Source organism: Dromiciops gliroides, chromosome 6, assembly GCF_019393635.1.
Source record: "Dromiciops gliroides isolate mDroGli1 chromosome 6, mDroGli1.pri, whole genome shotgun sequence".
NCBI classification, from domain to species: Eukaryota; Metazoa; Chordata; class Mammalia; order Microbiotheria; family Microbiotheriidae; genus Dromiciops; species Dromiciops gliroides.
Genome location: NC_057866.1, coordinates 262,256,464 through 262,328,552, shown reverse-complemented (window position 1 = coordinate 262,328,552; position 72,089 = coordinate 262,256,464). Strand labels below are relative to the sequence as shown.

Below are 72,089 nucleotides of genomic sequence, written 5' to 3'. Positions count from 1 at the left end.
CCTCTTCCTATGGATGCTCTACTTGTAGGAGAATGTATCAGTGTGGGGCTTGTTATGAACACAGTCCCACATGGTAACAAGGAAGTAACAGCCACACTTTGGAGACCCAACCCACCAGGGAAAGTGTGGGTTGAGGATATATCCCAGAGGAAATACTACAGAGCTTATCTAGTCAAACCCCCTCATGTTATAGTTAAAGAAACAGATTCAAAATAGATAAGTGAATTATCCTAGATTACAAATAAGTATCAAAGTCAAGATTTGAACCCATGCTTTCTGATTTCAAATCCAGCATTCTTTCTACTAAACCATAGCTTTAAGATCCTATTGAAAGAGTTAAATGGGGGCAGCACAGTGGATAAAGCACCAGTCCTGGATTCAGGAGAACCTGAGTTCAAATCCGGTCTCAGACACTTGACTCTTATTAGCTGTGTCACCCTGGGCAAGTCACTTAACCCTTGTACCAGCAGACCCATCTCCATGGGAGAAAACCTGATTTCAAGGTTCATTAGAAGGATAAAGTGACAGATGAAACCTCCCTTTGATGAGATAAGCATTAAAAGGCAAGTCTTCTGGGAAGCATTTTTAAAAATATATATATATACAGAAGCTGTTTAAACTGAGATCCAGGTAAGTGGGTGGGAAAGAATAGATAGAAGGAGCAAACAGAGGCAGGAGAGTAGAAAGATAACTGCATTTTCAATACAATACAAGACTCCTTCAATCATCTTGTTTTTCTAACACCAAGTTCTAAAAAAGAAGGTGAGTTTTGAAAGGTGATGAGGTGGGGTATAGGGGCTGTTCTGGTATGTAACCTTTCACGAGAGTGGTGAGAGATTGAAGTGTGGGTTCTTAGACACCAAGCAATTGGAAGTGAGGGTGTTCAGAGAAATAAGATCACCAGTATATAGGTGCTAATAATGGAAGAGTATCAAAGACAAATATAATCTACTCAGGAGGTCAATGGAAAGGTTGTTTTTTTTTGTTTGTTTTATAGCTAGATGGATGGTTGGCTGGCTGGCTGGCTGGCTGAATAGATGGATTTATGAGTAGATGAGTGGATAGATAGATAGATAAATAGATAGATAGAACTGAAGCAGAGTGAAATGTACTGTATACAAAATAACAGCAATAGTGTAAGATGATCTGCTGGGAAGCATGTGGTTATTTTCAGCAAGGTAATGATCCAATATAACCCTGAAGGACTTATGAAAATGGCAACCCATCTACAGAGAGAGAACTGATAGTATCTTAAAACAGATGGAAACACATTTAAAAATTTTTTTTTCCTCTTTGACAATTCCTCAATCTGAAGTTTGGTGGTGGTGGGAGGGGTTTGGACTATTTTCTCTTATAACCTAGCTAATGTGGGAATGTTTTCCATGACTACTCATGTATAACTTATTTTGAAATGCTTGAGTTCTAGTGGGTGGGTGGTGGAAATGGAGGAGGAAGAGAAGTTGGAACACAAATTTTTAAAAAATTGATGTTAAAATTTGTTTTTACATATATTTTGGAAAATAAAATTCTATTCAATAAAAAAATAAAAAAATAAAAAAAATATGGCACCTACAGATGTGTTCAATGTAACATGGGTTCCTTTCTGCCCCAACCATACCAATTGAGTGTGATGGTAACACATTGGGGAAAACAGTTGGAACAAACCTTGAATTCCTGACAGACTAGTCCAATCCAGGATTTGAGGGGCAGAAGAGCAAAGACTTTGGATGCATTCCAATTTGGGAGCAGAGGAAGAACTCAGTCTAGAATATACTTGGGAGCAAGGGCATGTTAAGGGTTAAAATTCTAGCTAGTCTGTCTAAAATATCTAATGAGTGGTTGCCAATAAATTATAAGCTTTAGCAAGAGTTAGACTTTTAAGCATTTATTAAGGAGAATAAGAATTTGGTAAAGAGAGAGAAAGGCCTAGATTCCTATCTATTAAAGGGAGAGCACATTTCTAGCTCCACTCTCCACCAGAGTCCAAAGGAAAGAGAGTGAGACTGAGCACCAGGCTCCCCCCTTCTTCCTCCCACTAGCCTGCATCACTTCCTGACGCCAAAGAAAAGACTCCTGGTCTTGCCCTCAAAGACCTTCACTTCATGGGCGGAACTCTTCTATAGTAAGTCTCCAGCAGGTGGCGTTATTCCAATCATTACAGTTCCCCGCTTTGTTTCCTCAAGAAACAGTACGTTTCCTTGATGAAACAGTCAAAAATAACAGAATATAATAACCTATGCTAACAATATTTTAATAACATTATAGAAAAGGAAGAGAGGAAAGGTTTTGTCCAGAGGGGCGATTTTTTTTTTGTCCTCATGAACCGATGCTTTGACATTAGTCTTGCAAAGGGAGGGCCTCTGCAGAGAATACATGTTACAGATGGTGTATATTATAACAGAAAGAGAAAAGAGAAAAAAAACAACAAAAACAAAACAAAACTGTTCATTTAAAGTCTCTGAAAGTCTTTTCTCAGATGTCCTCTAGGTGTAGTCGTGGAATGGAAGTCTTTTCAGGGGTTGATGTGTGGATGCTGGTAATCAGCCAGGAAAATTTCCTACAAAATTGAGCTTAATAAAACTTTAAAATAGCTTTGTCAATAATCAAATCAAACAATGAAAGTTCTCAAAAACATGTCTAAGGGAATCCAGAATCTTGGTTGTTACACATGAAACATAATAAAACAAAAATTGAAACATTCTTTAAAATTATAATATTATTATAGTTCCCCCTTATGGAGGGTAATTGAGAAGACAACTGCTGCAATATTAATTTTTTAAAAATAATTTTTATCTTTGTTTCATCACTTTTTGCATCATCTGCCTAATTATCCTCATGCCATTATGAGAAATTAAAAATCTAATATAATTGGTAATAGATGTCAAGTCCAAATTCAACACTGTATTTATCATGACACCTGAGATAATTATGGGGGTTACCATAAAAGAACAGAGAAATGATGGGATATGAGCATTCCCACACTTGAGCAATATGTACTGCCCATGCAGTATGCCAGGCTTAAAATAGGTGGATGGAATATATGTCCATGCCACCGAACATATTGGAGGAAACTGAGTCAGACTTAATCAGATGCATGGGATTGAGATGGTCCATGGCATCAGACATATAGGAGGGAGCATAGAAGCCAGGTGTAGAAATGAGATGGGTGGGATGAATACTTCCAGCCATCTGTACAATATTGTGGGGAAAAAGAGAATAAAATATTAAACCAAGAGAATCCAACCTCAACATTTGTCAAAAGCCGTTCCCTCGGCCATACCTTGACTTCATGCATGTCTCCCCTCATGTGACAGTTCAGTGTCTGCTTTTGCATGTATTCCTCTTGTGATTGGATGGCATCTTGGCCAACTGGCATCTGGTAACTCAGAATAAAGGCAATTAATGTCTTAAATGATAAGTTCCCATAATCCAAGTCTCATATGGATTTAAAAATTGAGGATAATAAATGATTGCAAAAAATGTGAATACATCTTGACTCAGAACACAATATATAATTATGCAACAATTTCAAATAATACCCCTAATACATGTTACAGATGGTTCACATATTATTAGTTAGCAATAGTTATTATATTTTTACTGTTCCGTCAAGGAAACATTTTGTTTCTTGAGGAACAAAAGGGGGGACTGTAATGATTGGAATGATGCCACCTACTGGAGACTTGCTGTGGGAAAGCTCCACCATGAGGAAAATGCCTCAGAGGCATTGTGGCTTTTCCTTGGCGTCAGGAAATGACGTTTGCTCATGGGTGCTGTCTATCAAGGCTACCAGCCAATCAACTTGAGGAGCCTCCTATGGTCTGGGAGGAGACAGGAAGGAGGAAAGAGAGCCTGCGCAGAGAGCACTGGGCTTTTTGGCTTCCTGACTTGATGGTGGTGGTGGCAGAGGACTTCACAGGAAATTTGAGGAAAGATGCCAGGCTGTTAGAATTCTGTTCTCAATCTTTTTCTTTCTATTTTCCAATAAACCCTTAAAAACCTAAACTCGTTTTATCAGTGATTTTTAGTCAGTTTCCCCAAACTGGGGGAACAAATTAGAATCCACATTTAGAATCTTAAATTACACAGTTAGCATGGAAAGGTCTTTGTTATTTCTCCCTTGCTTTCTTCTTTTTTTCTCTAAATAGTATTTTTTCCCAATTATATGTAAATGAAATTTCCAACATTCATTTTTGTAATATTTTGAGTTCAAAATTTTTCTCCTTCCCTCCCTTCCTCCTCTTAAAGCCTGGCAAGCAATCTGATATAGGTTATACATTACAATCATGTTGAACATTTCCACATTAGTCATGTTTTGAGAGAAGAATCAGAACAATAGGGAAAAACCACAAGAAAGAAGCAAAAATAATAATAATAACCCAAGAGAGAAAATAGTCTGCTTTTATCTACAGACTCTATAGATCTTTTTCTAGATGTGGAGAGCATTTTCCATCATGAATCCTGTGGAATTGTCTTGGATCATTGTATTGCTGAGAAGAGCTCAGTCTGTCAGTTGATCATCACACAATGTTGATGTTACTGTTTATAATATTCTCTTGGTTCTATTCACTTCACTCAGCATGAGTCCACTAAACTCTTTCCAGGTTTTTCTGAAATCTACCTTCTCATCATTTCTTACAGCAAAATAATATTCTATTATATTCAATATAGTACAATTTGTTCAGCCATTGTCCAATTGATGGGTATCCCTTCAATTTCCAATTCTTTGCTGCCATGAAAAGAGCAGCTACAAATATTTTTGTACATGTGGGTCCTTTTCCTTTTTTATGATCTCTTTGGGATGTAGACCAAATAGTGGTATTGCTGGGTCAAAAGGTATGCATTATTTTATAAACTTTTGGACATAGTTCCAAATTGCTCTACAGAATGCTTGTATCAGTTCACAACTCCACCAACAATGCTTTAGTGTTCCAATTTTCTTACATCTTGTCCAACATTTGTCATTTTCCCCTTTGGCATATATAATAGGTGTGAAATTCCTCTTGCTTTCTGAAACCCTTCAGCTTTGCCATTCTTTGAGATCCCTTTATTCTAATGTCTTCATGATGTGTGCCCAGTATGTTACTGTCATTAAAAAAAAAGAAAATCCCTATCAAACCTCTTAACTCTAGGACAAATTTCTCCTTCCATAGTTTCTGAAATTCCAAAGGCTGTTCCTTAAGGACTCATTTAGAAGCCTTCAATTTTAAAGACACCAGGCATTTTCAGGAAGGGTAACATATTAATCCCTAACTAACCTTGCCATAGAACCAGGAGAACCTTGAAAGAATAAACAGAAGACACTAAGTTACTAAAGGGAAAGTTTCTGGGGAAGAAAGAGAGGGCATCTTGGGCATTGAGGAACATTATGGCAGGGACCCAGAAATTATATTTAAGGCTTTCAAAGAGGTAGAAGAATGACTAAGAACTTATTTCTAGTCTGTTTTTCCTCTCAAGTACATACCAGAAAGATCACTTTCTTTCCCCCAATCTGAAATACTTCTAAACCTTTTGTCCCCTGTCCCTAGAGTCCTAGACCAGTCTCTCAGGACTGAGGCTTATAACAACTAGTGTCTTTAGTATCAAAAGTTCATCCAGGGGGCAGCTAGGTGACTCAGTGTATAGAGCACCGGCCCTGGAGTTAGGAGTACCTGAGTTCAAATCCAGCCTCAGACACTTAACACACACTAACTAGCTGTGTGACCCTGGGCAAGTCACTTAACCCCAATTGCCACACTAAACAAACAAACAAAAAAAGTTCATCCATTTCACAGGACCCCCTTTCCAGCCATGTCTACTCTAACTCCCCCTTCCCTCCAAAAAAAGAGTTTCATCTCAATGCTTTAGATAATATAATTTTTTTTGAGAGGCAATTAGGGGTTAAGTGACTTGCCCAGGGTCACCCAGCCAGCAAATGTTAAGTGTCCAAGACCGGCTTTGAACTCAGGTCCTCCTGAATCCAGGGCCCGTGCTTTATCCATAGATAATATACTTTAAACCAACCTTTGCAAATCCCAGCTTCACCCAGAGAGTACTCCAGGAGTAAATGGGAAGATAATTATTGAGCAAGCTTTGGGGACAAAGCATTGCCTTGTTTTTTTGTTTGTTTGTTTGTTTTTATTTTGGTTGTAGCCATCAGCTTTAAGTACATTTTACATTTATTATTATTATTATTATTATTACCTTTTACCTTTTTATTATTTATTTATTTATTTTTTACCTTTTTCATTTAGAGGTCAGCTACCTTTTTCTCCCCCCTGGGGGTATGCTGAGAAGATGGGGCAGGTCTCTCTGCTGTTCTACCATTCACAGTAAGATGACTTCTCACAAATTCACTTGGAATCCTCTCAGTGCTTAAATCTCTAGCAAATCTCTCCTAAGCAGTTTAGTTATTCACTCACTGGAAAGTATGTGAATCAGAAGGGTGGGAAAACCATACAGAGTGTGAGCCTTGTTCTGGATGACTTTCCTTATTGGGAGTCAGCTTCGATTTTTAACATAGAATAGCATAGAATATTGGAGTTCCTCTGTTCTAAAATCCTTACTTTGTGAATAAGGAAATTGGGATTCAACAGTAGTTACATGTCTTGTTCAAAGTCTCACAGTTATTTAGCGCAGATTCTGATTGCAATCTAACTTATTGACTCCCAATCCATTACACTAGATTTACACAGATGCAAGACTACTGCCTCTCCACCCAATTATGCTTATAATGCTACTGATGGGCAATCCTAATTGACAGTAAAGATTTCTAAATGCTGCTGTAATTCATTTTCTGTTCCTATTTAATGTTTAATAAGGCTGAGTACTTGTTCACAAGTTCAATCAAATAAGACAGGAGTGAGAGATGCTGAAGAGTTAATAGTTTGAAAATAACAGATGTTGGAAGGGCTATGGAAAAACAGGTATATTAATACATTGGTGTTAGAGTTATGATGTGGTCCAGACATTCTGGAGAGCTATTTGAAACTATGCCCCCTAAGTCAGTAAACTGTGCATACCCTTTGACTCAGTAGTAACACTACCTGGTTTATACCCTGTAACGATTGGAATGACACCACCTGCTGGAGACTAGGTGAACATCTCTGAGGGCAAAACCATGCATCTTTTCTTTGGCGTCAGGAAGTGACGTTTGCTTGTGGGAGGAAGAAGGGGGAGGCTGGCGCTCTGACTCTCTCTTTCCTGTGGACTCTGGCGGAGAATGGAGCTAGAAATGACCTCTCCCTTTAATAGATAGATGAATGTAGGCCTTTCTCTCTCTCTTTACCAAATTCTTATTCTCCTTAATAAATGCTTAAAAGTCTAACTTTTGCTAAAGCTTATAATTTATTGGCGACCACTCATTAGATATTTTAGACAGACTAGCTAGAATTTTAGCGTTAACAACCCTAAAGATCCCTAAAGAGATAAAAGAAAGAAGAAAAGGATCCATCTGCACAAAAGTATTTATAGAAACACTCTTAGTTGTAGCAAAGAATTGCAAACAAAGGGCTTGCCCATTGGCTGGGGAATGGCTGAAATAAATGATGGTATATGAATATAATAGAATATTATTGGGTTATAAGAAATGACAAGAGGGACAGTTTTAGAGAAAACTGGGGAGACATATGCACTGAGGTAAAGTGAAATGACAAGAACTAGGAGAACAATTTATAAGATATCTGCAACATTATAAAGACAAACAACTTGAAAAGTCTTGAGATTTATGTTAAAAAGCAATGAACAACCATGATTTCAAGGACTGATGAAAGAGATTTTATGGACTCAACGTGTAGAATGAAGCATACATTTTGGGACATAGTTCGAGAATTTGTTTTGCCTGACTATGCATATATGACTTTTTCCCCCCTCCCAATTGAGTGTGGGGTGGGAGGGAATATTAATGCTTATTACCTGGAAAAAAACACATTGAATTTGAAAAAAGAGTTCATAGTTCCTCAAATGGAATTAAAGAAGAATGGAAACTGTCCATAAGGTTCAATATCCAACCCCTACTCATCCCTAGGCTATAAAAGAGTATCAGGCTTTTCTTCTGAACCTGTAATTTCAGTGGAAGAGAATTGGAAATTGGCCCTTGGGTGTTTAGATGGAGAAGTGGAGAATATGCAGAGAATAGATAAGAGGGTGTGGAAGAGATAAGAGAGAGATATTTGTGACACCATTGTGTATGAATGAGTATGACCAGAGGGTACTACTGTTCTAGTGTGTACCACCAGGTAATTTAAGGTTGCATTTCAGGTTTGGGGGCAGAAATTCCAGGAAAGTTGAAACTTTATTTGGGTAACATGGGACTGATTGAGAAGGCAGATACCCCCTACTGCCCACACTAATCTCCATTTAGGAACTGTGATGATAAGCTCTGGTAGATTGTTTTAGTTTTTTGTTTTGTTTTGTTTTTGTTTGTTTGTTTTTGTTTTTGGTGGGGCAATGGGGGTTAAGTGACTTGCCCAGGGTCACACAGCTAGTAAGTGTCAAGTGTCTGGGGCCGGATTTGAACCCAGGTACTCCTGAATCCAGGGCCGGTGCTTTATCCACTGCGCCACCTAGCTGCCCCAGATTGGTTTAGTTTTGAGTTCCCAGGAATATCTAGATGCAAAATAGGGGTGAAAGGGAATGAACTTGAGCTCAGTTTTGGGTGTCTGGCTCAAGAACAGTATTTGGAGTAATGGTTCTTTATGAAATTTAGTCACTAAATATTTTGACATGTTTACACACTGGCTCTTCTAGTTTCCTTATGTGTAGATCTTATCGCCCCAAATGAATTGCCTACAGCTGGAGCACAAAGATTGGGCTTTCTAATTCTTTGCATCTACCATTCTGGCTATAGACCCAGTAGGCATTTAAACTATCTGTTGATTAAACTTGCCTTGCTAATATGCCCTCCAGTCAGTAATGTCTAGATTGACTAAATGGAAAATGTTTCCTACCTTGAATACAGAATAAATTAACCAATATTGAATGAATTTTTTAGATGAATGAATAATTTATTACTCAGGAAAACCTCTAGGGGAAAGAAATGAAAGAGGATTGGGGAGGATTTCTGATACTCTGTCTAGCATTAGCTGTTTTTCACATTGTCTGGATATTTACAAAGGTAATGACAGGAATGTAGACATGAGAACAAGATGGAACCTTGGAATTTTTCCAGTTTCACCTGACTTACTGAGAACTTTGTTTTCTCTGTAACTCCAGGGCTTGAAGACTTTATCTTTAGCTTATCTTTAGGTCTGGGCTTATCTATTTCCTTCTTTCTCATTGCCAATATCAATCAATTGCCAAGGCATAGTCAAACCAATTATGAATTTATTATGTGCTGGGCACTAGGGATATAATGATAAAAATATATATATATTTTCTATCCTGAAGGTGCTTGTGGTTTATCAGAAGACACATAATGAACACATATAAGCAAATAAAAACACTTACAAATAGATTCAAGATGGTGGAGGGGGGAGAGAGAGAGACGCTAACATTTGAAGGGAGGAAAAAATAACTTTTGGGGAAGGTCGCATTTTAACTGAGTTTTGAAGGAAATCAGGAATTCCAAGAGGCAGGGATGAAGAAGGATTGCATTCTAGACATGGGATACAGTCAATGAAAAGGCATGGAAACAGGAGCTAGATTGTTGTGTGAGGTACAGCAAGAAGGCCAATTTGAGTGGACAACATAATACATTGCGGGGAGTAATGTGTAAGGAGACTAGAAACATAGGATAAGGTCAGGTTGTTAGAGCATTAAATGCTAAAAAGGGTTTCTACTTGATCCTAATAGTAGATGGGACTCATTGGACTTGATTGAGAAAGAGTGATGACATAATCAGGCTTGTGCTTTGTGGAGGACATGATTGGAGAGTAGAGAGAATTGAGACAAAGAGATCAATCACTGGGTAATTTCAATAGTCCAAACAAGAGGTGATGAAGGTGACTTGTGAATGTAGAGAAGGAGGTCAAAGTAAGAGATGTTTTGGCAGTAGAAATGAAAATGAAAAGATTTGGCAATTGTTTGTCTTTGGGAGAGAGAGGGAGAGACAGAGACAGAGAGAAAGAGAGAGACAGAGAGACAGAGACAGAGAGAGAAAGGAAGAGAGAGACAGAGAGAAAGAAAGAGAGAGAGAGAGAGAGAGAGAGAGAGAGAGAGAGAGAGAGAGAGAGAGAGAGAGAGAGAGAGGTTAACAGTGAAGTTGAGCCTTAGTGACTACAATGATGGTGGTACCCTTGATATAAACAGGGAAGTTCAGCAAGGGGTGAGTTGGGAGGAGTGGAAATAACAAGTTCAATTTTGATCATATTGAGGTATATAGAAATGCCTATAAAACATGCAATTTAAAGTGACCTCTAATTAGTGATTCAGGGCAGCAAGGTGGCACAGTGGTTAGAGTGGTGGGCCACTTGTCAGGAAGACTCCTTTTCCTGAGTTCAAATCTGATATCAGACACTTACTTGCTGTGTGATCCTGGGCAAGTCACTTAACCCTGTTTACCTACATTTTGTCATCTTTGAAATTAGCTGGAGAAGAAAATGTCAAGCCTCTCCAGTATCTTTGCCAAGAAAACCCCATATAGGGTTACAGAAAGTTGGAAATGACTGAAACGACTAAACAAAAACATGAAGTCGGTGATTCAGAACAGCAGCTTAAAGAGAGAGAAAGACTACCTCTGTAGTCACACTCTTTTCCATCCTTTTGTCTATGCCTGCTGCCACATTCTAGTACAGTTCCTACTTATGACCCACCTGGACCTCATAACAGGACTTCCTACCTCAATTCTCTTTTTTTCTTCCAGTCTTTCCCTCACATTGTTGCAAGACTTGACTGAAGGCAATTCAAGGTAGTGGGAAGATCTCTGAAAGTGAGCTTCTGGTTACCTGGTTGTGATGCATACTGTTCAACTGGGCAAATAACAGTCATTGGTTCTCAGTTTCTCAATGTCAGATTTCCCAACATTCACTTAGGACTTCAAGGGTCCATGGTTTCCTGGAGGGGAGAATTTATGTCATAGAGCTCTTTTTTTCTCTATGTGTCTGTGTGTCTGTCTGTTCCTGTCTCTGTCTCTTTCTCTCTCTCTCTGATTTAGGAGTGAATTATAGAAGCGACATGCTGCCACCTTGTGGGTAGTTTGAGTAATGTATTCTTTCAATGAAGGAAGCATCAAAATACTGTGGAAAATATAGAGTTTTAGGGTGCTTTGGGGTCTACATAATCCAGAAATCAATCAATCAACAAGCATTTATTAAACTCCTGCTGTGGTCCTACAGTGTACTTGATACTGGAGATAGAGCATACAAATAACAAAATAATCCCTACTTGGAAAGGAAAGGGTTTACATTTCAATGGAGGAGAAATCAGAGTTTAAATGGAGAATCCAAAGGCTTTGATCATGCCTTGCCAAAGTACCCCACGTGACTGCTACCAACAGCTTTATTCTTTTCTTTCCACTCTTACAGTCAATACTCGATATCATATTTCAATATATACTTTCAAAGTATATCCAATGCTTATATACCATAGGGAAATATATAATTCAAAGTAAAGGACAATATAAAAAAAATTTTTTCTGGGGGGGGGCTTTGGATTGAATTATAAATGGTCCTCCCCCGCCAGTTTTTTCTTTTTTTGCTTGAGATTAAACTTTTCCAGATTCTAAAGTATTGATCTTATTTCATTATCTATGGTACCTTTGAGTCTATGAAGTTACACTTTTTATATCTTTTAACAGGTTCTATCTTTACTGTCACTTGACTGAAATTATATGTACTATTCCTGCTTTTTTTAAAAGTCACTTAAAGTATAATATATTCTTCTTAAGATCTTCATTTTAAGTCCACATGGATCTTTAAGCTTCAGTGTTTTTCTTCTAAAAATAATATTGTTGAATTGTTTTCCAATCCATTTTTCAACCATTCTCTATTTTGATTTTTATCCCATTCCCCTCTTTTTCCCCTTTACCCAATTTATGAAAAGAAATAGGTAGAAAAGGAATCTGACCATAACAATTATTTTATAATTGAAATCATGTGTTCCTACTCCCCTGCTCCATTTCTCCTCACTGTCTAGAACCTGTTCTTTAGTTTTTATACTTTCTCTTGTTTTTACCCATCACGTATAATCTTCATGATTTGAACATGACTTCTGTTAACCTGTAAGTATTCCCTCCTTAGATTTGTCCTCCATTTTCACCCCATCTGTTCCCTTTCTTCTATTTGTTACTAAGAAAGAGGGGTGGATCAGTGGAATAGGTTAGGCACAGGAGACACAGTAGTAAATGACTATGGTGATCTACTGTTTTATAAACCCAAAGGCTCCGGCTTCTGGGTGTGATGTTTAAAATCTATATTGTGTGATCACCTTAAATTAGAAGCTTTAGCACCAGTCTTCTTTGGGCATTAAACATTTATTAAAGCATACAGGTATTCACATGGAGTTTAGAAAGTTAAGAAAAGGCCTATCTAGCCTAGAGTTCCAGCCTGGTTGGGTTCTTCCTCAAGTCCTCCACCACAAGCCTGCTTTAATCAGGAACTCTCCAGCAAGCTGATTGTGGAAGCTTTTTATAGGTTTGGAACAGAAGCAGTCCTTACACACTGCTTCAAGCTGATTGGTTGGTGTCATCCAAATCTATTGGTTTTGAAGGTGTTCTCAAGTTGAGTTCACAGTCTAGCTTCTGAGAACAATACCTTCTTAAGGGCTAGCCAGGTGTGATTACAATCCAGTTAACTTGAAGTAGGCTAATCAGCAGTCAATCACTCTCACTTGATTCAATCAGTCTCGATTAATCTCCAGGTGGGTCTTTGAGTATCTGCTAAATCCCATTATTTCATCACATGGGTTAAGACCTCACTATTTTACAAAAACTGCTGGGAAAATTGGAAGATAGTATGTCAGAAACTAGGCATATACTAACATCTTACACTGTATAGCAAAATAAAGTCAAAATGGGTACATAATTTAGACATAAAGGGTGGTACCATAGGTAAATTATGAGAAGAAGGAATAGTTTACCTCTCAGATCTATGGGGAGGAGAACAATTTATGACCAAACAAGAGGTAGAGAATATTATGAAATGCAAAATGGATGGTTCTTGTTATATTAAAAAGTTTTTGTAGAAATAGAAGCAATGCAGCTAAAATTAGAAGGGAAGCAGAAAGATGGGAAGCAATTTTTACAGCCAGTGTTTCTGATAAAGGCCTCATTTCTAAAATGTAAAAGGAACTAAATCAAATTTATAAGAATACAAGTCATTACCCAATTGAGAAATGGTCAAAGGATATGAACAGACATTTTTCAGATGAAGAAATCAATGCTATCCATTGCCATATGAAAAAATGCTCTAAATCACTATTGATCAGAGAAATACAAATTAAAACAACTCTGAGGTACCACCTCACACCTTTCAGATTGGCTAATATGACAAAAAGGAAAATAATAAATGTTGGAGAAGCTGTGGAAAAATTGGAACACTAATTCATTGTTGGTGGAGTTGTGAATTGGTCCAACCATTCTGGAGAGCAATTTGGAACTATGCCCCAAAGGGCTATGGGACTGTGTATACCCTTTGACCCAGTAATACCACAACTAGGTCTGTATCCCAAAGAGATCATAAAAAAGGGAAAAGGACCCACATTACAAATATATTTATAGCAGCTCTCTTTGTGGTGGCAAAGAATTGGAAGTCAAGGGAATGCCCATTAATTGGGGAATGGCTGAACAAGTTGTATATGAATGTAATAGAATACTATTGTGCTGTAAGAAATGATGAGTAGGCAGATTTCAGAAATACCTGGAAAGACTTAAGTGGACTGATGCTGAGTGCAGTAAGAGGAACCAGAAAAGCATTGTACACAGTAACAACACTGTGTGATGATCAACTGTGTTAGACTTGCCTCTTCTCAGAAATTCAATGATTGAAGACAATTTGAAAGGACTTATGATGGAAAATGCTCTCCACATTCAGAAAAAAGATCTGTGTAATCTATTTTTCTGAGGTTTTCCCTTTTTGTTCTGATTCATCTTTCACAACATGACTAATACAGAAATAAGTTTAATGTGATTGTACATATATAACCTATATCAGACTGCTTTCTGTCTTGGAGAGGGGGGAGGGAAGGGAGGGAGAAAAATTTGGAACTAAAAATCTTATGAAAACAAATGTTGAAAACTATCTTTATATGTAACTGGAAAATAATAAAATACTTTTATGATAAATTTAAAAATAAATTAAAATTTAGAAAAAATAATTATTTCATAAACACTACCTACAAGATACCATGCTAAGTGTTGGGAACGCAAAGGCAAGCTGAAAAATAGTTTTTACCCTCAATAAACTTATATTAGATTCATTTATTTGTATTTATATCCACAGCCTCAACTAGAGTGCCTAGAAATTATCAAAGAAATCAAAGCTATATATAGTCATATTAAAAATGCTCTAAATCCGCCTCCCCAAAATAAAATAAAAATAAAAAGAGGGGAAGCTAAGTGGCACAGTGGATAAAGCACTGGCCCTGGATTCAGGAGTACCTGAGTTCAAATCCAGCCTCAGACACTTGACACTTACTAGCTGTGTGACCTTGGGCAAGTCTCTTTACCCTCATTGCCCCACGCCCAAAAATAAATAAATAAATAAAATAAAAATTTTTAAAAATGCTCTAAATCACTATTGACCAGAGAAATGTAAATTAAAACATTTTTGAGCTACCGCCCCACACCTATTGGAATAGCCAATATGGCTAATAAAAAAGGAAAATGTTGGCGGTTGGAAGGGGTGCGGGGAAACTGGGAAACTAATCTCCTGTTTAAGTTTTGAAGTGATACAACCATTCTGGAGAACAATTTGGAACTATGTGCAAAGGGATATAAAATTGTGCATGCCCTTTGATCCAGCAATATCACTGCTAGATTTATAACCCAAATACATTTAAAAAGAGAGAGAGTGGGGTAAGGACCTATTTGTAAAAGAAATATTTAGCGGCACTTTTTTGTTGTGGCTAAGAATTGGAAATCAAAGGGTTGTCCATCAATGGCCTGGAGAAGGAAATGGCAAATCACTCTTTGCCAAGAAACCCCAAATGGCATCTTAGAGTCAGACACAACTGAAAAAATGACTGAACCACAGCAACACTATTACTATTATTAGAGGGAAGCTAGGTGGCACAGTGGGTAAAGCACTGGCCCTGGATTCAGCAGGACCTGAGTTCAAATTTGGACTCAGACACTTGACACTAACTAGCTGTGTGACCCTGGGCAAATCACTTAACCCTCATTGCCCTGCAAAACAAAAAACAAAACAAAATAAAAATAGTCTAATTACTTTTATTAACTACTGTTTTCTATATATGTGTATATATGTGTTTGTATATATATGGATCTGTATCTGTGTGTATATGTGTATATATGTATGTATACATATGTCTGTATATACAATACATATACAAACACATATAAACAGTAGCTAATAATAGTAATAGTGAGAACTATTGAGAAAACTGGGGCAGACATGGTTACTTGCTCAGGTTCACACAACTAGTAAGTATCTGAGGCCAGATTTGAACTCAGGAAAATGAGTCTTTCTGACACCACGCCCAGCCCTCTAATCATGGTACCAACTAGTTGCTGCTAGTAGTAGCTAATATTTACATAAAACTCTAAAGTCTTTAAAGCACTTTGCATATGTTATAGCATTTGATCCTTCCCACAACCCTCTGAGGTAGGTGCTATCATTATGTCATTTTATAGTTGAAGAAACTGAGGAAGACAGAGATTAAGTGACTTATCCAGCATTACACAGGTGTTAAATGTATGAAGTGTTCTTTGAACTCAGGTCTTCTTGACTCCAACAGTCTATCCACTGTGCCATCTGGATGAATATGTTGAAAGAGAAAGAGCAAGTGAAAGGAAAGAAAGCATTAACAATTAGGATAATCAGATGTGGAAACTGAATAGTGTTTGCAAGGGAGGTAAACATTCAGGAGGCAGTGGACAGGAAGGAGTGTATTGTATTACAGATAAAATCCAGAAAGCCATGGACTCAAGGGGTTGTGTAGGTAGGAGTAACATTAAGATTTACCCTAGTGCGCTTCCACAGTTAGAGCTACCAGTGGAAGGTTTGACTCTCTGACAGCCTAGTTACTTTAAATAATGCACACATCCCATTCCTAACCCCTCTAACCCTTAACCCTTCCCCCCTCCCCCGGCTCCATGATTCAAGAGCACCTGCTACCATTACCAGTACAGGAAATGAGGGAGGTTATTCTCTAATTAGAAAAGGAAGGAAATGATTTATAGCTTCACTTTTGGTCTGTTCTGACCTGGGTAGGGTGCTGCCACCACAAGCTACTTTCTCAAAGTCATGCCATTGTGGCAGGAATCTAGGTGGGTGGGCTAGACACCCATGGGAATAAAGAACTTGATTTCTTTTATAATCTCCTTCCTTAAGCTGTCACCATCTTGTATTGAAGATTGTGGCAGAATCAGTGAAAGTAAATTCAGTAAAGCACCAATTGTTTCTTCATGGAAAAGTGAGATCAAGGGACTTTGAATAATGTGGTAGTATGTTGTACTCGATTTCTACCACTAGATGTAAGTGTTTATCTGCTCTTTCAAATTAGACTTTAAAGTGTAGTGAATAATATCTAACTACCTATCCATTTATTTAATGTGGGGAAAAAATGGGAAGGTCATTGGCTTATTTTTTTTTAAACAATGCTAGAGGGTCATGAGTGTCATGGGGGGACCTTCAAATTTTACCTGTTCTCTATTTCTGCTAAAAATCTCTCTATTCATGCATAGATATCTACAATAATGTTCCTCGTGGCATTTAAGAAAGACCTTCAACAAAGAATTCTATTTCCCCCTCTTTATCTGCATTTGGATAATGCAAATTCCCATGTATCATCTGTGCAGCTAAAAGTTCTTGTTTCTCAACAGGATTGCCAAATGGAAATTGGCTGACATAACAGAAGTTCAGCATTTTGAAGGTGCTTTTGAAACTTAATGGTGCTTTTGGAAAATGATGCTACATTTTATGAAAATCTCATTAAGAGGAGGCAGTGGTAATTGTTTAGATGAGAACAATTTAGTCAGGGAATGCTTATTTCATTTTAAAGAAAACTAACTCATTCTGCCCTTACTGCTTTATGCAGGGAACCAGATATAAAGCCTTTTACAAAGGGGAAAAACAAAACAAAACAAGAGACTTAAAATATATATGACATGCAAGACTATCCTTACTCAGCAGACTAGCTACCAGTTAAATATCCCAGGTTAGAAATACTTTAAGTATCAAAATCATCTCCAAACTCATGAGCCCTCACCAATCTGTTTCTTTTTCTTATTGACCAGATGATACGGTTCACACACAAAAAAAGACATTTAAAAAAATAATCTCTTAATAAAATTATAACAAAGAAAATTCTCCATAAATCTTGAGCTCATCCTCCCACAGATAAATGCATCCTCATTGGAAAGAATGGATCAGAATAGGAATCATGAATGGGGAGTGCACTCATAGGAAATGTGCCAAGTCAGGGTAATTGTATGAAAAAGTGCACATATCAGGAACATGAAAGTCTAGGCACTCTGATGTATTGGTCAGTTCATACCTCCAATGCTACAAAGTAGCCTGTGTCTGGTAATGTCTTGTTATGCTACTCCCTACTGGGCTTCTCTCTTTGGCATTGGGGGGGGGGTACCATAGAATGATGCATGGATAGAGTGCTGGAGTTGGAATCACAAAGATCTGAATTCAAATCCTACCTCAGATATTTTCTTATTGTGTGTCCCTGGGCAAGTCTCTTAATCATCTCTCTGTCGCAATTTCCTCATCTATAAAATGGGAATAGTAATAGCATGTAGGAATGCTGTGAGAGCAAGATTAAAGATAGTATTTGTGAAGTACTTTGCAAACCTCAAAGTGTTAAAACAGATGCTAGCTGTTTCTATTACTTGCTATGTGTTACCATCCACTTGTCTTATCACTGAATTCAGGTTGCCCCTTCAGCTTCCTGTTGCTTCAGCTATAGTCATCTGCCAAGGGCTTAGCTTCAGTGCCATCTTGTACTCAATCTTCCAGATACTAGGAGTGTTATAAAATTGGTGAGCCTCTCACCTGCAAGGAAATGCTACATCTCTCCTCGGTCACTCCTCTCAGTCAATGCTTAAGAAACTCTTTTTCAGCAGGCTGAACTGAATCTTCTACTAACATTAGGCTTGTCCTTTGAAGTCTCCTTAGAACTCTTCTATTAATAGGTCTGTTCTTTATTGATTTTTTCCTGCATTTCTCAGTTCAGCTATTACCTAATGGTTCAGAAATCCATTTTGCTTCTTAGGTCGGGCCATAAGAACCCTCACTCTCTGTCCAGCAGCTAGACAGATATCCCCAGATCTCTCCTTTCTTAAACTGAAAAGTAGCTCAATGAGATCTTTATGAGGATGCTTTTTGCCACTCCTGCTCCCAATATGCATTTCTGTTCTATGCAAATTACAATGGCTGCCCAGTCATGTCATAATGACCTTTGTCACACTTCCTACTAACAACATACCACAGAATGTGCATCCCACTCTGTCCACTCTCTTCCTGTATGTGGTGCTTACTAGCATTCTCGGGGTCTTGTCTCATGCTGAGACACTAAGAGATCCATGTACTAAGAGCATCTCTCCTTGGTTGCCTTTTTTTCCAAAGTAAACATTTCTATTCAGAACTAGGAGATTCTCGTCCTGGTTTCTCAGATGACTTTGAGTATGACTCAGAGTAAGAATAATAATCCATACTTAAGTATAATTTTAATGTTTATGACATGAATTTGGATGGCTGGACAACAGAGAAAGCTCACTGGTACCCATAGATCTTGGACATACATTTTTGTTGTTGTTCAGTCATTTCAGACCCTTTGGGAGCTCATTTGAGATTATATTGGCAAGGATGCTAGATTGGTTTGCCATTTCCTTCTCCCAATCATTTTGCATATGAGGAAACTGAGGCAAACAGGGTTAAGTGACTTGGTCAGGGTCACACAGCTAGTTAAGTTCCTGAGGCCAGATTTGAAATCAGTTATTCCTCACTCTAAGCCTGGAGCTCTATCCACTACCCCACCTACCTGTCCTTACATACACTATAGCAAGATAATAACTGGGTCCAAAAGTAAGACATAATGGATGGCCATTATTATTAATGCATTCTTAATATACCCATATAATTTAGTGAAGCAACCTATATAATGAGGGGAGCACTCAGTTCACTTAGTGAACCCCTTGTGGATAATTTATCAGAGGACATGGATGAGGGTTATATAGGATAAGAAGGTGTGGATAGATTATACTCAATGTCAATGGAGGGCCTACCTACTTCAGGGAGATCCTGGATCTATTAAATATTAAAAAATCACAAGGTGCTTTCTTCATTATAGTCTTGTGAAGTAGGTGCTTTAAATCTTCCATGACTTGTGATTTCCTTATTGTGTTTCAAATAAATAATCCTTCCACTAGTATAATACATGCCTCTGAAACTCAAGAAAAAGCTTTTCGAGAGTTGCTGGTGGTGAACCTCTTTAAGCTTAGTTAGATTTGTCCTTGGACATCAGGCACCAGGAATAGAAACCATCAGCAGACTCCTATTCTTAGTCTTTGGAGGTTAGTGGGAGTTGCCTAACTTTGGGCCATTCAGGTATAGCTTTTGAATAGAATTTTATTTTCTAAAATATATGTAAAAACAAATTTTAAAATAAATTTAAAAAAATTTGTGTTCCAACTTCTCTTCCTCCTCCATTCCTACCCCCACCCACTATTTTTAAATTAGCTAGGTTGTGAGAGAAAACAGTAAAACAAACAAAAAAAAAAACAAAAAAAAACAAAAAAAAAACCAACCCAAACTTCAGATTGAGGAATTGTCAAAGAGAAGAAAAAAAGTTTTAAAATGTGTTTCCATCTGTTTTCAGATGTTTTCAGTTGTTTCTCTGTAGATTGGTTGCCAAAATAACCACATGCTTCCCAGCAGATCATCTTACACTATTGCTGTTATTTTGTATACAGTACATTTCACTCTGCTTCAGTTCATGTAGGTCTTTCCAGGACCTTAAACTTTGGGGGAAGAGGGGAAGGAGGGAAGGGCAGATGGGGGGAGGGAGAAGTAAAAAGCAAAACACTTTTGAGGAAGGTGAAGATGTTTTGCATAACTGCACAAGTATGGCATATTGAATTGCTTGATTTCATAGGGAGGGTTGAGGAGGGAGGGAGGGAGGAAGAAAATTTAGAACACGGAATTAGCTCAAAGACCTTAAACTCATCAGAATGGGCTCATGGAGGGAATAACATTCACACCCTATTTAACCCTACAGGAAAGTATGAGGGGAAGAGGATAAGGAAGGAAGGGTGAAAAAAAAGGGAGTCCAGAGTAGGGGAGGGGACAGTCATAAGCAAAACACTTTTGAGGAGGAATAGGGGAAAAGAAGATAGAAAATAGAGTAAATATCATGGGAAGGGAATAGGATGGAGGGAAATAGTTATGACGATTGATTTCAATGGCAAAACGTATGGTACCTACTTTGCTGGGCTAATATGAAGAAAATTCTTTGTCAAGTTTAAGGTACTTTATACTGGTTATGATGAACATGATACTATCAGGTATAGCTTTTGACAAATTCTCAAGCTAGAAAAAGACATTGGAGTGGAATGTCAAAGGAGCAGGTCTGGGTGTTATTTGAATGTAAATTCCTTGAGGGTAGGGACCATTTCATTTGTATTTGTATTTCAGAACCTAGCATGATGCCTGATAAATAGAACGTGTTTAATAAATGTTTGTTAACTGATTATTGTCATTAATTAATAGATGATTATGTAGCAGAAGGCATTTTAAGTGGCAGCCATCATCCTATCCTGTGGGGTGGAGAATGGCTACATCCGCAGTGGCTTTGCAGAGCCAGGCAGGGCTTAAGTTACAAAGGCTCCTTCTTTTCTTCATCAGATGCTGCTATCTTGGATGCCCAGACCATAAGCAGCAGTGGAGGAGGCGTGGTCATGGATGCAGCTGTAGTGGTGAAAGACCCTTCTCTGTCCCCAGCTAGGGCTATTGGAGCAGGCAGTAATGGCAGGTATAGTGCTGCAGACCTACCTATGTTAGGCAAGCATGGAAGCCCACATTGAAGGAACACTTCCATTTCTTCAGCAAAGAGACATACACTTCCCCACAGGTAAAACCTTGACACCCATCTTGCTCATACACTCATCCATCCCTGCTGCCATACCCTAGGATCACTGGGACTTGCCATCCCTATGGCAGCCAAACCCTATGTCTCCCTCAATAGAACGTGAGCTCCTTGAGAGCATGGAATGTCTTACTCTCCCATTGGTATCCTCAGGACTAAGCACAGTGCTTGGCACATAAGTGCTAAATAAATTATTTTTCTTCATTTTTAAGAAAAACTAGAGGTTCTGAAAGGGACAGGAGCTTTTTGTCAACTAATCAATAAAGCTTTATTTAGCACCCATACGTGCCAGATCCTCCTAGGTTTGGGGAATGCAAGGGCAAAAATGAAAATGCCCTGCCCTTAAGGAACCCATATCCTTAGGACAGGACCCTTTGCATCAGTGTTTCTATGTAGCAAAAGAATAAACAGTATCCCAGATCATTGGTATGACAGCACTTTTTATAGCATTTCTTTGATATACATTCCATATCAGTTGTTTTTATTTGCGTCAGCCCCGTATTTCTGTGGTTCTGGGGAAAATGCTTTGTAGGGTAGAGAAGAGTTGATTCTATGTTTCTTCCAAAGGCTTAGTAATTCCCTTTCAGTTCAGGCCTCTATTATGTTGGTCTCTAATGGAATGAAAGAAAGAAATGTCATCAGGAAAGTTTTACAAATGGGTGCATATACCAATAGTTCTGCTCAGGAAATTTTCATGAGGTTCAGTACTCTAAGGGTCAGCACATAAATATCTTCATGGCAGACTTACAGAAATCCAATAGCCACTTACCAAGGCTGACTCTAGCTAGGGTCAGAAATGACCCCATGAGTAACCTAATTGTTACATGCTAAAATAAGATGTCACTCATCTGTACATAAACACATCTACCTAGGTCATTATCAGTGCTTAAAATATAGTGTGAGAAGAAAGGTTTCTATTGCTGTATAGAATTCAAGTTTTGCTATTATGAGAATGTTTGTAGTATATGGATATTTTGGAGTACTCCAGTTCTAAGAAATGAGGGAATAAAATGATTTCAAAGAGACACAGAGAGACTCATACGAACTGGGACAGAGCAAAGGGAACAGATCCAAAAGAATAATTATTTATAACATCCATGTTATAAAAATGAACAATTTTAAAAGACTTAGAGAACCTGATGGAGAGTGAAGTGAGCAGAAACAAAACAATTCATGCAATAACAACAAAAACACTCTAAAGACAAGCAACTCTAAAGTCTCTAAGAAATGTGATACACATAAAGACCCTCCAGAGGACCAAAGATGAAGGATGCAAGCCACTTCCTACAGAGAGGTGACAGATTTGGAGGAGGGTAGAATGTTATAGACACCTCTATGTATATCTATATACAGATATAGATATGTAGATACATATAGATATAGATATATACATATATAGATACAGGCAAACATGTCATAGATATGTCCATCTATATCTCTATACACATATCCATATAGATATAGACACGTTTTATAGATCTGTCTCACTATAGCTATGTAGATATAAATATAAATATAGATATAGAGAGAAATCTGTCTATCTATATATCATATAATCAAGGAGGGATATTTTGCCTGACTCTGAAGACTTATTACAAATAATTTGGGTTTTTTATCCTTTTCTTTCTTTTTTTCAATGGGATGGAGAGGTAGAGGAAGAGAAAATAGATTTCATAGATCATTAAAAAAAACAGTGAAAGATAGAGAAGCGGAGCTAATGTTACAGATGTGGAATGTTGTAGGCATTAAATTTGGTGGTTTTGCTTAACCGTTACAAGAACTCTTGTGGAGTGGGGGTCACCTGGAAATGTTTGTAATGGAAAAACAAAACATGTCTGGCATGAATTGTTCTTGCTGAAGTCAAGTAATTTTCCCATAAATTGAGGTCAAGCTCACTGGCATGTGGTTTGCAGACTATATTCCCTTTCCTTGCTTGAAAATTGAGACATTTGCCTTTCTCCAATCTTGTGGTACCTCTCCTATTTTCCTCGCTTTTCCAAAAATTAATGACAGTGGCTCAGCTGTTACATCTGCCAGTTCTTTCAGAACCCAAGAATGAAGTTCACCTGGGTCAGGTGACTTAAATTCATCAAGGGCAGCTATAGAGCTCTTGTTGAGTCATTTTTCAGTCATGTCTGACTCTTCAGTACTCTTTTGAAGTTTTCTTGGCAGAGATACTGGAGTGGTTTGTTATTTCCTTCTCCAGCTCATTTTATAGATGAGGAAACTGAGGCAAATAGGGGTAAGTGGCTTGCCCAGGGTCACACAGCTAGTAAGTGTCTAAGACCAGATTTGAACTCAGAAAGATGAGTGAGTCTTCCTGATTCTAGGTTCGGTACTCTATCCACTGCGCCATCTACTCTCTTACTATCTCTTCACTTATCTTGGATATCATCTCCTTATTAGTAATTTTTTTGTTTTGTCATTTGTAGTGTTAAAGTCTTTCTCCTCCATAGAGAAATCAGAAACAAGGGGAAAATAGAGAATTTTAATGTAAAAGACCTCATGATTATGTCAACGGAAGCTAAAACTTATTTGAAAAAATTGACACCTGCTTCTGTTGGAAAAAAAGCAACACCACTAGGAAGTATAGAGATATGGACCTAACAACTTCAGCTAAATTGCCGGATACAAAAAGAAATTCACAAAAAAACACCAATATTTCTATATAGTACCAACAAGTATATTTCTATATAGTACCAAGATATAGTACCAACAAAACCCAGAAAGAAGAAGTAGAGAGAAGTTCCATTCAAACAAATTACAGAATGTATAAAGTACTGGGGATTCTCTCTCTACAAAGCCATAAATAGGAATTATGGGAATGCAATTACAAAATACTTTACAGAAATAAAGTCAGACCTAAATAAATGGGAAAATATTATTTTCTCATGAGCAGGCAATGCTAACATGATGCAAATGATGATTCTTTCAAAATTAATTCACTTAGTACCATACCAATCAACCTACCAAAACTAATGTTTATAAAGCTAGAAAAAGTAGTAAAAGTAAAAATAAATAAAAAAAACATAATCCAAACAAACAAAAGGTCAAGCAACTTAAGGGAAATAAAAGAAGAAAAATGTGAGAAGAAAGCCTGGCAGATCTCAAAGTATATTAAAGAGTAGTAATTATCAAAACTATATGGTACTGGGGGTAGCTACGTGGTGCAGTGGATAAAGCACTGGCCCTGGATTCAGGAGGAACTGAGTTCAAATCCAGATTCAGACACTTGACACTTACTAGCTGTGTGACCCTGGGCAAGTCACTTAACCCTCATTGCCCCACAAAAAACAAACAAAAAAACAACTATGTGCTACTGATTAAGAATTAGAGTGGTCAATGAGTGTAATGGATTAGTCAGTCACACAACATACAGAAGCAAACAAACATGGCAGCATAATGTTCTGGTACCAAAAGACCCTAGTTATTCAGATGAGGACCCACTATTTGATAAAAGTTGTTGTGAAAACTAGAAAACAATCTAGTAGAAATTAGGCATAGACTAACATTGACAAGATATGAAGAAAATAACTTTTATTACTATGAATAGGAGAAGAGTAATATCTGAGGTCACATTTGATCTCAGAATTTCCTGACTTCAAGTCCAATAGTCACTCCATCCACTATGCCAACTAGTCATCTATGATGTGTAATTTTTGTTCATATTCACAGCAGCATTCCTGATAATTAGCTTACTTTTATTCCTTAAAACATTTTTGTTTTAGTATTTCAGAGTATTGGGGTTAAATGATGAATAGATTAAAATAATTTAATCTGCCAGAAGATTGAATTGCTTTTTATTTTCACTAATGAGTTAGTAATATGAAAATGGGCATCATCAAAAAATTCTTCCTTCCAACTAGAATATATATAGGACCAATGCATATTATTTTCTTTATTAAATACCTTATTTAATTAGTTATTTTAATTATCTAATTATTTAATTTTATGTTTAATTAACAATTAAGATATTAAGTTTTTCACAAAGTTATTTCACAAAAGAAAATGCAGGTGTTTAGTATAAAGTTATATAGCATTGAGAGCTAGAAAAGACTGTAAAAACCATTAAATTTATTCCTTCGTTGTACAAATGAGGAAACCAAGTCCCAAAGAGGAAAATGACTTATCCAAGGTCAATTTTCAAATCCATTGCGGAAAATTTTAGGTCTCATTTTCAGAGCTATTTGTATATGTGTATGAATGTGTGTATATGTATTGATTGTGTATGCATGAATGTGAGTACATTTTTTGTGATGCATTCTTTTCATATAGTTAAGATCTTTATAAGGGTTAGAAACTGATGATACTGTAACAGAGATGGTTTGGCTTATCAATCCATCTCTCTGTACATTCCAGCTATCCTGTTGTCTCCTAGGCTGAATAAACACTCTTCTTTTGATCCTATTTAAGGGCATCTAACTCCAGCACTTAAAAATATTCCCTTTATGTTAGTCAGTTAATAAGAATTTATTAAACCCCTACTATATACTAAGGTTACATGACCAATAAGGGACAAAACAGAGGACCTTTGACTCTAAGCACATTGGCTATTTCCTTTATACCTAAAACTGGAAAATGAGGCAGTCTCAGCTCTGCCACTGTGTGAATAGCTAGGTGGCACAGTAGATAGAGTGCCAGGCCTGGAGCCAGGAAGATTCATCTTCCTGAGTTAAAATCTGGTCTCAGACATTTACTAGCTTTGTGACTCTGGGCAAGTCACTTCACCCTGTTTGTCTCAGTTTCTTCATCTATAAAGTGAGATGGAGAAGGAAATGGCAAACTACTTCAGTATCTTTGCCAAGGAAACCCCCAGTGGGTGAATGAAGTGTTAGACATGACTGAAACAACTGAACAATAACTCTTGGCTTAACTTCTTTGGGTCCCAGTTTCCTCAACTATAAACTGAGGGTTAGATTAGACTATGATCTCAATGGTTCTTTCTAGCTATACAATTCTATGACAGTTAACTATAAAATATGGCTCTGATCTCTGATGTCACCTATTTACATTTATATACATACCAAAGACAACAGACATGAATCATTGCCACAGAAATTTTTAGTTTCAGCATCAATCTGAAAATGAAGCACAACAAATAGTTGATTTAATTTATAGGATACTTAATTCTGCAACAATAGTAACAACTGACAGTATTTTAGATATAAAATGTAACAGACATTTGTGCAAACCCAGATCCCCTTAGATGGAAGTACTCCTATGGAAGGGTGCAGAGATTTACTTCTGGGAGAAGACAACCCTTGATTCTTGACCCTGAGGGTGGGAACAGTGTCTTTCCATTGGTTATGTAGCTGGAACAAGCTGCATTTTTAGAACTACCAGACTGAGACAATTTCACTCTTTCCAATTCTGTATAAGGGGTAAAAATCCTGTTTGACCCAAAGCATGAACACCATGCACTGAGCTATAGGGTGGAGGAGAAAAGTCCACCTTCCCCATGCCTTAAGACCTGTGGCTCCAAGAACTAAGGTTGCGATTTTGGTTTGTTTTATTCATCCTTTCAGTGCAGGTAATGGAGTACCTGGACCCAAAAATTAGAACCATGGAAACCTTGGATGCAAGATTCCAGGCCCAATGTTGCTTGACAAACAAAACAGACCACCCCCACCCCCCCAAATCCCCAAGGCCCAATTCTTATGAGAATGCTTCTTATCTTTGTGGAATTTCACATGAGATCCCTGATGAGCTGTCCATGGTATTTGAAGATGCTGTTCTCTACCTTGTGTTATCACTAAGGCATGTCCTTTTATTATTGTTCCAGGAGCTGTGAAGGCTTTTCACCTGTTTGCGTATCTTTGGAAGTATAACCTAGATCCCCACCTTTTTATAAGACACCTCCATCTCCACATTTCATCAGCACCTCAGATCCAGCTTGTTCAAAGGTTTAGAATACTGAAAGGGATGCTAGACCCAGAGTAAAAGGAATTGAGTTCAAATGCCTAGACCTTTCTCCCTCCTCATGTCCTTTTAAGTCCCAGATAAAATCACACCTTCTATAGGAAGCCTTTTCTGATCACCCTTAACGCTTGTGCATACTCTATGTTAATTGTCCCCAGTTTATCCCATTTATAGCATCTTTTGTACATAGTTGTTTGGTTTTGTCTCCCTTATCAGACAGTGAGCATCTTTGGAGCAGGAACTGCATGTCTTTTGTCCTTGCCCCCCTGCCCCTTTATCACTGTGGCCTAGTATAGTGACTGGTGAATAGTAAATGCTTAATAAATATTTATTGACTGACCAACCTAGTGTGATATAAGTAATTTCCCTTCTCTGGGACTTGGTTTATTTGTCTGTGAAATTAAGTCCTTTTGGGTTCAAAGGGATTATAGTCATAAGGAATGATGTAATTAAAGGCATAAAGATAATCTGGTGGTGATGATAGTAGATTTCTTGATTCCTTTCATGCCTTGGATCACTTTGTCATTTTTGTGAAGATAATTGTAAATCCTGCTTAGAATAATATTTTTGTAAAAAATGATAATTGAAGGATTTCAGTTAAGAGTGAGTGAAAATAAAGATAGAATTTTTCTGTTTGCAGACCAAGTTTCCATCCAAATATGTTAATTTTTCAATAATACTAACAACAGACTATTTTAAAGGTTATCAAATGTAACAAGGTTTGTTTTTTTTTTTCTGCACGCCCAAAGGTCCACCTTGGATGGAGGTACCCCTGTGGGATGGGGCAGAGACCTGCTTCTGGGAGAAGTATGTGGACCTCTACCCCCTTCCTTTGGCTATGTAGCTGGAACAAAGTGCATTTTCAAAGCTCCAATATCAGGACAGTCTCACTCTCCTTCTAGATTCATACAGGGGGTAAAGATCCTGTTTGACTTTGAAATCTGACTGCAGATTCCTTTGGGGCCTATGGGACTCAGGTTAAGAATCTCAGGTGCAAAGGGTACACAAAGGCGGAAGTGGAAAAGTGTTAGATAAAATTTAAAGGCAAGGTGTTGTCAGGCCATGGAGGACCTGACCACAATGTGCTCAAAGCATTCATCTTATCACAAAGTCTATCTACAGAGGAGATTTGGGAGGATTTTGTCCTCTGTTGGCAGCTATGGAACTATTGATTTAAACTCCGTGGAAGAATAGGAAGATAGGTAGTTCAGGAAAGTTAATCCACTCTTTGTACAGATAGAGTAGAACCTCATGTGTTTTTATTCTCTTGAGAATAGTTCTTAGCCCTGCTGGATTTCTTACTCGAGGGCACAGAGGTAACAGTTAAGAGTCACAGAATACTGGGTGGAATCCTGAACTTTGGAGTCAGGAAGACTTGGCTTCAATTTCTATTTCTGTGCCTCTGAACAAATCACTTAGCCTCACTGAACTTCAATTGCCCCATGTGTAAAATGAGAGATTTGGACTAGATGGCTTCTAATGTTCTATCCAACTATGGATCTATGAACAGACAGCTTTTAATAGAATTTAGGTGCCATACTGAGACTGGTAAGAGTCAGAAGAGTACCAATTCTAACTAGGTGACACGATGAATAATAGAATGCTGGGGCCTAGAGTCAGGAAGATCTGAGTTGAAATCTAGCCCTCAACACTTACTAGCTATATGACCCTGTGCAAGTCACTTAACCCTTTTTGTCTCAGTTCCTCAACTGTAAAATGACCTGGAGAAGGAAATGATGAACTACTCCAGTATTTTTTGCCTAGAAAACCCCAAATGGGGTCACAAAGAGTTGGATACAACTGAAATACAACTGAAGAACAACAAAGTCATATTTACTTGGAATAATCATTTAATCTCTTTCTCAGCAGCAATATCCACACAATGGAGACAATAATACCCACCATTCCTACCTCACAGGCCTATTGTGAGGAACAAGTGAGATATTAACTTTAAGAAGAATTTATATAAATTGTATAATATTGTACAAACAGTTCTTTGTTGTGATATGCTTTCATTGTAGAAAAGCATTAGACCAAATGCAATGGGAATTAAATCTCTGAGAAAATTTCCAAATAGTAACTTTTTTTTTTCAGTGAGGCAGTTGGGGTTAAGTGACTTGCCCAGGGTCACACAGCTAGTAAGTATTAAGTGTCTGAGGCCGGATTTGAACTCAGGTACTCCTGAATCCAGGGCCGGTGCTCTATCCACTGTGCCACCTAGCTGCCCCGAAATAGTAACTGTTTATTCCTTATGCTGATTGGTGGTGGTGATAGTGGTAGAAGTAATAGTAGTGAGCTTTTTTATAATGCTTTAAGGTTTGCAAAACACTTTAAAAATAGTATCTCATTTTGTCTTCACGACAACACAGAGGAGTAGCTATTATCATTATCTCCATTTTACAGATGAGGAAATTGAGACAGACAGAGGTTAAATGATATCCAGAGTTACACATCTAATAAATGTGTGAGGCTGGATTTGAACCCACATCTTCCTGATTCTAGGCCCAGTGCTCTATCCATTGTTCCACAGAGCTCCTGATAGATACTTTATTAAAACTTTGTGATCTCCCCTGGAAAACCAAAAGATAAATTGTGTTATTTTTATTATAGAAAGGGATGTATATTTCCCAATTATATTTCTTTTATTCAGTTAGTCAACAAGCCTATAAAAGCTATCTGCCACCAGCCATACTTCAGAATTTATGCCAGAGGTATCAAACTAGTGATTCACAAAACTCGTGGCCAAAACTAGATTAAAAACCATCTAAATTAAAAGTTACCTAAAATCTAGATGGTTCTAGAACAAGGTTCTAGAATGTTCTAGAATCAAATAGATACTGCTATTGCTATTGGAAAAGGGATATCAGTCTATTCTCTTATGACTCTAATCACCATCTCTATGACTTTCCAAACCAAGTCTCCCTCTGGCCAACCCTCCTTCCCTAATTAGAATGTAAACTCTTTGGGGGGCTGGTATGGCCTCTCATTTGTATTTGTATGTGTAGTGCTTATTATAGTTCTGGGCATATGGTGGGTGGTTAAAAAATTGTTTATTCATTGCTAATTTGGAAGTGGTGGATAGAAGTCCTGCCTGAGTTGGCCAAAATTTGAATAATAAAATATTTTCTAAGAGGCATGGTTCTGCCATTTTTGAGAATGATGGATGTAGATATGTAAAGAACTTCAGAGGTCATGGAATTCAACTGACTCTTTTTTATAGATGAAAAAGCTGAGGTCCAGGAGAGTTAAAGAGACTTGTCTTAAGGTCAGACAAATAGTATGTGTCAGAGATGAGATTTGAATTCATGTACTCTGATCCAGGAGTCACATTGCCAGGACAAACTATTATACTGATAGTCCTACTTAAAGGAAGAGATTAAAAATATGTATCAAGACCATGTAAAAGGACCCCCATCAATAAATATAAAATGGTTCATAATTTGCACATCAAATCATTTGTAAATATGTTTCTCTTTTTCCTGTGTATGAATGTGCTAAAGTGCTTCAAAGCTAGTTTGTTTTCTTAAGTAGGTAAAACATTCCCCTTCCAGTCTCATTAATACTAAGCATTACCAGCAATACCACTTTTGGGTCTTTTTCCCAAAGAGATCATGGAAGGGGGAAAGGGACCCACATGTACAAAAATATTTGTAGCTGTTCTTTACGTGGTGGCAAAGAATTGGAAGTTGAGGGGGGTGCCTATCAATTGGGGAATGGCTGGACAAGTTGTGGTATATGAACACAATGGAATACTATTGTGCTGTAAGAAATGATGAGCAAGAGGAGTTCAGAGAAACCTGGAGTGTCTTGCGTGGGCTGATGATGAGTGAGATGAGCAGAACTAGAAGAACATTGTACACAGTAACATCAACATTGAGTGTTGATCTACTGTGATGGACTATATTCTTCTCACCAATGCAATGGCACAGAAGAGTTCCAGGGAACTCGTGATGGAAGAGGATCTCTAAATCCAGGAAAAAAAAAAAAGAACTGTGGAGTATAGATGCTAAATGAACCATACTATTTCTTTTGCTTTTGATGCTGTTGTTTTTTTTTTCTATTTTGAGGTTTTCCATCATTGCTCTGATTTTTTTCTCTTATAACATGACTAATGCAGAAATAGGATTAATGTTATTATGTGTATAAATATATATATATATGTGTATATATATATATATATATATATATATATATATATATATAACCTATATCAGATTACCTGCTGTCTAGGGGAAGGGGGAGGGAGGGGAGGGAGGGAGAAAAATCTGAAATTGTAAAGCTTGTATAAACAAAGGTTGAGAACTATCTTTACATGTAACGGAAAAAAAATAAAATACTTTATTAATTAAAAAAAATACTAAGCATTTATGTAACTTTTTTCCCATAGATAATTTTAAAATGAACATCAACTCAGACCCAGTCTAAATGATCTCACATCATGGGTTATTTTTGTTGGAATAATAAAAGTTTATAAAATGATTACTAATAAATGTAGAGTTATGTTTAGTAGTAATTATGCAGTCGTCATCCTACATGATGAATGTATATTATTATTATTATTTACATTTAAAATATTTAATTATTAATTCATTTTAAATAACCATAATAAACCCATATGTTAACATATTTTTATGATAAATGAACCTATATTGTTTCCAAGAATATGAGCTACCTAAAATGAGTGTCCTTTTATTTGCATGCCTTTCCTGTTGACAAATGTGCAAAATTTCATCATAGGATGAGGGTCCTTCTGCCATCACTTACTTGTTAATTTGTATTTTAAGGAATATCGTAAATGAAGCAGACCTATAAAGGCCCCTGGAAAGATGATTTCATGAACACAAAGGCAATCATGAAGAAAGGACAAGGTATTCCAAAGAAAATCAAGGCCTTGGGCACTGAGGTGAGAAATGGAAGAGTTAAATGTTCTTACCTGTGTACCACAGTATAGGGGAGGTGAATTCATCAGACAGCACTTGGAGGCAAAGTCAGCCCGATTTTCAACCATCTCTTTAATACTTTGGGAATTAGCTTTAGGAAACTTAATCTTAAAGTTCTCTGTCAACCTGGGGGGAGAAAAGACTTTTAAAACATTTATTATTGGGGCGGCTAGGTGGCGCAGTGGATAAAGCATTGGCCCTGGATTCAGGAGTACCTGAGTTCAAATCTGGCCTCAGACACTTGACACTTACTAGCTGTGTGACCCTGGGCAAGTCACTTAACCTCCATTGCCCCATAAAAATAAATAAAATTAATTAAAAAAAAAACAAAAAACCCAACATTTATTATTGAAAATTGTTTTCCTTTTACTATGAACTTTAACATTGCTGAAAATAAGCATGTGCATATACAAAGAACAGAAAAAAGAATTTGATAGGAATAAAAATGGCATATATGTATATATACATGTGTTTGTATATGTATCTATGGATATACACACATTATAGATATAGTAATTATATGCTATATATGTATATATGTACACATATACATATACACATTATAGATGTATGAACCATATGTATATACACATATATAACCAAGATTTATTATATATATACACACATTAATTATATATATGCATTTGTTATTGTGTATATATATATAGAAGCACATATAACATTTAATATATATAAAAAATGAATCTTGGTTATATATAGCATTATATATTAACCTAACCAAATGATATATTATTTCAATAGGTGAGCCTGAATACTCCCTCTATAAATGCAGATTGGAAACCCTTCATGTCTTTTTTTTCCCTTCATTTTTTAATGGACACTCATGAGTGGCTGTATCCCCCGCAATTCATCACCTATCAGCCAGCACTCTCTTGATAGGTCTTTTATAACATGGCTAGGCTGCTCCTGAGACAATAGCCTCACAGCTAGCCATTCTACCCACACCTTAAGTGATCAGGTAACAGACCTCTATTTGGGTGAACTGTGTCCCAATCCACCAAATACATGACACAAGAAATGGTGATTCCCACAGCAGAAGTCTCTGCTAGCTATTTCTGTGTGGATTGTTTGATACTGACCATAAGTTAAATATTCCTAATTCTACAATACATCAGTCAACAAGTATTAATTAATAAGTGCCCTTATTACGTGCAAGGCATTATACTGAGTGCTAGGGATACAAAAATGAAAAGCACAACAATCCCTGCTCTCAAAAGGCTTAAACTCTATTTCCACATCACAGGGGCAACTCCAAGCAAACATGTTTCCTTATGTTTGCAGCTTACTAGTACTAAAAATTCAGACTACTTAGAAATGTGATCTCAGTAATCTTCCAAAGCATTACCTGAAATATATACTTTACCTTTTTTTGTACTCAGTAAAAGTATGCTGAGAATAATCACCACAGAGTTCTTCTGCCTTGGTTAAAAATAAGGCCATTTCCTTTCTTGCTAATGGTCTCTGCAAGACATTAATAAGAAAAGGTTATTTCCAGAAAGGATATGCTTGTGTTGAAACACAGTGCAACTTGAATTTGCTTATTACTGGTAAGGGTATTGCTATCCACCCAGCCACCCAGGCCTCTAACCTCAGTGATATCCTCAGCTTCACACTCTCATTTCATATATCTCATCTATTACCAAATCTTATCACAACATCTCTTAGAGCCAGCCCCTTCTCGCCACCCACATAGTCATCAGCCCAGTTGAGGACCTCATCACCTCTTGTCCCACCGCTTGCCTTTTGATGGGTCTCCTGCCTCAAATCTCTTCCCTCAGCAATCCACCCTCCATTCAGTTGCCATAATGATTTTGCTAAAGTGCAAGTCTGACCAGGTCACCTTTCTTCCCCAATAAATTCTAGCAAATCCCCATTACCTTCAGGGCATTAAGTAACTAGTAGGTGCTTAATAAATGCTTGCTGATTGAATTTTTTAGCTCTGAATGTGTATACATTAGATTACACTGTCTATGGTCAATAGTCATAAAAAAAAAATCTGAGGAACCTTACCTGGGAACGCAGACAAGCCTCTGGCTCTGCAGCTTTGCAACATTCAAGCAAAACTTCTTGCATTAAGCCATGAAGTTTTGTGATGAACACTTCTGGAATGTTGGGTTTCCTTCTGCTTATTTCGTACGTGTATCTGAAGTGGGAGAATAAAGGAGAGAAAAAGACAGTGTATGTGTACGTGTGTGTACCCTATGTATCCATCTTCAGAATCTCTATGTACAGATGAGAGCTCGATATAGATACATACACATTGTTAAACTTCTTTAACATCCAAAGACTGATTTACAATGAGGTGTAACTCAAAGCAAAGGTATTACCTGCTCAGTTAAGTAACTAAAGATGTTTCTGGGGCAAAATAGAAAGGGAAATAAAAATTTTATTCATTCTACATCCATTTTCCCATAAATCTTACATCCTGAATGAACAAGTTTCTATGATTTGGGGGCACACAAACAAAGACAGAATGATACCACTAGATCCATGTTAAGAGTCAGCACAGTGCTGAGAATGGAAGACTGCCCTCAAAGTCAAGAAAGGCCTGGAGTCAAGGCCTGCTGTGTGATCAGCTCTCAATGTCCCAGGGAACTCTCTAAGACTTGAAATTACGCAAACGGTTGATAACCTTCAATGGAAGAAAGGATCTCTCAACAGAAGCTTCTTACACCAATAAAAAACCTTAGGTAGGGGCTACAAGTATATAAGCACATCATGAACAACTAGGTAAACCAGTGGATAGAATGCCAGGCCTGGAATCAGAAAGACCTGAGTTCAAATCTGCCCTCAGATACTAGCTGTCTGAACTTCAGCAAGTCACTTAACCCTGTTTGCCTCAGTCTCCTCATTTGTAAAATGCACTAGAGAAGGAAATGGCAAACTACTCTAGTATCTTTGCCAAGAAAATGCAAATGGGGTCATGAAGAGTCAGACATGACTGAAAAAATCTCAACAACATGTTTGCTATGTATATGCATTGTGTTTATAATATAATCACAATGCAATGCATTTTTGTTGTATATTTGGCATATACTTACACATATATGGGGAAAAGTGATTGTCTAGTGGTGAGTTCAAATATTTTCTTAGATTCTTCCTCCAGTCCGAGGCATTCAGCCTTTAATAATCAGTCTTATTCTCAAGATATCTTCCTTCTCTTTGCTTTGGGCAACTGGAATGTTCTCTTAGGTAGGTCATGTGTGGACTGAACCCTACAGCAACTGACCAAGTCTCCATGTAGGCCTGTCTTCTCTTCCTACTCCAATCTCCATGCCCCTCTCTCTTTCTTGGCATCGCCATACTAAGAAAGCAAAAATTCAAGCCCTCTCTTATGATTCAACAAGTTCCTAATTTACCTAATAGAATCATTCCAACAATATCTATTCATTTTCCACAAGGAAATAGTGAAAAACTTTGTCAAATATTACTGAAATTCAGATATATGGCCGAAGACATTCCCAGGAATTAAATAGTATTTTTATTATATTTAATGTACTCAAATTCATCCTAGCTCTTCCATTCAAATATATTTTCTTTTCTTTTCTTTTTTTTTTTGCAAGGCAATTGAGGTTAAGTGACTTGCCCAGGGTCACACAGCTAGTAAGTGTCAAGTGTCTGACACTGGATTGGAACTCAGGTCCTCCTGATGCCAGAGCCAGTGCTCTATCCATTGTGCCACCTAGCTGCCCCCTTTCAAATATATTTTAAAAGGTCATCCAGAAGTTTTTTCCCCCTTATAGTATCTTCCTTCTCTTATTAATTCACTTTCATCTAATAGTAGACTTTAATGCTGTTTGTCTTTTGTTCTCAAAGAGATGTGATGTCATGAGTTGCAGCAAATTGGATTTAAGTGAGGGAGGGCTGTGCAAAGTCATCTCTCTCCTCTTGAGCCATCTGGATCCAGTTACAAGGATGACTGGAGATGGCCCCAGATGTTTGAGGCAATTGAGGTTGAGTGACTTGCCTGGGGCCACCCAGCTAGTAAGTGCCTGAGGTGAGATTTGAACTCAGGTCTTCCCAACTTCAGGGCCTGTGCTCTAGTTATGTCACTTAGTTGCCCCAGTAGACTTTAATATACTGATGCAAACAGATGTATTGTAGATTGGTTGCATTTTAATTAAATATTTGCTTGCTCAAAAGACAATCATGACTCATTAGAAAGAAGACTGGGTTTAAAGCCTGAATTTAGAAGGCCAGAGTTAGGCTCTGCCACTTATAATCTGCCCGGGCCTCACTTTCCTCATCCTTAAAATGAGAGGTTTGGCCCTTATGACTGCTAAATTCCCTTTTAGCTATAAATCCAATGGTTATCTATTTCTTTAACGATTCAGGCCTTGTGAATGTGAACTAAATCTTCTGAGTGAAGACCCTGACAAAGAGTATAATAAAAATTGTTGATATTGACTTCCTTACTCCTTTCGTCCCTTCCTTCCTTCTTCCTTTTTTTCCTTCCTCTTTCCCTCCCTCCCTTCTTCCTTCCTCCTTCCATTTTTTCTCCCTCCCTTCTTCCTTCATTCTTTCCTCCCTCCCTCACTCTTTCTCTCTCTTTCCCTTGTCTTGGCTTCTCTTCTCTTACATTCTTTGTCCTCTTCCCTTCTTTTCTGTTCCTTTGTTCCTTCCTTCCTTCTTTTCATTTATCACATTAAAATGAAAACAAACCTCAAATCCACTTACTTATCCAGCACTTCGTTGTTTTCGGTGTTGCATATTTCATCATTGGTGGGATTGAAAATTTCTGGAAGTTTGAGAGGTGGAGAAGCTGGTGTAGAATAAATGCACAGGAAAATGTCCATGGGGCTGCTTTCTGCACAACAGTAGCCCAACCTCTTATCCTTGGTGGATAGCTTCTCACAAACCTTCACAGTGTGTTCTGCTAACTAGAAAAGAAATATCATGTTCTCTTTTTTCTTGCAATCCGTGATGGGAGGGGGAAGGGCACTGGGGGTAGGAGCTTGGCTTTTCTATTAGGTAGTGCTATAGAGTGGAAAGCCAAGTGGAAGGGATGTCCAGAGACTGGGTCTTGGTCTTAGATCTATGACTAACTATATGACTTTGACCAAATCTGCTACTTCCTCTGGAACTTAATTTATTTATTTGTCTAACAAGGAGATTGGATGAAAGGATTTCAAAAATTCCTTCGAGATCCACCAGTTCTGCCCTTCAGAAATTGTTGTCCATTTGTTTCTGACTCTCTGTGACCCCATTTGAGGTTTTCTTGGCAAAGATACTGGAGTGGTTGGCCATTTCCTTCTCCAGCTCATTTTACAGATGAGGAAACTGAGGCAAACAGGGTTAAGTGACTTGCTGAGGGTCATACAGCTAATAAGTATCTGAGACCAAATTTGAACTTGTCAGGAAGATGAGTTTTCCTGACTCCTGGCCCTGCACTCTATTCCCTATGACACCTAGCTGCCCTTGAGGACATTAGTCTGAGGCCACAAGATCATAGGTCATAGATTAAGGGCTGGAAGTGATACTAGAGGTTGTCTGGTGCCATCCTTTTATTTTATAGATGATGAAATTAAGATTCAGCAAGATTAAGTGACTTGCCAAAGACCACAGGGAAGCAGATTTTGAACCCATGTTCTCCATCTCCAGATCTATCACTCTTTCTACTAGTTTTCAGATCATGAAGGTGCCTGTAAAAAATAGAGGCATATGGGTCTGGTTGGACTTGGAACCTGGAGATCTGCTCTGATTTGGCCCCCAGATATAACCATGTAGGGTCCTATCTGCAGGATACCTAATCCCAAGGGATTCCTGATTTGGTCATAGTTGCCCTCTCAATCCCAACCTCTGGCTCTATTTAAAGCCAATAAAAACTATGGGGGTGAGGGAAATGGAAGGAGTGTAGAAGATAGGAATGTCCAGTCATGACAAAGTCTGTAGGACCCTCTGGATGTCAGGCAGGGGGCAAAGTTAGCTTCACATTAAAAAATGTCATTTAACTCGTTGAAGTCTGCATTCACAGTGAAAGATGGCGATGAATGCAGACCGCTATGCAGTGGTATGCTTGTATCAACTCTAACTGGCTCCTGAGACATGACCATTTAGTTTTCAGTATGAGCATTTATTCTTTGGAAATCAGCAAACTGCTATATATCAGCGTCTGATTTATTGCTTTGTTGATTGTCTAGACTTAAGGAAGTGATGCAGAAAATGTTAATAATGAAGATTAAACTCTAAAGTTTCCCTTGCATAACTTCCCCTCCCACCCCCCACCAAAGAGCTGGTTAATACCAACACACCCCTAGCACTGTGCAAAAAAAAGATAAGGGTCTTTAGGTCATCTACAGGTCTCTCAGATGAGGGAATTCAATCCATCCATGCACCTTCTAGTCTGAATCAGCTACCTAGAGCAATTGAGCATGCTCAGTACCTTTTCCAATGCTACATATTCAGAGGGGGAACTAGAAGCCAAGGCTATACATTTAGAGAGGGGACTTTGACTAAAATGCAAGATGTTAATTGAAAAACGCAAACAGGGAGATTAATGAAAGCACAATCCTTTCCCCTTACCGCATTAGCCATGCAGTCCTCAAGAATGGAGTCACAGCACTTGGAAAGAACGCTGGTCATATCCTCAGCCAGCTGGACTACATCTTCTAAATTAGCTGTTGGTACTTTCTGGGCAAATTTGACGATGTAGCTAGACAGACAGATGGCAAATTTCTTAAATCACAAATATCTTTACTCTTATTTGTTTACTACTATATTATGTCAACAAACCATATTTATTTACTACTAGATAACATGATGTATTACAATATTTGGAGATTTGCTAGATCACAGGGGCATTGCATGGATGGACTGCCAAGCCCAGAGTCAGGAAGACCCAACTTCCTGAGCTCAAATATGGCCTCAGACACTTACTAGCTGTGTGACCCTGGGCAAGTCATTTAACCCTGTTTGCCTCAGTTGCCTCATCTATAAAATGAGTTAGAGAAGGAAATGGCAAACCACTCCAGAATCTTTGCTAAGAAAACCCCAAATGAGGTCACAAAGCATCAGATGCAATTGAAAAATGACTAAAAAAATTCACTACTATTCTGCTCAGGTCTACATTTCTGAAACAAGTCTTCATAGTGCACTATAAAATAGCAGTGAGCTATACTTGAAGCTGCAGGACCTGAGTACATCTAGAAGCTCTAATACTTGCTTCTGGGTCTTAGTTTCTTATGTCAAGTGAAGGTATTAGGTGACTTCTCACGTCCTTTCCTGTTCTCTAGATTTATGATCCTGGGCTTTTGTCTGCTTACATGTTCAGCATTTTTTTTGCAAGTCAATGAGGCTTAAGTGACTTGCCCAGGGTCACACAGCTAGTAAGTGTCAAGTGTCTGAGGCTGGATTTGAACTCAGGTCTTCCCGAATCCAAAGCCAGTGCTTTACCCACTGTGCCTCCTAGCTGCCCCTTGAGCATTGTTTTTATGCCTTCATATGTACTCTTAGGTGGCCAGTAGTTGATCTATCAATAGCAAAAATTGGTTTAGAGGTTAAAGGAATTGGGGGGGGGAGTGTCATTCCCCCTTCCATAGAAGCTAAATGTCACTGTATCTTCCTTCTATTTTCTTGATATTTTAGGGCAAAAAGTTAGCCTTCCTTTGTTAAATTTTCAATGACTTTTAAGAGCCTCTTTTCATAACAACTTTAACCAAGAAGATGCTGGCTTAGCATTAGATGTTTGGGGGAGGACGGTGACTCTCTGTCCCAGGAGGCAGGCTGTAGGTGGGCCCTCTCCCTGCTGGAGAAGTCCCCCAAAGAGAAAATCCCTGGGAATCCCTGGAATCCCTGGGACATGGTCTCATGGAGCCTAGGCTGAGAGGTTATCTTCCATACTTTGAAGGGATTTGCTGAGCATGTACTTTTTAGAATCAAACAAATTTATTATTGTTTCCAAATAAGGGTGTCCTTTGTACCTTTTCAGGTGGCTGAGGTGGGAAGTTATCTGCATTTGACCTGGTAAAGATGGATTCCCCTTGCAGTCAGCTCACAGATGAGCATCTGCAAGGGAAGGGGGTGAAGTTCTAAAAATCGAATGAGTTTGAAAGCTTGGATTTATGCCGGCAACCCCCCCTCCATCACCACTCTGCCCACTCAAGGCCTGCCACATGTATGCCCAGCCAATCTCAGGGACAATTAGATCCTGACTTCTGAAGAGTTCAGACTTCAGAGTCTCCTCTACTACACCACTGTAGAAGTATGGGATGATTAATTAGTGAATCTGAGCAAGAGATTGAGATAGTTGTGGCTTGGGCAAAAAATACTGTCAGTGCAAATAGATACTCTGGGAATAGAGGGGAAAGGCACAAAATCTGTGCTCTCTGTCAGCTAGGTGGGCAGAGGCAGATGCCACCATCTCTAAGGGGAGCATCTTTGACTCTGAGATTGGACCCATTAATGAACTGTGTGCCTGTTATCTGAGAACCAGTTTAACCTAGTGGAGAGAGGCTCTTTACCAGATGAGCCAGAGGGTACTGGAAAGATGTGTAATTTTTTTTTTGTGGGGCAATGAGGGTTAAGTGACTTGCCCAGGGTCACACAGCTAGTAAGTGTCAAGTGTCTGAGTCTGTATTTGAACTCAGGTCCTCCTGAATTCAGGGCCAGTGCTTTATCCACTGTGCCACCTAGCTGTCCTGATGTGTAAATTTTTAATGGGTTGGAGAGAAACCTCAAATCATTCTGGGCCAGAGGCAGGACAAGTGATGTTTTTTGTTTTTTGGGTTTTTTTTTAGTGAGGCAATTGGGGTTAAGTGACTTGCCCAGGGTCATACAGCTAGTTAAGTATTAAGTGTCTGAGGCCGGATTTGAACTCAGGTACTCCTGTCTCCAGGGCCAGTGCTCTATCCACTGTGCCATCTAGCTGCCCCAGGACAAGTGATGTTTAAAGATCATTGCCCTACCAAAGACTTTAGGCCTTACTGTTATTCATAGAATTTATCATAAAATAAGCTAATGTTTCATGATGAATGGGATTTTCTGGCATCAAAATATTTTTTTAAAAGGAATATTCAGGGGGCAGCTAGGTGGAGCAGTGGATAAAGAACCAGCCCTGGATTCAGGAGGACCTGAGTTCAAATATGGACTCAGACACTTGACACTTACTAACTATGTGACCCTGGGCATTACCCCACCAAGAAAAAAAAAAGAAAGAAAGAAAGAAAGAAAGAAAGAAAGAAAGAAAGAAAGAAAGAAAGAAAGAAAGAAAGAAAGAAAGAAAGAAAGAAAGAAAGAAGGAAGGAAGGAAGGAAGGAAGGAAGGAAGGAAGGAAAGAAAATGAATATTCAGAAACATTCTTTTGCCTCTTTTGCTATATCCTGGAGCACTCCCTACCTATTCTTCCTACTCTCCTTAGCCCCCAGTACATCATAAAAAGAATAGAGTGTTCCATTCTCAATGGATGAAAACATGGTAATTTGGTTTTTTTTAACATTTTTTATTTACTTTATTGTTAATTTATGGAATAAAATAAGCATTTCCATAATATTATAATAAAAAGATGATTTCATATGAAACTGAAAATCTGTTATGTATAATGTCTTATTCCTTTGAAATATACAATACAATTATCATGTAAATGTTGGAGGGAATTTCAAAAAGTAGGGAAAAATTCATTTTCAATGGAATTGTGAACTGATCCAAACATTTTGGAGAGTTATCTGGAATTATGCCCAAAGAGTTATTAAACTGCTTCTACTTATTGACCCAGAAATACAACTACTAGGTCTGTTTCCAAAGATTATTAGGGGAAAAGGAAAAGAACTTATATGTTCTAAAATATTTATAACAGCTCTCTTTGTGGAAGAAAAGTACTAGAAAATACAGGGATGCCTGTCAATTGAGGAATGGCTGAACAAGTTATGGTGTATGGTTGTGATGGAATAGTATTGTGTTATAAGAAATGATGAGCTTGGGAGGGCAGCTAGGTGCCCTGGATAAAGTATTGGCCCTGGATTCAGGAGTACCTAAGTTCAAATCCGGCCTCAGACACTTCACACTTACTAGCTGTGTGACCCTGGGCAAGTCACTTTACCACCATTGCCCCACAAAAAGAAAGAAAGAAAGAAAGAAAGAAAGAAAGAAAGAAAGAAAGAAAGAAAGAAAGAAAGAAAGAAAGAAAGAAAGAAAGAAAGAAAGAAAGAAATGATGAGCTCAGTGGTCTCAGAAAAACTTGGATAGAGTTGCATGATATAATGAAGAGTGAAATGAGAATGGTAATTTGAAGAGAAGCATTCCAACAATGTTTCTTACCTGAATCTTGTTTTCTTTGTCCCCAGGATAGCAAATTGTGAGCAGACTCTATTTGACATTGTGGTAAGTAGTGATAGGTGCTTACTCTGAAGTCTCTATAAAATTACAGAGAAAACACCTCATTAGGTGGAAAATATTACCTGTAAACACTGTGAACTAATATCTCAAATAGAAAATATCTACTTTGTGGTATTTGCTTTGGATTCGACTCAAGTCAACAAACATTTTTTAAGCACCTGAGATGTTTAAAGTACTATTACTAGGCCCTGGGTATACAAAGATGAAGAATAATGTAATCCCTGACCTCAAGGAGCTTACAATCTACTAGAGGAGATACAACATAGAGAATGGCCTCATCATAAGAGGAAAGATGGCAACTAGAAACACCCAGAAATTGACTGCAAACAGAGGCCAGGAGAAGAGCTAACAATAAAATGCACGCCCTCATGTGTCAATACACAAAGTAAAACCAGAGTTCCTTATTCAAGGTGGAAAAGTTGACTCTGAAATCTTTATTCTTTCATTCATTCACTCAACAATAAGTTTTGTTAAGTGCCTACTTTGTAGGAGGCTACGAATACTAAGACTAAAATGAAATACTCTCTACCCTCAAGGGGTTTATATTCCCCTAGACTCCTGGAAAGATACCACTGAAATTTGGTAAAATTATAGACCCAATTTCTAGAATGTGTCTCTGTGAGGTATACTGTATTCACAAGGAAACAGATAGGTAAAGGTGTAGGGGGTGAGGGTGAGGGTGTGTGTGTGTGTGTGTACAAGTACATTTTTTGGGGGAAGAATGGGGAAGGGGAAGGATGGGAATCATATATATATATATATATATATATATATATATATATATATATATAAAACAAAAACATATATGACATATGTATTATGAGAATATGTACTCTTGTGAGGAAATCTAGAAACAAGAGAGGGAAAGTCCATTAGTCAGTGATGTCAACCAACATTTATTAAGGTCTTACCATGTGCCAGGCACTGAGCTAAGCACTAGAGATACAGAGAATGGCAAAACTCAATGAACTTCACTTTTATTCATGGCAATATTATTATCTTATAAGTGAATCCCATCATCACTTAAAAGAAGTTGACCTTACTCTCTGAGTCAAGTCAACAAACATTCCATCAACTGGGACCAGAATTAAATAGGAAGACATATGGCCTTTGGCCTTTGGCAAAATGAACAGTCTAATACTGTGTTAAGCAAAAATGGTAGTGATGATATCAGAACATCTAAACAGATATAAAAATAAATGAATTGGGTAAATAGATCACAAGCCTGGCATTGCAGCATGTTATGGTGGCTATAAGGATGAAAATACTAGGAAGTTTGGGGGGAAGTCACCTCTCTACCTTAGAATCTGTGAAAGAGAAGGTAAGAAAAGATGCATCTAAGCCTACATGCATCCAAAATTTTAGGAAAGCAGATTTTAAAAGGTTTGGAGAAAGGCTAGGGGAATCTCATAGCTTAAATTTCTAGAGGGAAAGTCATTGCAGAAAGGACACAAAGTTCTCAAAATTGAAATTCTGAAGAAAAAAGGAAAATAATCCTGAAGAGATGTTCTCTTCCAAGGAATAGCAAAGGATCCAAAAATATGTTGGAGCCAGCTTAAAACATTGTAAAAATTTCCATCTGAGCATTGTACCTTCAAAATCTGCAAAGGTGGGGATCAATTTATTGTTGTGTTGATTGTCTAGACTTTAAAAAGTAATGAAGAAAAATATTGTGATGATTAAAAATATGAGACATAGTTTCTGGGTAATTTAATCATTTTATTAATATGCCAGTTGGTTATTAAATAAAAGGATGGTCCATAGCCACATCCCTCAGACCAAAGATCCCTAATGGTGGGGGGTCACAGTTTATATGCCCTTTTAAGTGTAGGTGGTCCATTATATAGCACTCAAATCTAATTGGTCAACAGCAACCAAATCCAATTGGCTGACATGACTGGAGGTGAGTTATGAAGTCTTGGGAAACTGTGAATTAGGTCACTCAAATCTTGGTCAAAAAGACATGAGAGGGCAGCTAGGTGGCACAGTGGATAAAGCACTGTCCTTAGATTCAGGAGGACCTGAGTTCAAATCCAGATTCAGACATTTGACACTTACTAGCTGTGTGAATCTGGGCAAGTCAATCCCAACTGTCTCACCAAAAAAAAAAAAAAAAGACAACAGAGAAAGAATGTAGACCCCACACAAGCTGATCAGAGCACAATAGCTTTCACCTGGGTGTGGGCCTGATCAAGATGAATTTTACTTTCAAGGAGAACTGGATTTTGGAGTAGGGGGAAGAAAGGACCAAGAAAGAGGAGAGAACACTGGGTCCTCCCAAGATAATTATTTCTCATTATATTAATAATGTAGATTATACCTAGAAATGTGTCTTGCTTTTTTTTTTTCTGGGGGAAGTGCTGCTTGTTAAATATTTACCAGGAATCCTTGATTAGATTGATATATATTCATAGATATAGTTTACTTTGATTTTAGCAAAGAATTTGACAAAGACACTCTTCTCTATTCTGATGGAAAAGATAGAAAGAGGTGGGTTGGTTGGATAGTCACACCTAAAAGAGTGGTCATTAGTGATTTGATGTCTGTTTGAAAGGATTTCTTTGGTACAGTGTTCCAAGGATCTGTCCTTGGTCATGAATTGTTTAAAACTTTGATCAATGACTTTGCTAAAGAAAAAGTTGACGTGATCATCAAATTTGTAGATGATCAGAAATCTGGGAGAGTATTGGATTGGAGAGTCAAGATCTAAAAATATCTTGACAGTCTAGAAATTTGGAATGATCCTATTAAAATGAATTTAATAGGGACTGATAACTACACATTTACTGAGTCCAGACTGATAACCACCCAGTCCCCCTACCCAGGCAAATGAATTGTCTGGGGCTAACCAATCTTTGTCTACTTATGGACCTCCCCCCAAATTATCCTCTCCTAATGATTCCCCACCTTACATTAAGTGGTTTCTATTGAGAGTTAAGTAGTTTCTAGAGCAGTCCTATAGTTTGCTTTGTTCTGTTACTCCATATAAACCCTGTCCTCAGTTCCCATCTTTGGGTATTCCTAGCATCTTGCTTTGCAATACCACAAGCTATAGTTCTTTTATACCAATTAAAGACCTTATTTCTCCTATATTGATTGTTTCCTTAATTTACAGGTTAACAGGACTAACATTAAACCTACATATTTAAAATATTTTGTTGTCTTTAGTTTTTCTATCACCAACAATGTGCCGGTAAATGTTCAACAACTTACTAAAGTACATACAATATACTTTTTAGGTTTCAGATGCATTATGTATTTTCCCCAACACTTTCTTGAGTCTAGACAATAAACAAAACAATAAATCAAGCCCTGCTTTGTACCTGTTTCTGAGGTATGAATATTCACACTGAAAATTGCTCTCACAAATCAGTGTGACCTGGTTGCCACACATCTTTCCCATATATGATTGTTAATTTCCTTACATGTAATTGGAAAATATTTAATGAAAAAATATTTTTTACAAAACTAATTATTAAATTAGTTAATTAATTAATTAAAGTATTAAACTCAAGGAAAAGCCTTATCCTGAAATGCCTGAAACAATAAGAATTATCTGTCTCTCTGTTTTTCTGTCTCTGTCTCTTATTCTCTCTAATATATACACACATATATTTATACATATATTATATATAATGTATACATAGCCATATATTTGTATGTATATTACAAATTATAGAACACTGAGAGAACTTTAAAAGGCCCAACAATGCTAACATTGCACCATAGCTCCTTTGACATGAACAATTCAGAAACAGATTCAAAAATTGGATGGGAAAAGCTCCCAGGGGTCAAGTCTTGGAAGTAATCTCTCTTGAAACAAGAATAAAAAAAAGGTGTGTCACTCATTAGGAATATGTAAAAGGTCTAGGGTATCTCCAAGTGTGTATATCTATCTAGATGTCTTAGTCTTAGAAGGTTGCCCAAGGTGCATAGGGGTTAGACAACTTGTTCGAGGTTAACACAATGAGTGACAGAAATGAAGTTTGAATCCAGGTATTCCTGACTCCATAACCAGCATCCAAAGAGGCAGTTTGATGACACATATAAAGAACTGGATTCAGAGAAAGGATGTTCTAAATTTATGAGATTTGTTGAGTGACCATGGGCAAAACACTTCATGACTTCATGACTTTTCTCAAATATAAAATAAAGATAATGATGCCTGTACACCCTTATAGTATTTATTAGAGTTTCAAATGGGATAATGTATATAAATACTTTGCCTATATTTGTATATACATATATACTTTGTATGTAAAAACTTACTTAGAGTGCTCTATAAACATTGATTATCATTATACCATACTATCTCTACTTTGGGAATAAAGGAGAAATAAGAGCTCTCATATAAAGAACATTTTGCAATATTCTAAACACTTTATAAAATAATAATAACTAATACTAATAAAGGGTTTTTAAGTTTGCAAAGTGTTTGCATATATTATCTCATTTGATTCTCACATCAGCTCCATGAGATAGGTGCCATCATTATCACTCATTTTGCAGATGAGACAGCTGAAACCGACAGAGGTTGACTTGACTTAACCACGGCCACCAAACAAGTAAGTATATGGAGCCAAAATTGGAAGAGATATCTTTCTAAGTTCAACATTTTAAGCACACTACACCCAGCTGCCTTTCATTTGAACCTCACAACAACTGTTAAAAGATGTTGCGCTATTTTATCCGTGGGGTTGTCTTCGTGGGTGACCTCAGCTGTATTAGCTTATCAATAAGAACCCTGGAAACAAAACCCCTACTTTATATCAAGAGGGATGTCTGACGTATTGCTCTAAAAACACCATAGAGCATCTTTTGTAGTTAGACACCTAGAGGGAGACTTAGAACTGTTTGGGGGGATCTTCAGTCAAACATAGCCCACTATTTCTAGGCCTTATAGAGTGTCAATGTGTTCAGACTTTGGTTCATGATTGAATCTTAACTCAACAAATCAGAGAAGAGGTAAAAAAGCTCAATTATGATAACTACAGTTCAAAATTCAGATGTGGAAGATCAAGAAAGTTCTGATCAAGGCACTGAAACAGGCAAGGATACAAAGAAGGACTTACCTCTGAAAGAAAGCATGGTGTGGGGTTATTTGAGGTACAGCAGGTCCCCACCATGGACAGATAGTTTCTTGTGTAACTAACTAACAAGGGAAGTGGAGCTTGTCCATAATTGCGTGAATACTCATATAAAAACCTGAAAGAAACAGAAGGATTGGTCAGGTCTTGAAAAGAACAGGTTGAGTTGTAGTTATTATTTGAAATGAGAATTTTATGCATCCCTTGAATTTGTCAGGATCTATGCATATAAAGCAATACCTAATGTGGATTAAAATGTACCCTTCCCAGGGTTATAAGAAACTTGTTAAGGGGTTACAGGGAATATTTGAATAAATAACTATATTATCTTATTAAAATAAATTAAATTTTCATTTTCTTTATTTTATGTAGGTAGTTAGGTTGCACAGTGTTGGACCCAGGTCCAAGTCAAGAAGACTTGAATTCAATTCCAGCCTCTGTGACCCTGGGCAAGTCAATTAATTTCTGCTTGCCTCAGTTTCCTCATCGATAAAATGAGAACAATAATAACATCTCCATCCCAGGGTTATTGTGGGGGGAAAAAGAGATGATATTTCAAAGGCACTTTGCAAACCCTGAAGTGTTACTTTTATGCATGTAGTCTTGGTAAACTCTAGAATTTATTTCCTATCATATTGAATGAGAGGTACAGGAAGAATTAGCTGAGAGCCAAGGGGTAGAGGGACCAAAAAACTGGGGACTCCTAGCTAAAATGAAAACATGTAAAAATCCTAAGTAGATTTCTGAAGCCTTTAACAACTTCAGTTTGTTGAACTTTAAAAAATGTCAATATCTGAAAACCCTCAACCAACCTGTTTAATGTCAGCTCCTACACATGTAGGAAATATAGGCCTACTTATGTCTTTAAAAAAATTGCTTGTTTTTATTTTCCTAGGAAAATATAGGGACTTTGTGCCCCCAAATGAAATAATAAATCTAAATCAAAGTTTTAAATTCTCTGTGAAAGCTACTCTATTTACAAGTTAACCTCCTTGTGAAGAAAAAAAAGCAAACTGAGATTGATTGTATGTTAATTAAATTCATTTTTAAAATATTTAGAAGTTGAAGTGTGCACAGACTTTCTATTCAAGGATTGCCTATAGAACTTTCTGTTCAGTTCTGAACTTGTAGGACTTTGCTAAATGAGGTTGAGGATGAAATCTCCAGATGGTGCATAGTTTGGCTCTTAATCTATGCAAAACTTTTAAAAGGGCATGATATGGCTAATTAGCTAGAGAACTATCCTTGGACAAAAGACCTTCCTTAGTTCAAGCCCCACCTCTGACACATACTGGCTATGCGATCCTGGACAAGTCACTTAACCTCTTAAACGTTCTAGTCAATCTTTAAGACACAGGGAAGTTCTCTAACTTATAGAGAACTTCCTGTATTGGAAGAGGCAGTTTCCTTATTTGAGGCTTCCCTATATCAATGAAATCAAAGGTCCAGTTCCTACCTCTATCTTTTATGAGGAAACAAAGTTCACAAAGGTAGGGCAGGAGCATCCTATTAATATGACCAATCATCATTGGATGCACAGTATCAGAGAAGAAAGAAAACCCACATGTTCTTTATGTGTAGGAAGTACAAAGTTGAATAAATTGGAAAAAAATAGGTAACTATACTACAAATTTTCATTTTTCCAGAAGGATCCAGCACAGTTCTAACACATACATATGTATATATTTATATAAACATGCATATATACATATGTATATATATATATGTGAACATACATATATTATATATGTGTATATGTGTATATATCTATCTCTATCTCTACACCTCTATACCTCTACTCTATACCTATACACCTCTTTACACCTCTATATACTTCTATACACATTTATATCTATATCCGTATCCGTATCCATCTCCATCTCCATCTCCATCTCCATCTCCATCTCCATCTCCATCTCCATCTCCATCTCCATCTCCATCTCCATCTCCCTCTATCTCTATCTCTATCTCTATCTCTATCTCTATCTCTATCTCTATCTCTATCTCTATCTCTATCTCTATCTCTATCTCTATCTCTACCTCTATCTCTATCTCATCTCTATTTCTATCTATCTATCATCTAAACACACACATATCTCACATATCTAAATAAATCAGTTGGGAGGAAGGTTACTTGTTAGCAAAGCCCCGAGGGTCCCTCCTGAATGAGTCACATATTTCATCATTTGATGGCTCCACATATGTTGGGAACTCTTGGGGTGGGTGGTTGAGAGCTGCCATACAAAGTTTTCGTTCAAGACCTTCTTGGGCACAGCACTTGTCAGTTTCTGGGTGTTTAGGGAATGGAGAATCATTTTCACAGGACTTGACAGATAATTCTGAAGTCTGTTTTAGAAAAAGAAAAAAAAAAGGTTGTCTTTATTGCTAATTTCCCTGGATAGTAGTAGAATCTGTCTCTGGATAATTCCGATGTAAAATAATTATAATAAAATGAAAGAGTATGTACTAAATAACCTTGAAAGTCCCTCCTATCTCTAAATTCTATTGTCCTATGGTCTTATTGTATCATAAACACATTCCATCCCTCTAAGACAAACATTGGCATTTAATGGCATGTAGAATAACAATTCACATATTTATAGTAATTTATGGTTTACAAAAACCTTTCCCCATAATACTCTTTGAGTTAGAATCTCACTATGACCAGGTGGGATTTATACCAGGAATTCAATGTTAGGAAAGCCATCAGCATAATTGGCCATATCGATGACAAAACAATAAAAAACATATTATCTCAATAGATGCAGAAAAAAGCTTTTGACAAAATACAATACTCGTTCCTATTTAAAACCCTAGAAAGCATAGGAATAAGTGCAGCTTTCCTCAAAATGATAAGTAGTATATATCTAAAACCCATCAGCAAGCATTATCTGTAATAGGAATGCTAGATGACAAACAATGAGACCAGGGGTGAATCAAAGATGCTCATTATGACCATTATTATTCAACATAGTTCTAGGAATGCTAGCTATAGCAATAAGAGAAGAAAAAGAAATGGAAGGAATTAGAATAGGCAATGAGGAAACAAAACTTTCATTTTTGCACATGATATGAGGGCATATTTAGAGAATCCTAGAGAATCAACTAAAAACTAGTTGAAATAATAAACAACTTCAGCAAAGTTGAAGGATATAAAATAAACCCTCATAAATTATCAGCATTTCCCCATATTATCAACAAAGTCCGCTAGCAACAGATAGAGATAGAAATGCCATTTTAAAAGTAATTCTAAACGATATAAAATACGTGGGCATCCACCTGCCAAGATAAACCCAAGAGCTATGTGAACACAATTACTAAACACTTTTCATAGAAGCAAAGTCAGCTCTAAACAACTGGAAAAATATTAATTGCTCATGGGTAGGCCAAGTAAATTCAATAAGGGGATTCATGGCCAAACATGAGACAGAGAGTATTATGGGGATTAAACCAGATAATTTTTATGACATTAAATTAACAAGTTTTTACACAAGCAAGTTAAATGCAATGAAGATTAGAAGGAAAGTAGAAAATGGGAAGAGGGGAGAATTTTATAGCAAGTTTCTCTGACAAAGACCTCATTTCCCAAATATATAGAGAACTGAGTTAGGTTTAGAAGAATGTGAGTCATTCCCAAGCTATCAAGTGGTCAAAGGTTATTGAGGCAGCTAGATGACTCAGTGGATAGAGTTCTGGGCCTGGAGTCAAGGAAGACCTAAGTTCAAATCAGGTCTCAGACACTTACTAGCTATTTGACCCTGGGCAAGTCATTTAATCCTGTCTGCCCCCATTTCTTCATCTGTAAAATGAGTTAAATATTTGACATTGTTTTTAATAAACACTATTAACCACAGGATTTTGCTGGTCTAGGCATACTTACTGGAAGTTAAAAAGGGCTGATAAATGGAGAGAATCACCAGAGAAGAGGGAAAGAGAGATCAATAGTGAGGTGTTTTCCCTGGATGTTGTGTCTGACTGAGGACTCAGGGCTACAAAAGATAGACTCAACCCTCATTGCCGTGCAAAACAAAACAAAACAAACACACGTAAAAGTGCTTTGAATCCAGGAGGAAAATGAAGGGGTCATGTATGTATGTGCATAATACATATATGTGGGTATGTATATACATGTTTGTGTATGTTTTATCTACGTAGCTATCCATCCATCGATCCATCCATCTATCCATCTCTATCATCTCTCTCTCTCTCTCTCTCTCTCTCTCTATTTGTCATCTTACTCTCTTTCTCCTTATTAGATTCTGACTGTTTTTCTAGGTAGTCAGACTGCAAATATTTATTAAGCTTTAAATGCTGGGGATACCAAGAAAAACAATCCCCACCCAAACCAGTCTCCTTGTTTCTTTTTGGTGAAGTAATTGGGGTTAAGTGACTTGCCCAGGGTGACACAGCTTGTAAGTGTTAAGTGTCTGAGGCTGGATTTGAACTCAGGTCCTTCTGACTCCAGGGCCAGTGCTCTATCCACTGTGCCACCTAGCTGCTCCAACCAGTCCCTACTTTCAAGAAGATCATGATCTAATGGGGGCAACACCATGCAGACAACCATGCACATACAAGATAGATACAGTGTAAATGGAAGATGATTTCTGAGGGAAGGCATTATCATTGGAGTGGGGGGTGGGGAGCAGATGGGAATCAGGAAAGGCTTCCTACAGAATGTGGAATTTGAGATGAATCCTGGAGGTGAGGAGGGAGAACATTATAGACCGGGAAGTAGTCAATAAAAAAAAGAATGGGATTGGGAGATGTAGGGTTGGTGTGTTCAAGTATGAACAAGAAGACCAATCTTGCCAGAGAGGAGAATACATGGAAGGCAGCATGGTGCAAGAAGACTGGACAGGTCAGAAGGGGCTGTGTTGTTAAGGGCCTTTAAAACCAGAGGATTTTATACTTGATCCTGGGGATAATAAGGAGACATTGAAGTTCTTGAGGTGACAAGACCAGAAGTCAGGAGAGAGTTTAGGGCTAGATAAATAGATATGATCACTGAATCCATGGGAGCTGATGAGATCATCAAACAAGAGAGTATAGAGAAAAAGAGGAGGGGTAAGGACAGAGCTTTGCTGGACATCCAGGAGTCTGACCTGTAAAAAGATCCAGCAGAAGAAACTAAGAAGGAACCATCAGACAGGTAGGAAAAGAACCATGAGGAGGAAGAGTAACAGAAACTGGGAGAAGAGAGTATCCAGGAGAAGAGGGTGGTGAACAGTGCCAAAGGCTGTCGTCAAGAAGGATGCTGAATGGGGCAGGTAGGTGGTGCAGTAGATAGAGTACCAGCCCTGGAATCAGGAGTACCTGAGTTCAAATCCGACCTCAGACACTTAACACTTACTAGCTGTGTTACCCTGGGCAAGTCACTTAACCCCAATTGCCTCACTAATTAAAAAAAAAAAGAAGGATGCTTATTGAGAAAAGGGCATGAGGTGTGATGATGAAGAGACAATTGGTAACTTTGGAGAGAAGAGTTTCAGTGGAATGATGAGATTGAAGTCAAATTGTAGAGAGTTAAGAAGAAAGTGAAAGGAGAGGAAGAGGAAACATTATAGAAGGACTTTTCAAGGAGTTTAGCCATAAAAGGCAGGAAAGATATATGAAGTGACCAAGGAGGGTCAAGTGAGTTTTTAAGTATATCTCTCTGAATGTCTTTCTCTCTCCCTCTCTTCACCCCTCGGAATCTTGCCTCTCTTCTTTTTATCTCTCTCTTTCTCTTGATCTATCTATCTATCTATCTATCTATCTATCTATCTATCTATACACATATATGTGTTTATATTCCTCTATACTATATGCCTGAGTATATGTATGTATTTATCTACCATATCCATCCATCCATTCATCCATCTATCTATCTATCTATCTATCTATCTATCTATCTATCTATCTATCTATCTATCTATCTATCTATCTTTCATCTGTCTGTCATCTGTCTATCTGTCTGTCTTGAAACAAATGCTGATTGACTTCTTGAACACTCATCTGATATGTTCTGATATGTGTTGGACTAGATGCTACTTAGGCTCTTTTTGACTCAAAAGCTCTCTGATTCTGTGACATCACCTAGGGTTTGTTTGGGGCCATTCTCTTCTACCAAAATGGGTTTCCTCCTTTAGAGGGACACTATTCTCCAAACCACCCAGAGCTCTGGGGATTATTGACTTCATGACACCTTCATACCAAGGCTACATAGGACTGATGTGCTAAATACACTACCCACCATGTTAGACCTTTAGCATTTTTTCATGTAATGCTCAATGGTCTGGTTTTGAGGGGAGTTCCACATAGCATTATGCATTTTCCTAGACCTACCTTTGTGTCATAGCAGCCAGGGTCGGCATTCACATCACAGCATGTTTCTGTCAAGGAGACAACTTCATCTATTAAGGCTTTGACCTGTTCAAAAGTGCCACTGGGAAATTTTCTGCTGTACAGAACAAATGATCTGGGTGACAAAGAGGAGAAAATTTCAGGATATAAGATGTTTTATTTCACTTATACTAAATAATATTGAAAGAAACCTGTGAAAAAAAAATCTATGCAGCAGTTTTACCCAGAATCCATTGCTTGCCTTGTGGCTTAAGTGTAGAATATGGGGCTACTTCAAATTACTTTCTGTGTTAGGTCAAGTTATATTAGGAAAAACAATTTTTAGACCTTCTTTCTTTTCTTTAGAATTCCTTTGGCCATCTTCTATCTTCTCCCATCCCTACCCCAAACCCAAAACTTGTTGCTTCTAACTACTTCTTCCTTTTCCACATGCCATCATTTTTCTTTCCTGAATATTTTTTCAGGAGCCACAGTCAAACCAATAATTAATCTGGGATCAGAGTCTATTCCCAAAAGATACCTTACCATTGACCTTCTCAAGCCAATACTCTGCTTCTGTCATCTAAGGTGGTAATTTCAGGCCATATTGGCCAAAGATAGAGATGATAATTTGGGGAAAACAGGGGTTTTCTGTTGTCTTTAAATTATTTCTTGGATGTAGCCAGCTAATCCATTGGCCTGGCCTTAAAGTTGTATCACTGATTAAATAAATCTACCCTTGTTAGAGCAGACATGGTGTTTAAGCAATTATGCCATGATATACGTACAAAGATTGGAAGTCATCTTTTCCCAGATTGGTGAATTCCTTGCACACTTTAGATTTTTCATAATCACGCCCTGTGAAGACAGAAACAAGAGAATTTGTACATTTCCCCTTTTCTATGATTCTGGTACACCACATAGACAAACAAAATGGTACTCTAGAGAGGCAACAATGCCCTTCTTTTGCTCGAGGGAATTCAGAATTTCTGAATAGCAGACATAGGATTTGTCCCCAGGAAAAAATTCAGTTGAGAGGAGTAGGTGGAAGAGTCACAGAGGAACCATATAACCACGGGTGTAATTGCTCTGGAAAACAAGATATCCTATCCCCAAGAGAGTCTGGCCCCAGTAGGTGTCTGGGTCACAGAATCCTGCTGGAAGATTTCCAGGTGAGGCATTGGTAATAGGTAGGTAGGAAAGTGGGAAGGAAGTATAAAATGCCTACTAGATGGACTAGATGGGAAATCAGTGCCCTAGGGCAAAACCCCATTCACCTATGCTAGGTACTGTTCTACTATCCAGATCCTGACCTAGGCTCCTCAAGGATCATAAAATGCCACCTAGTTTGTAAAGTGTAAAGCAAGAGGAGGTTCCTTTTGGGGAAAGTGCAAGATAAATAAGACTTGAGCATAAGCAAGTGACAACTACATTAACTAGGAGAATGATAAAGCACACTTTATAAAAATCATATTATCTTGCACCGCTGTCAAGTGGAAGTCAAAGGGCTACAAAGAAGCATTTTGAATACCCCTTAAAGTACCAAGCCAAAAGAAGACAGGGGACTTCATTAATTTATTAATTCATTCATTGACTCATTCATTTGTTCTTTTGTTTAAGCTCTGTGAGAGATAAAACATTAAAGAAGAAGAGAAGACTAAAGGGAGATAAGATAGCTCTCCAGAATTTATAGAGAAGTCATATGGAAGAAGAAGCAGACACTGTGAATTTCCACAAAAAAACAAAACAAAACAGAATAAGGAACAGTGGGCAGAAGCACAGGAAGAAAGGAAACACCATTTAGTAAGTACCTACTATATGCCAGGTGTTAAGCATTACAAATATTATTATCTCATCTGATCCTCATTACAACCTTGCAAGGTAGGTCCTACGATATCCCCATTTTATAGTTGAGGAAACTGAGGAAGACAAAGGTTATATGACTTACCCAGAGTTACAGAGCTAATAAGTTATCTGAAGCTGGATTTGAACTCAGGTTTCTTGTCTCCAGAACCAGAATCTATCTACTAGCCACCTAGTCTGCTTAAGAGGAACTAGGTTTGACATCAATTAGAAGAAAGAATGTTCTAAAAATTAAAGTTGTCCAAAAATAGGATAGTTCTCCTGAACTAGTGAGTTTCCTGCCATTGAGATAAAATGCTTGGGATATTGTTGAAGGGATTACTACACTGAATAAAAGATTGGACCAGAGGATGGGTAATGACCCTTTCTACCCAAAGATTCTTTGATCCAAGAAGTCCCTTTACAGAGAACTAGGAATAGCTATACTTATTCATTTTAGCAAATAAATACCATCCCCCCAAAGTAAATCCCAATGTTAGGGTTAGGTTTTTTGTCCAATACTCTGGGCTACACAATAACTTAAAGAAATCTCATTCCATTAGATTTGGATTTTTTCCCCTCCAAGTGCTCTCTACCTAGGAGGTCACTGGAAGGAGAATAGTATAAAATGACAACTCCCAATCTATGTACAACCCAGACATATTTGGGAAAATCATCAATTTACTAATTTGTCAAAGACCAATCATTTCACTGGCTAGACAGCATTTTTAGGTTGCTTTTTAAAACTATTTTGTTGGGGGCAGCTAGGTGGCACAGTGGATAAAGCGCTGACCCTGGATTCAGGAGTACCTGAGTTCAAATCTGACCTCAGACACTTGATACTTACTAGCTGTGTGACTCCGGGCAAGTCACTTAACCCCCATGCCCCCTCCCCCCAAAAAAAACCCCAAACTATTTTATTTAAGGGTTTTTCTTTCAAGTAAAGTCTTTAAAAATTAAATTTATTTAAAAATAATATTCATGAATAAAAGAGGTGTCATTGAGCAGATAGAGTCTTACCTTTGATAGATATTGATTGGTATTATGACCCTGGCCAAAGCACTTAACCATGAATATCTAGGACTATGTAACTCTCTAAGACTCTAAGTTTCAGAGAAGGTGCTGACCTTCCTGGGTAAAGGGCATGTACTCATCTAGAAATCCCCTATATTAATATAATCACAGGTCCATCCCAATCCCTCATGAGGAAGACACAATTCACCAATGTAGGACAGATACACTCCATTAGCCACAGTTTCACTAATGCTTGAAAACAAAGGGTCAGAGAGAAGGTAGAAATATAATATACTCACGATGGTTGTACTCTTTGCACACAGTGCATTCAAAATTAAACATTTAAATATAGGTAATAATACTACAAAATTACATTCTGCCAGAAGTACCCAGCATAGCTCCACACAAATATGTATATATAAACATGCATACACACATAAATACATACACACGTATATACATACATGTATATATCACCGTATATACATACATGTATATATCACCATATATACATATTTATATATGAAGAGCATGTGCATCACATATATATGCACATAAAAATGGAAACACATATGCATACATATAGATGGTTTTTTAATCAAACCCCAGAAATTGGAAGTCCAGTTCCTATATAACCACTAACAAAATACCTTTATTGTATTTAATATCAATTGTTTTTCTCCACAAAAGGTACCACGAATTCACTTCTAGTTCTATATAAAAGATAGAGTATTATGAGGAAGAGAATTAGTCTATGTGGCAAGATCAAGAGTGACTTTGAGGCTCAACCTTCTGGATCTGTGTGTGTGTGTGTGTGTGTGTGTGTGTGTTTGCATATGTGTGTTCATTTGTGAGATTTTGAGAGAGACACACAGAGAGACAGAGATAGAGGTTTAGACAGAGACATAAAAAGAGTATGAGAGACATAAAAGAGAAACGCAGGGCAAAAGGGAGAGAAACAGATTCAGAGACATACAGACAGACAGACAAAGACAGAGACAGACAAACAGAAACAGAGGGGAAGAGACACAGAGAAACACACACAGAGACAGAGAGACAGAGACAGAGAGAGACAGAGACAGAGATAGACAGAGAGACACAGAAATAGAAACTGAAGATCATGATTAAAATTAAAAACAATTTCTGCTATAGTAATGACCTGCAGAGGGGGATGTTGCATCAAATATCTTTCAGATGTGAGCCTGGACCGCTTTAGAAAAGAAACATCTTTGAGTTTGCTTGATGAAAGAGGTGATAGACCAATATGGGGGACAAGGACACATGCAAGTTAACAAAATATTTTCTCTCTTTAACAAAAAGGAATAAACATGTTAATTGTAAAATACTTAATGATGAATGCTTTGCCAACATTTGAGTTCTTTTTGATTCATATTTTTTTAAAAAGCACATTGTAAAGGAATTATTAAAGAACTACAAATCCCTCACGGTGACCTTTGGCTACAAAGTGGGTGGTGTGGACTTTGATATAGTCACAGTAAATATCACATGAACATTAGTTCCTCTAGTGTAAAGTCAGGGTTTTCATCATAATCGACCTGCAATGTTTGCCTGTCTTATTCATTAAACTACATTTTGTAACATCATGTTGTACTTTGATTTAGTCTTGTGAAAGATTAAACTAGATTTAGTTTTTTGTATTGCCTTACCATGATCCTTTTAAAATTGCCTTGGCCTTCCCCAAGTTCCCCATCTGAGTGATATAGACAACCACTGAGATTTTCACCAATCTAATTTTAAGAACTATCTTAGAGAGGCATTATGAAAAGTAGTTATTATTGTGACTTTTTCCCTCTCAAATCCTTCTGTTAAATAGAGGAAAATGGGATAAGCAAGGTGTCAAGAGAAGTTAATTACCACAAACTTTTCCAACTCAAGGTGAAGGGACTATGGGTGAAAGTATAACAGGAGTCATGGAAAATACACAGAGCTGCCCTGTCTGCTTCAGGTCAGCGCCGAAGGACGTGAAAGCTTTGGGAATGATGAAGTAATCCCTACATTGGCTACTAAGATGGAAGAACTGATGATGCGGTGGAATTTTAAAAGGGAATGACATGCCTATTTTCTCTTTCTCCCTATGTGAAGATTGTATCATCATTAATTGAGGTTAACCCTAGAGGGGTTACTCCTCTCACGTGGCACCTTGGGCAACATGATTCATCTAAAGGATTCATCTAAGTGATCTTGGGCCTGGGCACCCAGAGGGGGCCTCTTTAGCCTTGTACTTTTATGCTTACTTGTAGGTGACCAGACAGCAATAGTGAGATAGAAATGTACAGTCTTTTATCAATTATTAATTTCATTTTTGAAGTTTTATTTATTTTATTTTGAACTTAAATAAAACAAGCATTTCCATAACATAGTAGAATAGAAAAATAGATGATTGTACATGAAACTGCAAATCTATTATGTACAATTTGCTATTCCTTTTAGATATAATAAATAGTAAAATTATCATATAATAAGGTTATCATGTAACTTGTTTTTTATTTCCTTTTTCCCTCTCCTTCCCATAGCCCTGGCGAGGTCTACACAAATGTGTGTGTATATGTATATGTATATGTATATGTATATGTATATGTATATGTATATGTATATGTATATGTATATGTATATGTATATGTATATGTATATGTATATGTATATGTATATGTATATGTATATGTATATGTTTGCCTCAGTTTCTTCATATGTAAAAATGAGATGGAGAAGGAAGTGGCAAACTACTCTGGCATCTTTGCCAAGTAAATCTCAGATGAGGCCGCATGACTGAAAAAAGACTGAAGAACAACTTAAAGTAAATGACATAATGTGATGCCCTGATACATAAGCCTGATGAGAACATATCTCATATAGTTTAGACTAAGCAAAGAAAAAGATCTCTTGAATTTCAAAAATTCAAAGGATTTTCTATTTCTCCACCACTAAACATGACATCAGGATCTGCATCAAGAGCCACAGAAAGGCTGGACAGAGATTCAAGGCTCTTACCAAGAGTCTAACAGAAATGCATGCAATGTATAAGAGGAACATTTTGAGGACTCCAGTGAAAGGATACCTCAGAGCTGTGAGTTACCCCTTTTCCACAGGGGCTCTCTTAGCCAGAGCCCACTTTCCCCTGGATCCTGTACGTGCCTGTGGTAGAGTGTGTCACACACTTTTAGAGGAAAACTTTTGTACCAGCAGATAGAGCACTGGGCCTGTTGTCAGGAGGACCTGAGTTCAAATCCGGCCTCAGACACTTCACACTTACTAGCTGTGTGACCCTGGGCAAGTCACTTAACCCCATTGGCCTCACACACACACAAAAACAAAACAAAACAAAACAAAAAAGTTTGCCTAAAGCACCGAGACAGCTCATGAACGTCCTTTAAAAAAAAAAATTAAGCAGATCTGAAATGCTTGCCATATTGTAACATATGTCCAAACAGCTTCTCTGAGAGTTGGATGAACTAGAGGTTCATAAAATAAGTTTTATCTGCTGGTCTAGAAACCCTAAGTAATCTACCCTCCAGTCCTTTCGGAGGAAGCTTGGTACATGTTTGCAGCTGTTTTCTTTAGGCTCTAAATGCCCTACTTGCTTTATTGCTGGGGGAGTTTAGAATTCTTTTTGGATTGCTCTTGTGCTGCTGGTAAGTATGTGCTGGTAAATTCCAGGTACCCTTTGTAGAAAGACCCAGAGGAAATTTTCTTGAAACTCCAAGGACATTTGCCTAAAATAGATCCATTTAAGGGATCCATGGAGAAATTTGGGGTTGTACTCTGTAGTTGCAAGGACCCAGAGGAATTTTATAGTATATTTACATGACTATAGGGGAGAGGCTTAGAGGAGGGGGAAGTGAAAGCCCCCTCTCACCACTAACTCAGAGGCAATTTTCAAGCATTTGGGCCAAATCAGTTTGATTTTTCACCTAAGGGTGAACAGATTTACCCCAGATCAAGTTTACCCCAGATCCAAAGTCCTGTTAAGGAGAAGGGCGGTTGGGAAACTGTAGGGACTAAGCTTTCTCTCTGGGACAGGACATTTTTTCTTCTTTCCTTTTTTTTTTTTTACAGCAGTCAATGATTAAACCAAAACATTGCCAGTTTTATTATATAGTTCTTGGTACCTATTGAGCCCAGAGTAAATGGGTCCCTCAGTAGGAGAGGGAAGGAGAGGTTAGGTACCCCAGCTCCCTGGGGCTAGGGGAACTACACACTGCGCCAACTGTCATGAAAGGGTTTCAATATTTATTAACTCCTTTATTTATTTCTTGGTTTTTCATTTCGATACCATAACCTCGTATACAGGATATATACAGGAAATGAATTTACATTATGTATGAGAAATCAAATCTCATAAGTGGCAAAAATATAATGAAAAATAATTTTCAAAAAGTTACTAAAACACTGTGGCTTTTGGCCCACCCTGTACATTGCTACAAAAGCACTAAACCAAATCGGTTTGGTTTGTCTCCTTAAAGGTGAAGGGGTAGGGGCAGCTAGATGGCGCAGTGGATAAAGTGATGACCCTGGATTCAGGAGGGCCTGAGTTCAAATCCGGCATCAGACACTTGCCACTTACTAGCTGTGTGACCCTGGGCAAGTCACTTAACCCTCATTGCCCCACCAAAAAAGAAAGGTGAAGGGGTAATATCCAGACAATCTCAGGTCCCTAATCCTTGCAGAGAGTGCCCCAGATGCTCTGGGACATCTTCTGACAGTCCTTCTGAGAAGGGACTGCTTGATTTCCCTTGCTTCCTTGATCCTTTCCTTCGTTGTTTTGGGGTTGGAGAAGGCCTTAAAAAAAGCAACAAGACAAGCATGAATCCATTGGAACTTTGTAAAATGGTATTTGTTTGTTAAATTGTATCACCATCTATTTGGAAGTATGAAAGAATGTTAATGGCAAGATTTGACTCTGAGCTGTGCCACACAGACTTTTCTTAAGGCTCCTTCGTACAAGCCACTGGGAAAGACATTCAGTTGGACAATGCTGAACTTCTCCAAATTGCTGAAGGTCAGGCTAGGATTTGGAACTATGAATGCTATTAAACATACTTGAGTATGTTTGCTGAGCATGGAAAATATTAAAACCGAGGGGAGAATGTAAGGGACAGAGACTGAGGAAGTAAATCAACCAAATCATCCCGCCCCACCTCAGTTAAATTAAGAGACAAACTATCTCCTAATACCTCAAATAAGAAAATGTCTCAACCAATCAATCAATCCTAAGCTTTAAGGCAATATACATTTATTACTATGTGCCAGACTCTGTGCTGAGCACCGGGGTAAAAAAGAATGGTTTAAAATAGTCCCTTTTCTCAAGGAGCTTAGAATGTAATGAAGTTTTAGACTATTGGGTTAGCTGGGGAATCCCATTGGCCACTAAGGACTCTGGGAAAAATATTATCTACCTTTAGAGAGGGAACTGTTGAACTCTTAAGTGTAGATTGAAGCAGATTTTCTTTGACTTTATTTTTCTATATATATATATATATATATATTTACATCATGGCTAATTTGGAAATATGTTTTGCATGACTTCAAATGTATAATAGGTATCCTATTTCTTGCCTTCACAATGGGTGGGGGCGGGCCTAAAGGGAAGGAAAGAATTTGGGACTGAAAATAAAAATCTTAAAAACAAATAAATAAGGGGGCAGCTAGATGGCACAGTGGTTAAAGCACTGGCCCTGAATTCAGGAGTACCTGAGTTCAAATCCGGCCTCAGATACCTGACACTTACTAGCTGTGTGACTCTGGGCAAGTCACTTAACCCCCATTGCTCCATCAAAAACAAAAACAAATAAATAAAACATTGGGAAAAAGTACTGTTCACCTTTCTTCAGATAGGGATCATAGCTACCAGTTAAATGACACCATAAACACTGTAAAGGCATGGCTTATGCTTCTTTCTTTCTTTCTTTCTTTCTTTCTTTCTTTCTTTCTTTCTTTCTTTCTTTCTTTCTTTCTTTCTTTCTTCCTTTCTCTCTCTCTCTCTCTCTCTCTCTCTCTCTCTCTCTCTCTCTCTCTCTCTCTCTTTCTTTTTTAGTTAGGCAATGAAGGTTAAGTGACTTGCCCAGGGTCATACAACTAGTAAGAGTCAGGTGTCTGATGCGGCTTTTGAACTCAGGTCCTCCTGAATCCAGGGCTAGTGTTGTATCCACTGCGCCACCTAGCCACTCCCCCCCCCCACCTTATGTTTCTTAATAACCACCTTCTGACTCTGTTTTGGTCACATAACCTGAGTTCTTTATTCGTAAACTGAATTTTTAAAGAGCTATAGAAAAATGAACTGTTTCCTGTATTTTACAAAATAGAGGTTCTCCAGAATATTAAATGAGTGACTTGTTTTTGAATCAGACCAAGGTTATCATTTGAATAAGAAACTGCAAAGGTTTTTTCTTAATTGTATACTACAGCTGAGATATATTAAAAATAGGAGGCAATCATAATTCCCCTTCAGGGTACTTAGTTTCCTATTGCCAGCTTTTTTTTAGACTCAGATTTAAGAGAAGGGCTACAGAAATCTAATTCAAAAAATCACACAAGTCATTAGCAAAAGAGCTTGGATTCCATCCTCTGTCTCTTCGGTTTCTAGGAAGGACTCTTTCCATTGTTCAATGCTCCAATTTGAAGTTTTAGGCCAATTTTGAGATAATTTTTGAGAACACAGAAATCTATTTCTGCCATCCAATATAATGGTCTAATGGACCGCTGACATAATGGGTAGAGTGCTGGCCTCAGAGGTAAGAAGACCAAGAAATTGTTGCTTCTGAAACTGGACAAATAAAGTCCAGAAGACTGAAAGATGTAGAGAAGGTGTTGACCTGTGTTGATAGAGGAAGTGTTCTCATCTTGTTGTTCCCTATACCAGTGAAATCACAGGTTCGGTCCCTATCTCACCATAATCATGTATGACTCATCAGTTGTGAAAATGGCACTGGTTAAAATTTTTCAAAATTAAGCAACTCTAAGAAAAACCTATGTATTTTACCTTATGTAATAATTGGGATCCAGAAAAATATAATTTTTGTCAAGAAAATAGCATTTTAAGAAGTGATTCACCCTACGATTTGTAAAGCATTTAGCACGATGTTTGGCAAATAGCATATATTTAATAAATGCTTATTCCATTTCCCCTTACCCACCCCTCCATGATGAATCATTGCATATAGGCTAAATGTCTCTTGTTAATTTTGAATTCTCATTTCTTAATTTGTTGCTTTTGTTCTTGAAGATTTGTCACATTTTCATAAAACAAGGTCTGTGATACTGTAATTCTTTGTTATAACAATATACTTGTTAGTTGTGTTGTGTTTCAGTTAGACCCTAGCTCTCCCAATATTGCTCAGGCTAGAAGACTTCCAAGTAGTCACTTAGAAGTTCAATCCCAATACTGTTACACACAGAAGACACTATGTTTTTCCAATCTGAAGCACTTTGCCCATCGTTAGGCAACCTGCTGGCCTTCTACTCTCAGGGTGGTGGAAAGGGAGAAGAGCTCTCCTTATTGGTGCCAAGTTTGGTGTGGATACCCAATGGGCTTGAAGTCCAACTATAGTGCAGACCTCCAGAACTCAAGCAATCCACCAGCCTCAGCCTCTTCAGCAATAGGGACTACAGGAATATGTCACCATGTTTGTCATGTGTTTCCCGCCCCCCCCCCATGCTGCACCATACACAATATTATGCTCTAAGGCTTATTTAATTCATCTGGGCACTAAGGATTCTTCCTCTTTTTTAATGAGGCCTCTTTTTTAAAATATAAAAGCCTTTAAATGGAAATGTTTTTGATAAGTGGTAAGTACTTATTATTATTTTGTGCTATACTTTGTAACTGAACCTGTTTTAAGTGCCCCTTTAACTCTGACATCATCCTTGGTGGGGTTAAGAAGAGATTTATAATAATTCCATTAGATATGATCAATGCCAGTAACACTCAGAGAGAGAAACCACTCTTTCTCGTGCCTGAGTGATATCTAAAGGGAGTTAACTTCTTGCTTTTATTTCTGACATTGTATTTTCTTCAAGTCTTCTTCATTCTTCAAATGAAAACACAAATATGAGAATGGGCAGATTAGGTGCATCATGTGGTCAAAAAAATGCTAAATTTGGAGTTTGAGTACCTGGAATCAAATTCTAAGTCAACCCTTTACTACTTTAGTTATCTCAGACAAGCCATTTAGCATTATTAAACCTTATGCACCTTATCTACCCACTTTCTTTTCTTTCTTTCTTTCTTTCTTTCTTTCTTTTTGCAGGGCAATGAGGGTTAAGTTACTTGCCTAGGGTCACACAGTGTCAAGTATCTGAGGCTGGATTTGAACTCAGGTCCTCCTGAATCCAGGGCAGATGCTTTATCCACTGTGCCACCTAGCTGCCCCCCCCCAAGTGTCCTTATCTATAAAATGATGGGGTTACATACTAGATAAACTTTACCATCACTTCCAGATTTAAATCTATGATTCTAATTTTTTTCACAATGATAGAGGGAGAGAGAATTGATATGTGCAGATATGTATAATAATTATTATTTGGTGTAACTTGTAGCTTAAGAGGCTCTAATAAGGGGAAGGGCACACACAGCCTTAGAATAATCTAGTGGGTATCTGACCACAGTGCAATTGAGGGAAGGTGTGTCATATTTTCTCATCCCCCCTCATTACACCTACTAATTTTAGGGAAATCTCTTAAGCAAAGCTTAGGCATGGGTCATCTCTAGGGTCTCTTGTAATAAAGGTATTCAATGTATTGTCTAAGGTAGTACAATGCTTACAGAGGCTTTCTTGTTCACTGGTAGTACCTTTATTAATGGTGCTGTAAACAATGCATGTGTACATTATCCTAATAAAATGTTGTAAAGATAGGGAAGTAAGCTTATGATTGGCAAATTCCATAATGTCCTACTATTGTCCCTTGTCATGTTGTGGAGATGACTTTCAGATATTAAAGGCTAAGAGAATGAAGTCCAAGAACTGACAGGTTCTATAATAACAAAAAGGCTTCTAATATGGTCCCAGAAATAGTCTAAATTTATTTTTTTAGGTAGAGCCTTATTAGGTAAGGAAGGGCTCATTATCAGTAGAGTGGCCATTAGTTGATTAATTCTTTGACCATAGCAACTCATGAAACTAAAAAATACAAAATGGCCCTCAGTCCTATGGATTCTTCTATGGTGATGGTAAAAATGATATCAATACCAATGATAATAATTTCATGGGGAAGTTAAAAATTATATATACTTTAATTAAAAATACTCTATTACTAAAACAATAATGGGGGCAGCTAGGTGGCACAGGGTATAAAGTACCAGCCCTGGATTCAGGAGGACCTGAATTCAAAAACAGCCTCAGACACTTGACACTTACTAGCTGTGTGACCCTGGGAAAGTCACAATCTTCATTGCCCCAGCAAAAAAAATACAAAAAAATTAATGCTAACCATAATCTGAGCCTCCAGTAAGTTAAAATCTTTTTGTGGTGAATCTTGCCTTGATGTTAATTATTGATAACTGATTGGGGTGATGGTTACTGAAGACTGGGGTGATTGTGGCAATTTCTTAAAATAAAACAACACTGAAGTTTGTCCCATTGACTGATTCTTCCTTTCTTGAAAGTTTTCTTGGTAGAAAGCATGCATCTTCAGTAGAATTTCTTTCAAAATTGTAGTCAATTCTCTTGAACCCTGCAGCTAGCTGCTTTATCAACTAAGTTTATGTAATATTGTAATTATGTAATATTCTTGTGTCTCAGGGAATAGGGATGCCTGAGGAGAGGGAGAAAAATGGGGAAGGGCAGGTCATTGGAGAAGGAAGAACATACACAATAGTTATCAATTAAGTTTGCTACAGTTCATGGTGCCTCAAAACAAGTACAATAATCACAAATATTTCTATTTGAGAAAGGAAGGAAAATTAAGTGTTAAGTATGACTTGAGAATTAGGGTAACTGGTTGTGCCCTTAACAGTTCCTTTCATCTACTTTGTATACATCTTGTATGTACTTGGTCATTTTCATGTTACTCCCCCTATTAAAGGGTATGATCTGCTTTTTGCTCCTCTTTGTATCCCCAGGGCTTGGCATAGTGCCAAAACACAAAGTAAGTTCTTTTTTTTTAAGGTAATAAACATTTTTATTTATAGTTTTGGGTTTCATTTTTTATTCCTCCTTCCTCCCCTCCCCTCTCCCCTCCCTGAGGCAGTAAGCAATCAGATATAGGTTATACATGTATGATAATGTAAAACATTATATTAGTCATTTTGCATAAGAAAACTTGAATAAAAGAAAAAAAATGAAAGACCACTGTTGGTGGAGTTGGGAAAAGATCCAACCATTCTGGAGAACAATTTGTTACTATGCCTAAAGGGCTATAGAACTGTGCATACCCTTTGATCCAGCAATACCATTGCTAGATTTATATCCCAAAGACATCCCTCAAAAGAGAAAAAGACCTATTTGTACAAAAATATTTATAGCAGCTCTTTTTGTGGTGGCTAAGAAATGAAAATCAAAGGAATGCCCATCAATTGGGGAATGGCTAAACAAGCTATGGTATTTGATGGTGATGGAATATTATTGTGGTATAAGAAATGGCAAGCAAGATGATTTCAGAAAGGCCTGGAGAGACTTTTATGAACTGATGTATAGTGAAGAGAGAGCAGAATCAAGAGAACATTGTGCTGGAGCAGCTAGGTGGCGCAGTTGATAGAGCACCAGCTCTGCAGTCAGGAGTACCTGAGTTCAAATCCGATCTCAGACACATAACACTTACTAGCTGTGTGACCCTGGGCAAGTCACTTAACCCCAATTGCCTCACTTAAAAAAAAAAAGAGAACATTGGGCAAAGAGACAGCAATGTTGTTTGATGAAGAACTGTGAATGAAAACTTGTTGACTGATTGAGAGTTAAAAGGATGCAAAAGACACTACTCCTCTCCTCCTCCAGAGTCAACAAGTTGCAGGTACAGTAAATTTTTTCCAGGAGGTTGTAGAAACTTAGGGGTATTCTCTGAAACTTAAGATACTGAAGAAACCAATAACCTCGCCAACTGTCAAAAGACCAATGTAGTGTACTGGGAAGATAGGAAAGCTAAAAATAAGGGCAAGAGAAAGTGAAGGATGGAGGAGGAATAAAAATAGAAAGACATGACTCTGAATGTGGCCCTGGCTGTAGACTTAACCTCAACTTCACCACTGCCTTGCCCTACTGCCTCCTTAACTGAGAACTCCCAGGGCCACACTCACTGCCCATATAAAATATATTCAGCTCCTACCATGGAGGAAGATCCAGCAATGGACTGAAAAAGGAGGTGACAGGCAGGTAGCAGAATAGAATAAAAGAGAAGGGATATGGGCATGTTTGTAGGCAGCAGAGAAGAAACCTGAAGGTTTTTACTGGGTGTAGATCTGCTTATTGGTGTCTTGGCAAATAGCAAAATCATTTTCATCTTTAAACTGTTGAATTCTGATATTCCTCAAAGGAGTGTTTCAGGCCAACAACTGGGACAACTCTTCATTTATATAGACAGTCAGGGGGACTATATCAGCAGTTGGATTAAATAGGCAGTCAGTTATATAGGCCATCTTGTTGGAGAAACTTTGCAGCAGATCAAGTCAGTTGGTCAAAGGCATAGTAATTATACCCTAAGGCTCCTTTGAAAAGGTCAAAGTAAAAACAATACAGAAATGGCATCAGAGGCTTCCTTACAGAATGCAAAGGAAAATTAGCCTGTTGTTATTGGTATTGCTATTTCATGCCATGTTTAATTAAAATAGGCAATGGTTCAACAAGAAAAGAGAATGTCCCATTCTCCAAGAAGCCATTGGAAATATGCAATTGCATCTTTCCTATGGAGAGCTTTTAGGAATAAGTTTGCAGCTGTGATATCCTATCCCTTTGCTGAGGAAGGATGTCAGGTGGCAGCAGCTTAAAAAACAAGACTTCTATTTTTGACGGCTAAATTAGTATTGCACCAGAACTATGGGGTTGCTTGCTCTAGTTTCACTACGCAATAGATTCCCTTAAAAGGCAGCAGGATCTTTAAGTAGCTCATCCTTCGTCTTCTCCAAACTAAGGTGCATTGGATCCTTTTGGATCCCTAGGGTCATTCTAAAAAGTTGGAGGTCAGAAGAGAAGAGAGAAAGTTCTACAGAATTGAACTACATTTGGATAGGATCAACTGGAATAACTCCAAAGAATTTATTCTAATCCAAATTCGAGTCCTATGATTGGGTCCAAAAATAATAATAGATGTTCCTTGTATTTGCAGCTTCCCTGTGACCAACATATCAACTGATATGGGGTAGGGTTGGGAGAAACCCCCCAAATCCAAAGTTGCTATGTTATCATTGAGTTGTAAACCAGAGGTTCAGTGCTCTAAGGAATGGCAGAAAAATCTATTAGAATCTATCCATGGTAGGGGGAGATGGTCAGAGCCATATTTACACTAAACTTTTCATTACATAAATATAATTTCACATATGATTTATTCAAACCTATGAAATAAGCAGATGACAGTATAGTTCTTTCATGGTAGTGAAGTGTAAATCCTTAGGCTTATGTGACACGGAAATTCCCTACTCCCTCACTCCCAGCCCTTTGGGAATATTTGGTATTGAATAAGGATAGAGATTGGTCTGTGATTTCATTGCTACAGTGAACCATCTGTAGAGGAAACATTCTCCACTAATGCAGGTCTGTCATTTCTCTGCAATTTATAATCTTTGAGTACCCTCACACACAGAGGGTAGGTGGTCAAGAATTAGGACTTAAACCCAGGTCCACCTAGTTTGGAGACCAGCTCTCTACTGACTCTGCTATTTGGCTTGGAGTTAGAGAATATTCTGGTGTTACTCACTGGAAAACTGCTGCTGAAATGTCCTGGCACGAAATCAACAAACATATATTGAATCACTGGGTTCCTTGAGGGGCCTCTCATTATATAGGATGCACCCTCCAACTGCAGTTACACAATCTAGGCTACTTCTGGAGGTTTGGGGGTCATCCCAGTCTTTTCTCATCCTAGAAGTGTGCGTGACAACTGTCAGAAGAATGAACCAATTTTCAGATCTCCTTGGATTTTAAATGACCTTTGGCTCACATCAGACATCATATGATGCCTTGTTTCTACCTTCTTTCTGTAGCTAATTTATTTTGTATTGCATTTTGGGGGGAGGTATAACTTGATTCTTACTATAAGCTGCATGAGGTCAGGGACCCCCCACCTGATTTTCACTTTGTGTTCCCTCCCAGTCCCTAGCACAGTGCTCTTCCCACAGTAGGTGCTTAATAAATATTTGCCTAATTAAATTTAATGCTTAAAGGACTAATAGATGACTCCTGAGGTAAATTCAATTGACATTTCATCTTGAATGTGTTACCTAAAATGGATTCTGAAGTTCTATGAAGGAACTTTGCAAGAATAACAAAATAATTTCATGACTGACAAACCAGGACGAATGGAGATCTCTCAGTAAGTGGTAAGAAAGCAATAGGGAACAGAGAATAATTTTTTCTGTCAGAATAAAGTTTTTCTTTTGCATAATTTTGTAGCATTACTTCTATTAAAAGTTTAGAAATAGTCCAAAGGTGAAGATGTCATTGAAAATCTATTTTGAATATATATATATATACATATATAATGTGTGTATAAATATATACACACACATAAATGTGCAACAGGGTATATGTGTATATATATATATATACTACATGTGGTAGTACATATGTGTATATATGTGATATATCAAGATACATGAATAATTGTGTTTCAGTTCAAAGTCATTAATTATTTTAATTTTGGTCCTAACCAGTAGTTAACATGCATATACCACTTTAAGATTTTAAGGTACACAGCTCAATTTAGCTCATTTGACCTTCACCCAGGAGGTAAGTGCTATTATTATCCCCATCATTCAGATGAAGAAAATTGAGCCTGAGTGAGATTAAGTAACTTGTTCATGGTTATACATTTAGTAAATGTCAAAGGCAGGATTTGAACTTGAATCTTTCTGATATTAAACTATTCTAACTATGGAATAGTTGAAAGCTGACTTTGGAAAGCTGAACAGATTTTCAAATGGCCTGCACACTTTGTAAAGATATTATGAGGGCACTGAACCTTTCTGTCCAGAAACACTATCTAGTTTCTAGTAAAAAAGACCCAAGTGAATGTGGCCCAAATTGTCATTGGAAAAAAGAAGCTTATTACCATCTTTGGATCATATTTTCTACTACCCTTTATTATTATCCCTCTTTTCCTGGATTGTGAAATTTTTAAGGAATGATTTAGCATCTTCCTAGGTTTATGTATGTCTATTAATTTGAGAGTCAACAAACCCACAGCTGTTATGACATATGTGTTAATATTCATAGTTAAAAGCCATGCATTTGCCACCATTCCCTATTGTCAAAGAAATAGAAAAGAAAACCAAACTTACAACCTGATACTTTGCCTCTAGTTCCTTGGGCAAAGAACACACCCTAATTTCAAAGCTTCTAAATATTTAAAATTCATTCAAGTACTGGCTGTGTTTATCTGAAAGAGAAAGTTCTCTATTGTAATTAATTTTAGATTTTTTTTAAAGAATGGAATATGTGCCTAGAAAAGATTTTTATTACAGGATCACAGCTTCAAAAAATCTTACCTCTGTGTTCAGCATGAATAAATGTTACAGAAAGCAGCAAAACCAGGACTTTCAACATTTTTAGACTCCTTGATTTCATGTTGACACCACAGGGTTCACCACCTCTATGAAAGGTCATCTCAAAAAGAGATTGTCTCCTTTCCAATGCCCTTTCCACATATGATATGAGCAAGTCAATTATTAATCTCTAGACAGAAGAAGATGGGGGTGGGAAGCATGCTTGGACTAGTGGAGATAAAATCATGTGAATGCAAATAGATATCCTAGAGGGCAATGATGGGAAAATCTAGAACATTTTAATCATTAAATTTCTCAAGCCAATGCAAACAGAGAGAACAGACACTTGAGTTACTCTCTGCCACAATATTTCTTCTTTTTTAAAGGTTGACTTGATGTGATAAATTGGGATGGTCTTACTTAAAGTCGTTGTTAGGGGTAGCACCTGACTCAGGTAGTTGATATTTTATATTGGAAAAAAATGAGATATTTTCCGGTAATTTAACAGTTAGCAAAAGAATATTTACTTAGCCATAGCAGGAGAAGGGCATTCTACACTGATAGCCATTGAAGACACAGGTCCTTAGGCTTACTTAAAGTGAATACTTCCCATTTCAGCTAGGAAAAATTCCCTTGCCTAAGTTGCCCATTATGATCCACCAGGCAAGCATCAGAAAGTTTCTTGTGACCATTTTGTACTCAGACAGCCTGGAAGTAATATCAGTGGCCTGAGTCTTTAATTCTTTGAGGCAGCCATGGAATGCCATGCATCCAATATGCTTG

General features: G+C 37.6%; 1 protein-coding gene across 1 annotated transcript; it reads right to left on the bottom strand.

The window, feature by feature from the left end:
* Positions 1-21,612: 21,612 nt before the first annotated feature.
* On the bottom strand, positions 21,613-71,463 carry GC (GC vitamin D binding protein). Its single transcript, XM_043971740.1, has 13 exons — positions 71,310-71,463; positions 54,595-54,664; positions 53,810-53,942; positions 49,620-49,831; positions 47,471-47,603; positions 42,321-42,415; positions 38,592-38,721; positions 36,747-36,949; positions 34,080-34,212; positions 33,433-33,530; positions 32,042-32,174; positions 26,214-26,267; positions 21,613-21,800 (listed from the first exon to the last, which is right to left on the bottom strand). The coding sequence occupies exons 1-13, from the start codon at positions 71,425-71,427 to the stop codon at positions 21,789-21,791; spliced, it is 1,524 nt and encodes a 507-aa protein (XP_043827675.1). The 5' UTR covers positions 71,428-71,463; the 3' UTR covers positions 21,613-21,788.
* Between the last annotated feature and the right edge of the window lie 626 nt (positions 71,464-72,089).

What these genes read in the sequence shown, in the direction of transcription:
- GC (XM_043971740.1), bottom strand. Translation starts at nt 71,427, where the DNA reads ATGACCTTTCATAGAGGTGGTGAACCCTGTGGTGTCAACATGAAATCA. An exon ending in TATTCATGCTGAACACAGAG is followed by an intron (nt 54,665 to 71,309) that starts GTAAGATTTTTT and finishes CTGTCTTCACAG; the next exon opens with GGCGTGATTATGAAAAATCT. An exon ending in AGGACTGCATGGCTAATGCG is followed by an intron (nt 36,950 to 38,591) that starts GTAAGGGGAAAG and finishes TTTCTTTTCTAG; the next exon opens with TTAGCAGAACACACTGTGAA.